The sequence below is a fragment of the Onychostruthus taczanowskii genome, unplaced genomic scaffold, assembly GCF_017590055.1.
Source record: "Onychostruthus taczanowskii isolate IOZ18803 unplaced genomic scaffold, ASM1759005v1 scaffold41, whole genome shotgun sequence".
NCBI lineage: Eukaryota > Metazoa > Chordata > Aves > Passeriformes > Passeridae > Onychostruthus > Onychostruthus taczanowskii.
The window spans coordinates 2906574-2976802 of NW_024501571.1; the positions used below are offsets into that span (position 1 = coordinate 2906574).

Sequence of the window (70229 nt, forward strand, 5' to 3'; positions counted from 1 at the left end):
AAGACACTTAGAGATTCCTCTCAAATGAAGGGGTTTTTGAGATGCTGGTGTCAAAAAGCTGTGAGAAAGCAGCAGTGAAAAGCTGTTTTTAGTAGCCACGTCCAGTCATTTATACAAACATAACGTACTTTGTTCGTATACACAGGAATTTCTGCATGCACCAGCTCCTATTCCTGTTTGTAGCACTCCATCCAAGTTGTGAAAAGAGTGGAGAAAAAAATCTTTCTTTGAAAAGAAAGCATTTAATAATCGAAATATTCACTAGGCTAATCAACACATCAACACGCATATATTTTTGGAAAGTTTGTAAAAGTTGTCAGTTTTTAGACTGTTGTTTTCATAAGCGTTTTGCTTTCCCCCCTGCATCAGGGAAAAACAACACACTTTAAATCTGTGGCAGTATATAAAGCCAGAATACTTTGGTCCTTTTTGTCAGGTATCTTTTGATTTCATATTCTGCTCTAAACTCAGGATTGAACATTTTCTGATAAGGAGATAATGAAAGTTAATGTGACTGCTGCAGTGAGAGGGCAGCAAACCTGAGCTGGGTGGGCATGGTGGCTGATCTTTAGTGCTTCACTGGTGTTTCCAGCTGGGAACAGCCACCTGAGTTCATGTCTCCATTCTGACCACGAGGTGTGATTGCACCCCCTGTGACTGGTGCTTGAAAACGGGAAAGGTGATAAAACACCCTCTTGTTCAGCCCTTTGGTAGGTGTTTTTCCCAGCTGGGTGGTCGTGAGGGAGAATGGGATCCCTTTTGGGAGCTGTGGACATGAATAAGAGCAGCATATCCGTGAGGGAGACTTTTCCTTTCTGGCTCACTGGCTGCTGAGGTTGGCTGGCACTGGAAGAGCCGACCACAACTGGGGTTTGTGCACTCTCTGCTCAGAGCACTGGTGGATCCAGCTGTTCCAAAGGGATGTGTCAATAAGGAATGGGTGGGCACCTCCAGCTGAGAAGTTTGGGACAGCTGCAGAGAAGCCTGGCAGTAGCTCCTCCTTAGGATAAGGGTTGGCCAAAGCTTGGAATTCAGCAGAGGCCAGGAACTAAAGCAAAGGCCAAGGCAGAGAAGTCATCAAGACCCTTGACCCTTTCCATGTCCTTTGTCACTATGCCCCTTATTTTGTTCTCTGATTAATCCATATCTCCCTTTCCCTCCTTCTCCCTTCTAACATCCACAGAAGCCCTTCTTGACTCTGGTGATGAGAAATGAACCTGCATGTTGGTGGTGGATTTTGTTGTTATTGTCTCATCAACATCTGTTTTCCCTGGCATCTCAGTTAAAAAAGCTAATTTTGCTGAGTTGGAGCAGCTGCCACTTCCCACCACAGTAAATTAAGCTTTCAGAAGACCTCATCTTTGGAATTACAGTTCTGATCATAATGTGGATTTTAATAGTCAATTGAGATGCTTATTAAATTATAAGACTGTGCATTAGGAATGTTCCTGTGCTGCTGGAAAAAAAATCTCAATCGTTTAGTTTTTATTAGTTTTGTGATTTAATGAACAGAAAACATTAAAACAAAAAGCCAAATGCAAACCATCTGTATAAAAATGTTCTATAAAATTCAGGAAACTGACAGACATAGCTGTAAAAGTACTTTGCAGAGACACAGCCTCTCTTAAATGCCATCCATTTTAATACAATGATTAATGCTACGATCAGTTTCCTTAACAAAGAAAATTTCTCCCTTGTTTCTTTTCCTGGGTTCATGAGATTCAGCCTGTATTTCAATGATGCTTATCAATGGATTTGAAAATTATTCACTCTGGACTGTTTAGATGCAAAGGATGGGTGTTTTTTTTAGGCATCCACACACTTCTAGGGGATGTGGCTACACCACAGCAGCCTCCGTGTCCCCGTGTGGTGCCAGCAGTGGCCGCGATCGATCTTTTGTTGTGTTAAAGTTCGATCCATCAGCAGGAGGGTACAAATACAGGGCAGTGACCTCAGCCACCCGCTGCCCCTGCCAAGGTGGGCGAGGCTCCTGAATTCTTTGGTGTGTGATAGAATACAACAGGGCAGTCCAGTCGAGATTGCCAGAGAGGCTGTATGTAAAAAGGAATCATGGTATTTAATCCCCAGAGATATTAGGGGTTTTTGAGGCTCTTTTTGTTTAAAAAAGCATATATTAGGAAAGGATTCTTCATCCAGAGGATGGTTTGGCACTGGGACAGGCTCCCCAGGGAAGTATGAGAGCACCAAGGCTGACAGAGTTCAAGAAGCCTTTGGACAACATTCTCAGACACAGGGTGGGATTCTTGGGCTTGTCTTGTGCTGGACTTCAGGAGTTGGGCTGATGGTTCTTGTGGGTCCTTTCCAGCTCAGGATGTTCTATGATTCTATATATATTTATGTGTGTGTTATGTATATATAAAAGCATCTTAGTTCTCCTAAATCAGCACAGCCAAATCCCTACTTTTTGTTCAGGTATGGAAGACACCTTTGCATAAGATATTGTCAAACATGTACCTGCGGAAAAAATATCTACATTGCAAACAGGTCCATGCCACAATAGGCATGTGTAGTATTATTCTGCTTCATCTGTTTGTTAGGGCTTTTACCTAAACTTTGAAACAGATGAGATTTGTTGAGGTTCCTCTTTCAGTTTGGATTGTGAAAGCAATTGCAGCATACATCTAAATTATATATAGGCCTTTCAATGCAGTTATAATTAGGAGTTCAGTAATAAAGCTATTACTCTAGTTGCTTTTTTTTTTCTTTTCCCCCTCAATAGTTTGATTTGAGGGACTTTGAACTTTCTGTTTTCTTATGACTAAGTTTTCCTATGGCTCAGGAGTCAAAGGTCTGATTTTATTGGCAATGAAGGGTGCTGTCACTGCTGCTGCTGTTGTACCTTCACAGTCCCTGTACTCTTGCCTCTGTGACTATAGAAAATCATTTCGAGAGAGTTTTTTCCTGGGTTCCCGACCTTGTTTGTCCCACTTCTGTGAACAGCCTGTTCTGTTATGCCCCTGAAGGGAGTGATTCCACCAAGCATACTGTAGCCTGTACTCCTGCCTCTGTGACTACAGAAAATCATTTAGAGAGGGTTTTTTCCTGGGTTCCCGACCTGTTTGTCCCACTTCTGTGAACAGCCTGTTCTGTTATGCCCCTGAAGGGAGTGATTCCACCAAGCATACTGTAAGAGCCATAAACACAAATGCACCAAAGACCAGAGCAGTTTATGTGTAGTTTATTTAAAGCAATGGGAGTTTTACCACTTGAGTTTAATGCACCAAAGACGAGAGCAGTTTGTAAACCTGCTGTAGTTTATTTAAAGCAATGGGAGTTTTACCACTTGAGTTTTGAAGGGAACCAGCTTCCAGGATAGAGGTTATGTACAGAAACCCTTCCTACCCATGCCTTGGCTTCTGTTCATCTGCAGCACTAACAGGAAGCTTAGTGTATTGACAGCTGAGTTTTTGATCCACCAACACATCACCCCAGTTTCCAGAAAACCTGTTGCAGAATGGGAGCTGAACTTCCTAAAGCAGCTGTAAGCAGAATTTTGCTACACACCCTGTGATCAGCAGAGGGGCCTGCCTACAAGAGACTTGTGAAGGTTCTTCTTTGGAAACAGGCCCTGGAGTGCCCATGAGCGAGGTTTTTATGGCAGGTGTGAGATCTGTTTTCACACTGGGGCTGCAACAATCTCTCCAAACGTTTTCATGGAGGGATGCGGCGAACTCTGACGGTCTCCTTAGAGACAGGAGATAAGGCATCGATCCATGCCGGCCTCAGGAGTGCATTGTGCCAAGCGCTGCCCTCCACACGGGGCTGATGAAATTCACTGCTGGCAGAGAACGGGAAAAAGAGGGGAAGTGGGAGGACGAACGTAAAGAAATCCGCAGGGAAAATTCCAAGCTCTCCGCACGCCCGGCCTGGCCTCCCTCAGGCCCTTTTCGCCCGGGGGTGCTGCCGGCCCTCGGCTGCGGCGCTCTGAGGGCGCCGCTCCCTCACGGCCGCCGCTCCCTCACGGCCGCCGCTCCCTCACGGCCGCCGCTCCCTCACGGCCGCCGCTCCCTCACGGCCGCCTCCCGCCCCGCACTCCCGCCGCACCGCGGCGCCCGGCGGGACCCGTGCTCTGAGAGCACCGGCTCCGCCCCGGCTTCCCTCAGGCCCTTCCCACCGCCGTCCGTGCCTCCCGGCTGACCCGGGGCTCTGAGGGCGCTCGGGCTCTGAGCATGCGGCGGCTCCGCCCCGGCCGGGACTGCGCTGAGGCCGCCTGGGCATCATGGAGCGGCTCGGGGAGCGCTCGGCAGCCCGGCTGGACACCATCCTGCGGCACCTCTCCCCGCGGCTGGCAGCGGTCCCGGCTCCTGTATCCTTCCTGCTGTGGGATCGGGAAGGGGTGGTGCAGTACCTAGGCTCCCCGTGGGTCGGGGCTCCGCTTCCCCCAGCCCGGCGCGCTTTGCCCCTCGCTCCCCGCGCCCTTGTGGGCTCGTGGTTTGTCCGGCAGGGACACCGGCCTGGGAGGGACACACAGGGCGAGTCCTGCCCTGTGTCCTGGTGCTGGGGGACAGCGCCTCCGTGGCAGCCCCGACTGGAATTTCGGGGTCAGTACGTGACGCACCCCAAAGCCTCTCCCTGAGCTTGAGCCCCGCAGGCTGTGGGCAGCTGGGATGTGGATCTTGGCAGTGCCCCAGCACAGCCCCCCAGCCCCGAGCCGGAGGCTTCCCTGCAGCGAATTTTCCTCCTAGAAATTCAACTCCGCATGACTTAGAAGTTGCACGGCGAGTCACAGGTTTCGTTGAAAGGTACAGAGTCGACTGGTAGAGCAGCAGCAGGAAAAACATCAAGGTTTGGTTTGTGAAGGGGAACAGAGGTGGAAATGTTGGAGGCTGCCAACATAAGGCAAAGGAAAACTGGGTAGAAATAAGCTTTTGCGTTGATATGTCCCGTGGTTCCACAAGTTAAGTGGAGACTGCTTGCTGAGAATATTTTTAAAGCTGCTGTCATAAATGTTGCTTTAAAAAAAAAAAAGCTTTTTCACAGAGCAGAATGCTGACAAATTACCTCTGAATTATAATACATAGAAGAGGATGTGATCAAACAGGATGTAGAAGTTCTCAAATCCATTAAAAAATAAGAAGGCAGATGGATAGTTGTTGACTCTGACACAACACAAGTAGGAGCACAAAATTAGGAATAAATTACAGGAAAAACACCCTGGTTGTAACATACAGGAAGTAAGGAGAGGTGCTGCACAACCTGTTTGTGTTTAAATCTGGGTCATGATGCAAATAGCTTTGGACCAAAACACATCTGGCCTGGAGCAACAAAGGTGTGTGGGTAAAGTAAATTACAGACTCTAATAAGAATGATTTATTTGATACATCAAATGGTACATTAGTTCACTGGCTTTGTTTTAATATCTGCGCCTCGTGGTTTCAGTTGTCCAGGCAGCCCAGACTTGTTCTCTGAATGTTGCAAAGTGTCAAGAGCAAAACCAGTGAGAGGAAGAGGCACTACAAAGCCCGTGAGGAAGGTGCTGAAATGGAGTCCAGCACTGGGTGGACTTGTCTGCTGTCCCCCCACTGGGGAGGTGGAGGTGCTGAGGAGAGCCCCATGCTGGGGTTCAGCCAGTGCCTGTGTCTCCATCAGCTGTCTGTGGACATTGAGGAGCCTGAATGATCAGGAGTCCCATATTCACTGAGATTAGGCCTGAAATGTGGTGTATGGAGCACTGGTGCCCTCAGTTGAGGGATTCCTTGCTCTGGGACCTGCTGTGGCAGTTGCCAGCTGATCTCGTCTCCCTGTGCTCTCTGTCCTCCATCCAGTCCCCAACACCTTTTCCTCCCCATGGCTCATCATTTTTGCCACACATTTTTGCATGTGTTATTCTTCTCCCACTGTATGTGACTCTTGACAAGATAATGTTTAAGCTTCCTGGTGTGGGGATCATAGACACAGCTGCTGGGATGAAACCTATTTCTTATTCCCAAAGCATTCGTGGTTTCATGAGCAGTAGAGGAAAGTCAGTGGTTTTCATAAAACCCTGGAGCAAACATGCCTGTGCAGACCAAAAGATCAGCATGAAAATGCTCATTTTTGTTATGGATGACACTTCAATACCATGCATAAAACTCTTTTGAGACTTCTTTAGCAAGTGGGGTTTAATTGCCCTGTTGGTGAGAATGTGTCTCTGCATAAGAGAAAAAAAGAGCTTTTTTAAAACCTGTTGAAATTACTTGAAGTGGAGGACGAGCCTAAAGCTCTCCTCTCATCCTGCTGTCCCTATCATTTGGAAGGGACCCGATCTCTGCAGTAACTGAAGAGATGGTGAGGGTTTGGAACACTGTATGAGAACGTGGAACCTCTGGTTTAGTCCTGTTGCTTTATTGTTTTAGAGTATTTTCATTTTTAGAATATTTTTATTATGATTTATTATTATGGAAGCAAAAGGGAGAAGAACGTGGATTGAGTGTCCAGCACAGCCCCTGCCTTTAAGATGAACGGCACTGTAGGATCAAGGAACTCATACCTGTAGATAATGTTCTAATCTATTTTGCTTGATTGTATATTCCTTAATTCCCACCCCAGATAAGCATTCCTACTTCAGCCCAAGTCAGTGTTGCTCCTCATTCAGGGAGGTTTTGGTAAGCTCCATCTTCCTTGGTAGAGATGAAAGCAAAACAACCTTCAGAGCCCAGCTCTTTGTTGCCCCAAGCACACGTGTTGGTCACTACGCACGGCTAACGTGTCCCTCTGTGTCCCAGCTACACCCTGGACAACGATCTGCTGAGCACAGAGCAGAGGCAGTTCTATGAGGACAATGGCTACCTGCTCATCAAGAACCTCGTTTCTGACCAGGACATCGAGCGCTTCAGGTACCAGGCACTTGCCTGACGGGCTGGGGGGAACTCTGGGGAGCTGGGGATCGTTGGGTTCTTCCAACATGGATGTTCCCTCTGGTTTGCAGGAAGGAGTTCGTGAGGATCTGTAAAAGAGAGGTGAAGCCACCAGGAATTATGATTATGAAGGACGAGTCCCGGAGATCCCAGTTTGGTCAGTCTGAAAACGTGGTTAATAAAGTGCAGGACTTCCAGGAAGATGAAGAGCTGTTCAGATACTGCACTCTGCCTGAGGTAAAACAAAGGGTGGTGGTGGTGGTGGTGGAAGAGCCTCCATGGAGGTATCTGACCCTGCAGGCACTCCCATAAACACTGGAGTGAGGAAGGAAGATAAGTCAGCCTTTAAGAGGGTTCTGCATGAGCAGGGGATGGATGGAGGCTGGGGCAGAAGACTTAAAGCAGTGCTGCTCTTCCCCTGGTGTGGAGCCAGTCAGGAATGTGACTTGGCCAAACCATGCCAGGCTAGAGGGGCAGATCAGCCACACGTCCTGAATGTGTTTTATCCAGGCAAGCATCTGTCCTTGGGCAGGTGCAGCCTTGCAGCCACTGTTCATGTGGCAGATAGAGCTCTGTGGGAGCACCCTCCACATCTTCTCAGCAGCCTGCAGCACCATCTTCCCTCTTGGCCTCCTCCCACCATTCCCGTTTGTGTGCCAAGCCAGATCCTCCCTCCCTTGTGTCCTACATCCCTCCATACTCTCTGACCTCCTCCTCCTGTACCTTGCCCTCAGCCAAACATCCAGTTCCCAGTGCTTCCTCAGCAATATTTCCTCTTGTTTTTCATGTTTCTGATTTTTTTTTTCCCTAATGCTTTCTTCTTTGTAGGTCCTCAAATATGTTGAGTGCTTCACAGGGCCAAACATCATGGCAATGCACACCATGCTGATAAATAAACTTCCAGATTCTGGTAAGGAAAACTTGGATTAGAGTAAAATGGGTGAATTATTGTGTGCATGCCAGAATTGAACTTAGTATTTTAGAAATGCTGTAAAAAAATTAAACCCAAATAACACTGGAAATTTACGTAGCCATTTTGGTGATTGTTTTCTTTTTGCCTTGGTTTATTGAGACAACATGAGAAAACACAGGAGAGTTTTTGAGGCTACACAAAGTCTAAATAGTATGGCAAATGAAGCAAGTAGAAATGTCCTAACTGTATTTATTTAAGGAGCAAAATCAATGGCAAAATAAGTATATAAATTATAAATAAAAGGCTCTTTTGGTGTGGAGATGTTTCCATTTCCATGGGGGCAAAAGAATAACAAGCAAAACTTCAAGAATATTTATGTATGTTTAGACTTCATGGAAGAGAGCCTCTAGGGCAGAAACTCTCTGTGGAGGCTGCAGTCCATAAATTGAGATTTTTTTCCCCCCCTCTTTTAAAAAGAAAGCGAAATAAACATGAGCAGGGTGCAGCACAGACAGGGTTGGTTCTGCTTGTGTCACAGCAGTACATCCAGTGCCTGCAGACAGCACAGCTGTTGGAAGGTCTTTGTGTCAGGAGGTTTGTGCTGGGTGAAGTTCTCAAAAGTGGAGAGCAGCCAAAATGAGCGATGAAAAATGCGTGCTGGTGGTAAAGGCCAGCCAGAGGAGACTTCTGAGGGGTCGCAGAGCTTAAGCAGCCTCCTGGCTTTCCCTGTGTGACCCAAGAGCCGCACCATGGTCCGTTTTGGGCTGGGATGGCAGCTCGCCTGCTTGGCTTCCGTGGCTGGGCTGGGGCAGGCACTGAGTGCACCGAGCGTCTCCAGTGGGAAGCAGCAGCTCCTTAGGATGTGCCACAGCGGTTTGACACAAGGAGAAGGCTGTCTGACGTTTGATGAGGCTGGATGTTTCTGAACCTGTGTTGCAGACAAACAGACCTTCCTGCACCCCATGCATCAGGACCTGCACTATTTCCCCTTCCGGCCTGCGTCGCGCATCGTGTGCGCCTGGACCGCCATGGAGAGGGCTCACCAGGACAACGGCTGCCTGGTCGTGCAGCCAGGGACACACAAGACAGCCCTGAAGCCCCACGGTTATCCAGAGCTGGAGGTAGAGAGTCATGGAGGGCTTGGGAAGGGCGTGCAGGAAGGGGGTGTGTTTTGGCTGCGAAGGACTCACTGTAGGGGGAGCATGTGCAGGTCAAAGCTGAGGTTTTCTTTTTTTTTTTTTTTTTTTTTTTTTTCCTGTTTATGCAAATATTTACATTGATTGGGGAGAGTTTCTTGGGTGACCTCACTCCATGTGACAAGGGTAGATTTGCCTCTGTTCCCACCTTCACATGGAAAATATCCAGCGTGTTGTGGCATGACAGTATAAACACATGCCAACATTTTCCACTGCCCTTGCCAAGTGTGAGGGCTCTGTCTCCTCCTGTCAAATTGTTCCTGCCTGGTAGCATGTGTACTGTCTCCTCCCAAAGAGGAGAAGTCTGACAGTAAACAGCTGGATGGAATAAAATACCAAGTGCTATCTTCCTCTTCAGAGTGTGTTTCCTGGCCTGGCCTGACATGGTGATGGTTATACCAGGAGCAGAAGGCTGGACTCCAGCAGTGGCATCAGGCCACCCTTGTGGGGTTTTCCAGTGCTCTTCTCTGTTCTCTCCAGCTGAGAATGTCTTTGTCCAAATCCAGCTGCAGAAAATACAGAAAATATCATTTTTCTGTATGTCAGGCTTGAAGTAGAAGGACTAGTAGGCAATAGTCAGATTTTTAGCTTGGCATATGGAATATTCTCTCCAGGGGAAAGCAGATCCATGGCTGTCCCTGCTGTGCTCTGAGAATCAGCACTTCCTCTAATTCTAGCTGAGTGATTTCAGTTCAGCCTTTTTCTTCCTTAGGGTAAGACCAACAAACTTTTCCATGGGCTGCTTGATGAGGATGAGAAGATTCCCAAGGTTCACGTTGTCATGGAGAAGGGAGACACAGTGTTCTTCCATCCCCTGCTCATTCATGGCTCTGGGATAAACAGGACATCAGGTTTTCGAAAGGTAGGGAAACATCTCTTGATACAGTTTTTATATTCTTAATTTTTTTTTAAAAATCACCCAACTATCCCTCTGTTTTTATCCCCCACCCCCTTTGAATCCTTTCTCTGTTCATAAATATGTGGATGAATGTTTTAAAGAGTTTTAATCTTCCTAATGTACTTCAGCACTCTCTTGTTTATTTGTTATTTTATTTTTAAACATATGTGTTCTGTAAGAAGAGCGTGCTGTGCAGCTGCTTGGGAAAGGCAGAACAGGAGTAGAAATTAGATGTTGAATCTACGTTTAAATTAAAGCCTGTCTGGCTGCACTTGCTTTTCTGAAAGTTTCCTTTCAGCTGTCCCAGATATCAGGACTTCACCTTATCTTTTTTCCCTGTCTTCTTGGTATCCTGTTATCTCTGGATAACAGGAGTCTCCATCATTCAATAAAAAATATTTATTTATATGATTGCACGACCCATTTTTCTATAAAAGATTTGTTGACATGCATGATTATTTAACTGAAACAGGCAGAAGTGCCCTCCTTTGGAGGCCTGGTACTGTCTCAGAAGGGATTCATCCAGGCACTGCAGCGTGAGCTGCTCTGGTTTTATTTTGGTTTGCCTATTGTGTGGCTTGTTCTTTCAGCCCCCGTGGCAGTTTGTTGGTGGATTCAAACTAAGTGGGTTGTGACCCTCTGGGTGCAGGAACTAAGAGCCCTAACAGAACACACAGGTCTGCCCCAGCCCTGACTCCCTGATTCCACTCCAGCTGCTGATATTCTGAGATCAAGTAGTACAGCTCATGCTGAGGCAGTGAGGGGGAGAAGGGAAGGAAGAAGAGCAAGAGAAGGAAGTCATCAGCAAGAGTGTTTCTCCAAGGGGACACTCTCCCTTGGAAAGGAGGAAGGGTTTTGCTGGCATGATCTGTAAGGAAGGAGTGATGTGTCCACAATGTGGAATTCCTGAGTTTTTTTCCAGCAGTTGTTTGTAGTCAGTGTGACAGTGAGTGACACCCGCTTTCCTCACACAGAGCATCAGCTGCCACTTTGCCAGCTCAGAGTGTCACTACATTGATGTCAAGAACACAACTCAGGAGCACCTGGAGAAGGAGCTGCAGGAAATGGTTTGCAAGAAATACAGTGCAACTTCTGTGGAGCTCAAGGTGAGACTTGGCTCAGTGCCCTTTGTTCCAGACCAGGTCAGTTCCCTTTCCCAAGTCTCTCGTGTGGCACATTGGTGCTCTTTGCTGTGCCTAGCTTGGCAGATCAGGCTGTACCAGGCAGAGGTGCTTGGCAGGATAAAAGGCCTGATGTTCAGAGGATGACTAGCAGGCTTTTTTGGGGCCTTTTTCTTCATAATGCCTTGTTCACTGGCAGCCTCTTCACATTCCATGATCTCCAGAAATTCCTTCAGAAGCTCTGCTTGTAAATAAAAAAATGTAGTCATTTGCCCTGAATTCAAAACTAAAAGTTGGAGTAAATTCAGTGCTTGTCCAGTTTTTATGTCCACAGTTCTTACAGTTCCCCCTCTCAATGGTGGGTGGATTTTCCTTTTAAAACAAGTAGCCACACCTGATCACAATTACAAATGGATTTTTTTTGCTTAAATATAATCCCACCTCAGTTGTTTATACTCGAGGCTATAGCAGGTTTGTCAGCAGTGATATACATCTGCCTCAAAAAAAAAAAATGGGACTAATGGACTCTTGCTGAATAACTGAGATCATTGAGTAAAATAGGAAGCAAATGTCAATTCTTCAGGGATCCAGCCACTGAAAGAAAAATAAACCTTTTTACTGGGGTGAAAAAGTTCTGAATATCTTAATCCACAGCAGTTCCCAAGAGTGTGCAAAGCCAGTATCAAAGCAGTGAAGTCTATATGTAAAAGCAGCAATTTTATTTTAAAATGTACATGTTTTACAATATCTGGGGCATTCTGGAGGGGGGAACTTTCTTTTTCACTGTCACTGCAGGTCCCCAGCCAGGTATTAATTAGCATTGACTCCATGATTCTCAGAAGGCTGATCAATCACTTCATTACACTGTACTTATTAAGAAACCCCTTGCCCTTACAGACAGTCACGATACAGGCGGACCCAACTGGTCCTTCAATCCAAACACCATCACCACTGGCCAATTAAGAAACCACCCTTTGGTAAACAAATCTCCATAACACATGTCCACACCAGCAGGTACAGCAAGTGAAGATAAGAATTGTTTATCATTCTTTTCTCTGGTCTTCTCACAATGCCTGGGAAAGTTGTGCCTGTTGCTGGGGCCAGAGAGCTGCTGCCACATTTCACCCTTGGTGTTCTTGTATTTTTCTGTGTGTTTCCCCCCAGTGTGCCTGGGTGTGGTGGGGTGCCCAGCTGTGTTTTGCAAGCTGATCTTTCATGTCTGTAAAGCCACAGCTTGCTTGGCTTTCAGTTCCTGGGGTTATTTAGATGCTTGGTGGAATCCAAAGGGATGTGAAGTCTCTCCTTCTCCTGAGTGGAAATGAGGTTTTTCTTACAAACCCCAAAATGAGGTTGTTCTTACAAACCCCACAGAGAAGTCTCTGTGTTTTTGTGTAGCTTTAAGGATTTTTTTTAGCCAGAGTTGGAGTTTTCTCCCAGAGGAGTGCCCAGGTCTTATTTCACCTTCACAAGATGACGAGAACTAAGCAATCCTCTATTTCCATCTCTGTAAACTGGAATCCTGGTCACTTTTTTCTGGCCCTCAAGGTGCTTTTCCTTTGTCTCATTTTTGTTTTGAAGGATATGTGGAACTTCCGAGCACGGCTTGTGCAAGGGGAAAGAATCAACCTGTAGAAGACCCTGTGAAGAGCAGGATGGTGAACATGGGCCTCAGAGTGAGCTTCTCTGAGGGAAGAGCACAAACCATGCCTGGGCAGGCAGAATTCCCTTTGTTGATCTCTGTAGTGGTAACTTAGCCAAGTGCTGCACTGCAAAATCGTTCTATGCTAATTCAGAATAATTGCACTGAGCTTGGGCGGCCGATGTATGTCAAAGGAAACCTAACCTAGAAAAACAGATTTGCTGCAGGTGTCTTAGACAATCAAATCAGTCTTGAAAGAACACCTTAATTTTCTTGGTGTTTTAATTCTTGTTTCTTAAAAGTTTTTAACATGACACACCTTTAGAATGATGCTATACCAATGTAGGATTTTATGCAAGAATTTCCAGTATTTCCAACTTCTTTTCCTGTGCCAAAAAAAAGAAAAAAAAAAAAAATCAGAGTTTTAGACAAGCCCTCAGTGACATGGGGAGTTACTAGTGTTGCTGATGAAGATGTGGGTGCAGTGGTGTAAGGAAGTGGCTAAAGACAAAGCAGAGAAAGCAGCAGCCACTCACAGAGAAAAATGGGATTTATGGACAGGAATTTGATTGCTGGTAGAGCTCCTCAAGCTTGGCTTGGCATGGCATCATACCTGACCAGGCAGCTCTGGCACAGGTGAAATATGAGTCTGACAGTGTTGGGAGCTACTGGGCCAACAAAGCAGCCTCCCTCTGGCCTTGCACAACTGATCCAAGGCTGTGTGAAGTGAGGGAATCCTTTGAGTCTGGCAGGTCTGGGAGAAGGTGCCTTTTGCTGCTGCCAGGTTGAGGAAGTGTTTGGATGCTCCCCGGAACGCAGTGGTGGCAGGGTGGAGTGATGCACACTGAAATGATCCTCTTGCTTTTGACAGTGCTTTTCCTTGCTTTCTCAAAGATTCTTTTGTTTTCAGAATCTATTTTTTGAAATAAAGAATAAACCAGAACGAAACTGCACTTGAGGCCTGTGTTGTGTCATTGCTGCTGCTCAGAAACTGCACTGGGGGTGTCCTTGAACACCCCAGGGCAAATCATCAATGCTCAGCTTGTTTCCACTCCCCCCCAGTCCACCCAAAAAAGGACCAAAGGCTGCAGTGATGGGCTCTTGTGGCACCTTGTGCCTCGTTTTTTGATTCTTCATCTTCGTGCAGCATATCTAGGTTTTTTTGTTTGTTTGTGTTTTAAAGAAGGTGAGGTTTGAGCACAGTTAAGTGTAGGTCCTACACCTTTGCTGCTGGAGTGAGGTGTCTGGGCTGTGGTTCCCACCTGGAGCCAGACATAACCTCCCAGCAGCCTCTGGTTTGACCACAACACCAAGAAGTGTGATGAGGGGTCACTTAGGACAGGCCCCCTCAGCCCGGGTGATTTTGGCTGTCCTGGTTCCCCATGCCCTCTGTAACCCTGGCACTGATCAGCTCCTGTGGAGAGCATGGACCCAGCTGGGTGACTTCCAGTGAGTTGGAGATCCCTCTGGTGGCTTTGCTGAGTCCTCTCCATGGGGTTTTCGTGAGAACTTGGTGTATTCTGTCTGGTTCTCAGCACAGGATTGATGGAGATTTCCCTGTCTGGCGTCACTGGTGGAGCTGGGTTGACTGCAGGGGGAGCTGCGACCACAGAGAAGAGCTACAGGTGTCACATTCCCAGTTTCAAGACTGAATTTCTCTTACTATAGCTAGAAAAGAAGAAAAGGAAGAAAAGGAAGAAGTTTACCTTTGTTTTTAAAAATTTGTGCACCTCTGCCTACGTATTTCAGCTTACAATTGCCTCTTTCAGAAGAACAAACCCATCAACAACCTTGGAGATTATCCAAACTCAGCAGCTGTCCCACCTGATAAGACACTTGTGTCCTCATTCCTTCCCACACCTTGTTGGGTACTGCCCTCTGGGGCAGGCTGTGCTCCTTCTGCTGGGCAGAAACAGTTGGATGAAGCTGGATTCTCCCAGAATGGATGTGTGGTGTTTCTGGATATCTCCTCTGTAGCAATAATAATACCTTTGAGAAATAAACTTCCAAATCCATTAGGCAGAGCTTCAAGAGACAGGGAAATGCAGAAGCTGTTGAAATGCTTGGGTTGCTGTGTATTTTAGTGAAGCAGCACTTACCCTTTTAGAAAAGTTGCTTGAATTGAATCAAATTAAAAGCAAAACATTTATTTTGGTAATAGTGTGTTTCAGTTTAGCCCTGGCTTAGTGGGATGTTTCTTACAATTTGGTTTGCTGTAGGTGTTCAGGTTCACATGTTGGGGTATGTGTGTGCTCCTAAATTGATGTAACAGCATATCTAAAACTCTCTTTCCAGCTAACTTCATGATCCTGCAGGTTAGCTTAACCGTGTTAGTCCTTCTTGGACAAATTTTTTTTAATAGCAGCATCCAAGTTTCAAAAAGGCCCATGTAAAATTAGACATCTGGCTGCTTATTTGGCCATCTGCAGTTGCATGAAGCCCCAGTGTTTCAGACACATTTTTTTCTGCCTTGACATTTCACATGTGTTGGAAACAAAGGCTTCCTGGAGCTTGGTAAAAGACAATAAACACAGAGAAGATCTTTTGCTCAGAATTTATGTGCTATTTTCCAGACTAGCAGTTCAGAAATGTCAGATTTAGTCTGACTCCTGACCTTGCTGACAGTGGCTGCACGCTCAGCACTTTGATGTGAAGACACTGGGTAGGTGCCAGAGGAAGGATTTTGAATCCCAGCTTTGGCTTCTAGTGCTGTAGATCAAAAAGTCTTACTTCATGCAAGAGAAATGGGGAGGAAAATCAAGTTTAATTAACTACATTACAGTTTTTTCAAAGTAGATTTGACTCTATAAGCTGATCTGGGATGTAGGAGATCCTTTTCCAGCAGTCATTTGTAATCAAAGTGGCAGTGAGTGATGCCCAATGTCCTCACACAGCTGTCACCTCACTGGCTTAGAGTGCTACTACAGGGATGTTAAGAACATGATCCAAGAGCAGCTGGAGAAAGAAGTAATTGAATTTGAACATGCAAAATATAAAATGGTTTCTGCTCCAGACCTTGTGTTATTCTTAAATCACTGCCTTATCTTGTAACTCACAAGTAATTTTGGCCTTTCTGCTGATAAGGTTTCTTGCTGCCTGCCTGTGCTGGAGAAACATCTTTGCTCCACAGACAGCCCCTTCACATCCCTGGAAATCAGCCCAGGAGCTCTGCAAATCCATCTCTACTCATCACTATTCCCACCTCTAGGCTGCCAGATTTGATTTCATCCATGTTCTTTGCTGTCTTTGCAGTGGAAATCAACCCAGGTAGGACGAGTTTGTGCCAGCAGGTATTTAGACAGGAGAGGCTGTTAATCAATCCCTCTATAACTGGATTTGCAAGAGGACATAGTCTATAAAACACCCACCTGAGCACCTTCTCTGCTCACCACATCAATCCAGTGAGCCTTTTGGCTTACACCAGGCAGGGTTTTGTGCCTTGGAGCTTGTAGCTTTTAATTTCGTTTAGTGTTGTCTGTACATTTCTGTTTGAGACTTTGAAGAGGCAGTGAATAAGTTAATGGGTGTTTTTGTGGCCAAACAGATCTGCTCATACCAGGGAGAAGCAGGAAACACTGCATTCAAACATGTTCTCTAGGTTTGCTGTTGCTGGGTTTTTTTTGAGATTTTTAAATTAGGAAGAAATGAGCAAAGGTAGAGTAAGGAAAAAGAATCAATCTTGGCTGAACACCTGATGGACTCCAAAAACCTGACCTACAAAATCAGATTGCTGCAGCTACTTTGGGTAATCAAAGATTATGATGAGTTGTGCATTACTTATTTTTTCCAGTCATTCTCTTGATATACTTTTGGGCTGACACTCTATTAATGTAAGGTTACTAAACCTATAGTTGGTAAAATCATACTGACATAAAATTCCATGTGTAATTATGTGTTTAAGGGTTTTAACATTCTTCTTCTGCTCAAAATCAACCAGTGAATCTCTGATGGACTTCAAAGAAAACCTGACCTACAAAATCAGATTGCTGCAGCTACTTTGGGTAATCAAAGATTATGATGAGTTGTGCATTACTTATTTTTTCCAGTCATTCTCTTGATATACTTTTGGGCTGACACTCTATTAATGTAAGGTTACTAAACCTATAGTTGGTAAAATCATACTGACATAAAATTCCATGTGTAATTATGTGTTTAAGGGTTTTAACATTCTTCTTCTGCTCAAAATCAACCAGTGAATCAGTTTCAGTGTGAGCTTACATGGGAAGTGATTGGTACAGCTGATGAAGAACGTGGATTTTATTTTGTTTTTAAATATAGAAAAACCAGCTTTAATGGCTGCACTGGATTATTTCTGTGACTCAGAAATTCTGTTGTGGCTTGTGTGGCAGAACAACCAAAGTGAACCCTGGAAAGGCAGGTGCTGGGTCTGAGGCAAACATTGGGGTGCTGCAGCTGAGACTCGCCCAAAAATCCAGTAACTGCTGGTCCTGCAGGATGTTTGGTTGGGCCAAACCCATTTTGGAGACAGCTTTGGCCAAAGCACCTGCCAGTATCTCCTCATCTCCTTGCTGTGACCATCCTGACTGATCCCAGCTTCCCTGCTGTTAGAGTGAGGCACACAAATTCCAACACATCCATCTCCCCCACTCCTTGTTTACTGCTTGAGCTTATGCAAAGGACCTGGTTTGGTTTCTTCACCCTATTTTTGCATACAAGCATTGCTTTCACTCCCATGGAGATATGTGTCTACATATCCCAGTCCTGGGGGCACTTATGAAAATTAAACATTGACCCTCCTTTGACATTTTAATTTCTGCAGGAGCTCTCTTCCTTGGGCACAAGAGACAGGAACTGGCAAAAGTGTGAAGCTTTCAACATGCTGGCTGAAGGCTGATACCAACGTGGAATTCCATGGTGGTTTTGTGGACTCCAGGTGAGAAACTCCTGTTAGGTCTGAATGAGCAAATTCTGTGAGAGCTGAACTTACAGACCACAAACCAGTTCCTTTTGGTGATTCAGCACTGAGCTTGTGAGAAAACAAAAGATGTTGAGGAAGCAACTCATCCTCTTCCTCAGAGAAATACCATGCAGACCCAGGGAGTGTTTTAATCTGTACTCTATTTATTCTGATTGAGCAATCCACAGAAGACGTTGCTAAGCAATGTCACAGTAACTGATTTTGTCCCCTGGCAGTGACACCCCACTCAGCAAAGGGTACCAACAGGAGACTGAAATGAATGCTACAGGCCAAGTTCCACCAACAAAAGCACCAGTAAGACATGACGGCTGCAGAATGCTGAGGTGAATCTGTCCAGTTGCTTCAAATGAAGTAACTTATTTCTCTTCCAGCCCCTCTGCAAGAAGAGGCATTGACAAGACCACTGGGACGAGTGAGATGTTCAGTGGCACTTTGATCAAATCACTAAGTTTAGGCACTCAAAAATATCCTGTGATCCTACTGGGCATGAGCTAGGGGCAGGAAAAGGCTCAGGTCCAGGAAAGGCTGGTTAAATGCCCCAGGCATCCCTACAGAGATGTGCTGTCAGAAAAATGCCTGTATGGAGAGAGCAGTTCTCAGGAGCCACCTCTTGGTCTGAGACAGCTACTGTTCCTATTTAAAACACCAGAAAAAGGGTAAAACCTTTTAAATATAATCACTCAGCTCTTTAAAACCACTCACAAAGTGGTGCCAGATTCATTAAAATGTTTTTCAAAGTGGGAGCTACAGGTCTGTAGCCACAAGAGCTCTGTAGTGTGGATGGTGTGGGGGACAGGGAGCTCTGAGTTTCCAGCATAAACACTGCTGGCTTGCAGGGCCAAAACCATGGAAGGGTTTGTAACAGGTAAGCCAAGGAAAAACTCAGGACATCTTTGACATCTATTTCTAAGGGTTCAGAGGAGTAATTTTGAAGTCAATGGAGAATGCTCTGTGCCTACAACCCTCTCACACCCCTTTTTGTCCAAGAGCTGAAGACAGCTTGGCATGAACATATCTGAGTATTAATTTATAAGTGCTTATGGAATCTACAGTCATTTCCATTCATGATGATTTGGCACCTGATAGTGAGGTCACTCTTGTGTTGTTAGCTGGAAGGAACAGGCACAACTGTGCATTGCACATGAAGTCTTACTCAGTCAATTAAAAAAAGATCAAAGTTCAATATCCATGCAGTGGCCTGCTGGACCCTTGGCAGATGATCTTTTCATCAAAAACTGATTCCCCTACTGATTCATCACTAAAACCTGAATCCTCTTGGCAGTCCAGTATAAATGTGTTTCAGACACAAAAATCCATCCATATGTTGTGAAAAAAATCAACTCCAGGTCACTTAAGACTATTGAGAAATTTTGGTTGTTCTTCTCCTCTTGGTAGAAGTGTTTCTCCACCAATCTTCGGACCTTTTTTCTCCTGGAAACATGAACCATGGAGAAAATAAGTTAAATGTGTGGTAGGCATCTCCCAAACACTTCTCTGGCAGGAATTGTGGAGGGCTAAATTACCCAACTAAGCATTGACAGACCCTCTAGGGACCTTGACATTTTGACTTCTTACAACTTTGTTCAAATGCCATTTCCCCATGGTTAAATAAAACAAAGCTTTGAGAACAGAAAGCAAAAAGTAGCAGTCCACTATAACACAGCCTGCAGGCACCTGTGTGCACCTGACAAAGTGCAGAGCTGTTGGCTTTGCTGGGAGCTGGTAGGGGCACAGAACCAAAGAGGGGGACAAAAGTACCACAGGAAGCAGCTGGATGCTGAGGTGCTCACTCACACTTACCTTTAGCATCCCATCTCGCTCCCACTTGAAGAGGCCACAGTTACTGAAAGATGAAGATGGCACGTGAGGAACACTGTGCTGTGTTTGACACAGTATGAGGGGATACCACAGCAGCCCCACACCCAGCCCATGCTCCTTGGCACAAGGGCTAACATTCCCCTTTTGGGACACGGTTATGTGACTCACAACAAGTTACTTGTGAAGGGAGGGTACCAAGTCACTGTTTCATGAGGCTCATTTCTTACCTGCAGGGCTTTTTTGGAAGCCTGTCAAGGGAAATAGCTCTGCTTCCACAAGGACATTTGAAAAATCTCTTGATGGCATCATGCCAGAGGTAGTTGTGGTTATCCTGCACGCAGGTCTCCAGAGGCTTGAAATAGGTGTAATTACACTGTCAGGGAGGAGAGAGAGAGTGTGTGAGACCTGTTCTGGGGACTGGAAACAGCTGAATGTTCAGAGGAAAGCATCCCTGTCCTCTCCCATCCTGAGGAGCCCAGCAGTTGGATCACCACCCCAGGCTTTGTCCCTGCTCCTAATGCCATCCTCCCCTTGCCAGCACCCTGTGGTCCTGCTCCCAGCACTTTATGAGACACAAGTGTCCCTCTGTGCTATCCCAAAACAGGTAGGGAAGGCAGCAAGAGAGAAAGTTCAGCAGGGGCTGAAACTTTGGAAGGGGGAGGTAATGCTTCCCTTCCTCTCAGTACATTTGGGACAGTCATAAAGCTCCACTCCTATTCCTGATGGCCAAGTCCCTGGAAATGCAGATAGAGGATTCACACATCTATCTACCTTAACGTTTTCAAGGACTTTGCTTATTTTTTCATAAGATATGGGGAACTGAGGGTCCTGGTACAAAGCACTTCATGGAAGCAATGGAGAAATTCAGGACAGCAATACTCATGGAACCACTGGCATAAGCACTGAGCTGAGATGTTGAGCACAGCACTGAAGCCTTGCCCTGTCTCAGTCACTCTGTGCACAGGCTGCTCTCAGCAACAGGCATAAGGAACAAAACATCAATCCCTGCACTGGACCACAGCCAAGAGAGTGACAGATGGGAGTCTGCAGGACAGTCCTGCACCATTTTGTAGAATTCCACTCCCCTGCTGGTACCCTGGCTCCCCTTCACTCACTGTTTTACATGTCACAACTCTGCATTTCACTGCTTTAATGTTCCTCATCTTCTCTTCCAGTTCTTCCTTTTTCACCAGTGGCTGAAAGTATTTCTCCTGCAGTTCAGCCTCAACCTGCAGGGCACACAAAATGGGTTGTGAGGACACGGAGGGGAGAAGGCAATCCATAAATGGGTCTAGGGCAAATTATTATCAGGTCTGCTTAAAGCAGACTGCAGTCTGGGAGAAGGGAAACACAACATCTCTCGTGTTTCAAACAGTCCATTATTGTACTGTGCTGTAGCTCACCAGCACTGACACGAGCCACCTCTGACATGCATAAGTGGGAAGGTTTAACAGCAGCAGGAAGTACTGAAATGAGCACATACCATGAGGACAGTGCAGAGAGAAGTCAGGTAGGCAGAGGGAATTAATAGGTTCTTAGCCAAAATGTTACTCCCTGGAATACCTTAAAACAACTCTGACTTCATGCCAGTAAGTGTCCATGACAAGAGCCTTGTGCTGTTGGAGGTGCTGTAACCCTGGGGAAGTGCTCAGCAGAGACCCCCAGTGTGACCAACCCAACCTCTCAGCTCTCCAGGGCACCTGATGGCATTTCACAGCTGACATGAGCCCCAGATGAAGGTGGCAGCTGGCTTTATGTGGCCAAGATGTCAAATAATGAGGGACAAAATAGGCATGTGGCTCATTTGATTTTAAGGCAGAGGGATTTCTTTGATTATCCACCAATAGGAAACTTCACTGATTCTTCCACACACAACAAAAAAACTGGTGTCACCTGGCAACATGACCTTACCCTGGCAATGGCAGCAGTGCTGACTTGCAGGCACTGTGCCCTGTGTGCCCACAGACACCCAGCCCTACTCCTTGGGACAGTCTGGAGCCTGTGAGATGTTTGGGTGCCTGCTTCTTGCTGAAATAATGAGGAGTCCAGTCAGGTCCCCATTCTAAGCCCTCAGTCACAGCTGGATGGAGGCCATACCTCTTTTAGAACATCTGTGTGCATGGACTTGGCCTTCAGGATTTTCTGGAACTCTTCTGACTCCAGATAGGCCAGCTGCTCACGCTGTTTCTTTTGGGCAGGTTCCAGTTCATCCATTTCTAGGGAGAAAAAAAGGGTCAGTCCTACAAAACAAGGCACTGAGGGCTAAAACTTGCTTACTGCAGGAGATTTTGGAAGTCTCAGGTCTCTCAGGCAGATGTTCAGGTCAAACAGCAGCCTTTCATAGTTTGGGAACTTGAAAACAAGTTCAAATATGGCTTCAGAAAAAATAAAAGTATTTTTTAGAAATAACATTGCATCTTCTCTCAAAGCACTGTACTAGGAATTTTCACATTAGTCCCAGGAGTGCAAGCAGTGTTCCCTCACTGACTGATGAAGAAACTTTAAAGGGAATTAAACAATTCATCCAAGATCACACAGTAAATCATGAGCAGGCAAACTCAAGTTCCCACAAAAAATTCGGATACCTTCCCAGGTGGCAGGGTTCTTGTTTTCCCTTGGTGAAGTCAGCCTTGCACTGCAGAGTGCAGAAGAAAGGGAACAGAGATGAACACAGGGAGCTATCAGAGACTACATCTTACACTTTTCCACAGGGTTAGAGATTTTTTCTTCTTTCCAACAAACCCTTGAAGTTCCAAACAGACATAACTCGGCCTCTTTTTAGTACAGCAATTAAGTCCTTAACCCAGAGCAACTCCTGCTCTGTCAGTAGGACAGAAGCACATTTTTTTCTGTTCTAGAAGCTAACAGTACATACCATTGTCTGCTTCTGCACCTTGTGGCTGAGCAGCATTTTTCTCAACTCTTTCAACAATTTCTAGGACATCCTCAGCATCGGTCCGCTTCCTCTTGATACTGTTTGGGTCTGTTTTAGGAAGAATCTGCCCTTTTGCTCGTAGTCGTCGTATTGCAGCCAGCTAGAAAAGAGGAAAGAGCAGGGGAAGAGTGGCTGACCTGTCTGGCCCCCAGCTCCTACTTCCAAGGAAGGCTGTCAGCTGGAAGAGAGAACATCCACTGGCCTGAGCAGGGAGCTGGCTGGAGAGAGGCCCTACAAATTCCCAGCTCTGACATACACCTAACCTTCTGTGAATTCCCAAACCAGAAAATCACCTCTCCATAGGTGTTACCAGGCCTGGTGTCTCTGCAGCTGAGCTTTACCTGCTTCACAAATCAGTGTTTTTCAGAGAAATCAAATCACTTGAGATTTTCCACATAAATTAATAATAATTAGGAATAGAAAATTTATTACAACTATTCCTTCTCATACTCCCAGAATGCTAAGACTTCCTCATTCTAACTGGAAAAGTTTTTTGACAAACAAGTGAACTTATTTCTGCCAAAAAAAGAGGCAGTCTGTTTTGGCTGGAAAACAAAATTATCCAGACTCATGACACAACACAACGCTACCAGTTGCTTACCTACCTGTCAAACAGAAAACACCTGCCATACACTGCACTAGCAGTGCCAGAGTTTAGCACTCCAGGGATTTTAGGCACAAATCCTTTAAGAGATTGACTGAAGGCAAGATGGCAGCATGGACTTTGGCACTGACAGCTATCAGGAACCACAGGTATCCTGTGTGCTGGAATATAGGCCAGTGTGATCCCTCAAATGAGAAACTTCACTAACACCAGAACTGAGCTGACTCCTCTTCTACCACAAACCAAGTTCCCCTTAACCTCTCTTTAGTACTTAAAAGATCCAAAGAGCTGGTACCTTTTTGGCTTCTGCCAGGCTGTCTAGCTTTGGCCTTGAAGGAGGAGACTTGTCAAAGAAGAGGATATCTTCTCCTTCTGAGAAGCCTGTACCTAGCCTGGGCCTTTGAGGAGTTGACATTTTTGCAGCTTTGGGAAACTCTGCCCCAGGCACTGGGGAATGGAGGGAGGTCTGTCTGGAGGAGGATGGGAGAGCAGGAGTGCTGGCTTTATCTGTGTTCTGGAGAAACCTTGTAAGACAAGAATAGTTCATTCGATTAGGGACAAGTCAGAGATAGAATGGTTTAAGAAACAAATAGGAGGGAATGCAGACTATGATTTTTTACTATTTGGCTTTTGATTGCTAAAAGAAACACACAGCAATTTTGGTATTCAGGAGAAGAAAACAAGACTGGTAAAGGACTCACTGGGTCACTAAAATCAAAAGTGACTTGAACAAGTCACCAGAAGGAGTGAATGACCAATTGTTTTCAAAGCTAAAATCAGAGCTCTAGAGGCATCACACAAAGCTGAGAAGAAGTGAAAACACAGCTATCCTTATGGATACAGTAGCAGAACCCTTCCTGTGAAAGCCCCTGTGTCTTACCGCCTCTGAATCTCTTCAGATCGCTTTTTTCTGGCCTCCAGCAATTTCTGTTTCTGTTGCTTGATCAGTGCTGAAGCAGAGATAGACTGGAAATTTGCCCCTTGCTTCTTTTCAGCATCTAGAAAAAAATAATAAAGCAAAATAAAAAGCCACTTTGTTCAGAAGGAGGTAGAGTGTTTTTAGGAGTGGGTCTTCCTTCAGGCAAAAGGACAATACCTGTTTTGGTCCAGTGTTTGGAGAGGTTTCGTGCTCCAAAAGTTGGCTGTGCCAGCAGTTCCCTGAATTCTTCAGAACATTGCATGGGTCTCTTTGCTGCACCTGAGTGGAAGAGGCAGAAATACAACAGATTTGACATGAGGAAGGGAAGCAGGCCTGGCTTTTGAGATGTAAAGTTGTCTAGGTTGGAAGAAACCCTTGCAGGTCAGCTGACCACTTCCTCAAAGCAAGACCAACCTTTACATTATATTTGGCTGCCCAAGGTCTTGTCATTTGTCACAGACATTTCTATCCCTTCAGCATCTCAATCACTCAGCTCCTCATCAGCTTGGGCTCTCTGTGTTACTCCCACCATTCCCATTTTTAGGATGCTTGACAGTCCTGAAGGCTCCACACTTCATCCCTGATGATGCTAAAAGCTGTATGGACATACACTATGTTGTCTGAAATGAAGGCAACTAACAGATGGAACTGAAAGATGTAAATAAGACTGAGTGGTACCTAGAAGACAGTTTGAATAATCTGTCACCTGCTATCCAAGGAGCATAAAGAGTGTAAAATTAAATGCTTTACAGAAACCAAACAGAGGCAGGGAAGACTGATGACATCCCAAGGGCTACAAAAGGAACATGCTTTGACAGAAAAGAAAAGCACTAGAAACAAGGTGGGTTTTCAGAGGTTGCCTGCATTGCAGACCTGACTGATTTATACTTCGTATTCCTTAGAAGCTTTCAAGGTGACAGAAATAATTTATTTTAATCAAATAAAATAAATCCTTTGGTTCAAAGTTCTTGAAACTTCCAATTCCCATTAATCTGGCAAAGATCTTCTGTCACTGTCCAAAGACAGAACAGGAGACTTTATCTGGGGGCAGTGATGAAAAAAAGATGCATGAAGCCACACAGTTGCTTATTACATTTGCCTTGAAACTGTGATCTCAAGAGGGAAGAGGAGTTTTGACCAGCTGAGGAAGCTGCCTGCAAATGACCCCTTCTGAACAAAGTGACTGCCAGGTTCAGTCAGTGACAGAAGGCCCTGGGACACATCTACACATCAAGCTGGAAACACCTAAAGAGTGAAGAGACTGCTTGAGCAATTGGGTACCAATTTTCTGCCTGGTTTCCTGGACAATTGCATCAGATCCTCTCACGACCAGGTTGGAGAGAGTGGTTTGAATCTTCCTTTTCGGCACAGCAGCTGATGCACTGGAAAGAGGAAACAAATCCAGAACATCAGAGTTTTCCCGTGCTTAGAGCAAGGACAGAAGCCTGAATACTAGCCCAGTAGAACAACAAAACTCCAGCCACCCTAAAGGGCCAGCTGTCTGTTTTTTGGAAGGATGTGAATTTAAATCTAAATTCCAGCATAATGTTTAGGATCTCCCATTTCTCCCTTTGTTGAGATATGTATTTCCTATGCATTGCAGGAAAACTAAACATAGATCAAAGCTTTGCTTTGCTCACAGGTTGTTCCAGGGATGGAAAGGAGGTTGGAATTGCTTCATTACTGTAGAGTCACACCAGGTATCAGAGGGCAGTGGTAAGGGAATAAAAGCTGTGTCCAAGCATAGGGCTGGATCCAGCTGTGATCCAGCTCTTTCCACATCTGTCTTCATGGGATTTGGATAAAGGACCTGGCCCCTATGAGATGCATACTGATCTTGGTCAGTCCTGTTTCCTCATTAACCCAGAGTGACACTGTATTATTTCAGCCAGGGAAGACATGAGGAGATACAGCAAACACTGACTCTGGGATTAAATGCAGTAAGCTTTAAGAAAACACAGTTACAATCTCAGAGACTCGAATGCTTGGGATCTCATGATCTCCAAGTCCATTAATCTACTGAAATACAAAGCTGCCTGGCTTCACACCACAGTATTAATGTAGAGGTTAAAACAACCCTTACCACATCTTAGTACCAACTTAAAATTTTCCTGTCAAACAGCAGCTCTGTTACCCCATGTGGCCAGTGGGGTTATGCCAAGTGTGGGGCTTTATTCCTGTCTGGTGAATGTAGTTAAGGCAAAGGCATTCTCTAAATGCATAGACTCCCTTAGACATAGCTTCAGGCTCCCTCGTGTATGTGAGGGAAATTCTGTTCAAAAGCAAGGGAAATAAATGGTTTATCTTACACTGAGGCTGCATATGCTGCTGAAGAGACTCCTCCATAGTAAAACCCATCCTGACACAGCCTCTCCTTCAAAGTGGGATTTTTCCGACCAACTTTTTTGGGAATGCGGCCACCAGAAAAGGTGGACTGCAGATCTGCCCGCTTCGAGCTGAGCTTCTTGTACTGGGACTGGATGTGATACTGGCAGTATTCACAGTCATTCTGAAAAGGAATGGGAGAAGCCTGTTACAGAACACCAGCAATTACAATTTCCTTCATTCCTCTCACCCACGTGCATTCTTGTATGGCTCAAATGAAGTAACATCTCTACTCTGGTACTCCAGCATTTGATCAACTACACGAAAAAAAATGCCCATACTCAAGCAATAAAAAACAAAGCCAAAATTGCCTATACTAATCACTGGAAATAACCTTGTGCATCAAGGAATTTTAAGGCCATTCCTTGAAGTAAGTCCATTTCCCATCCAGGACCTCTTGCCCAGATTCTGTATTCTTGACCCTACTCAGTTTTACGTACTGTATGCACAGCCTCCTCCTGGAGTGGGTCTGCAGTCACAGACTTGACTGGCTACAAGTACCATCTGTATTTTTCTTCTTCCCACTTCCCACACTTCCAGCTCCTCCCCAGTTCTTCATTCCTTAATTTTTTCTCCTCCTTCTGGCACCCTACTATCTGCACAACCCTTCTGACTCAGACAAGGTTCCTTTCAGGTATCACAGCATCACCACAGCAATAAAGTAACATAATTCACAAGTCCTTTTAACTAGCACAAGTCATTAATGTCCTAAAAGAAGGATCCCAAAACTTTTTTGTCTCATTTCGGGTGCCCTACATTCAGGTGTAAGTATCCTAACAGCTTGCAGGTATGCTGGACAAGGGAGCTCATTGGGTGAAAATCATTCCAAAACACAGCCATTCCAAAAAAAACATCTTGTGTTGTTTTTCTCTGGATGAGTTTTCTGGTGCAGTGCATGGAAGCTTGCACTGGAGCAAAGGAGAGTGAAAGGGTGTGGCATCATGGTTCAATACCATCTCCTTTCACTGCAGCACCAGCCTTGCATTCAGGGAAATCCCCTGCACAATGACAACACAGAAACAGCTCCTATGGGTTCCATTTCTCACTTTCTCCACCCACTTGAGTTAGTTGCAATTCAAGATCCAGAAACAAGTAAAAAAAGTCAGAGTATCAGTACAAAATCAGCAGCCAGATTTTCACCAACAGCTTAGGAATACCCTGGCTACTGAGATACAGACCAAGTTCACAATCTGTGCACAAGGATCACCGTTCTTCTTCCTGGCTTTGCAGGTGCCCATATCCAGAGCTTCTCCCATGAGGAGGATCTTCTGGGGATGGTCAACGGACAAACACACCTAGACAGAAATCAGAACACTCTGGATAGGCTCTTTCTAGATGTCACTGGTTTGTCTCTGATCTGGGTCATACCTCTGGTATTAACAATGCAGTCTTAAAATGCAGGCCTAGCTTAAGAAAGCTGTGTGAAAGGCATTTGAGTTCTATGCTCAGAGCCTCAGGAAACCAAAAAACACCTAAGGCACTTCTAATTGTGCTGTAAATGATCCTGTACAGCTCTTGGCTCTGATACCATCATGACCCCCACATCCAGCAAGGGATGAGAGGAAGAGCTGTACCAGGGCTTTCTGTTCTCCAAATGTCTTGGTCCAATCAAAATTGAGTCCTGTGCAAGAAGAGTGTCTGCTTCACACCACCAAATACAGCAGGGACTGGGTCTGTAGCCAAGGGACAATTTCAGAAGTCAGATTTAATGCAGTAATAAATGGGAACATTTTAGCTAGGAAGAGCCATTCTTGACAGTTAAATGCAGCCCTCCTATTAAATCTGGTGTGCCTTTCTGCTCGCCAACGGGACTATCTACTGCTTATTCATGCTAATTTAAGCAATTATATAGCTTAAAAGACAATTAATGAGAGCCTTAATTTTTCTATTTGGAGAATTTAACATGCAGAACACTACATGATCAGCTACTAGACTGAAATTCCCCTTGACAGAAGTAACTGGAAACAGGTTCCATTCCAGTGCAATTAAAAATATATTAATTTATTAGCAAAATGAAGCAAACTTAAATGTTTTTCATGTTCTGCATTTATAAATAATCGATTAAACAAGTGAACTACTATGTATCAGCTGACATACATTTACATGTTTTTTTAATAAATCAAATATTGCTGCCTCTGTTGTGATTTTTGAAGCAGAAACATTTTGTAATCGTATCTCATGCTTGAATTAGAAGAGAGAAAATGTGGTGCTCCACCTTTTTCAGCTTTGAGCGACCTCTAGGCTGAAACAGGTGTTACACTGAAGTAGCTGAATAAACTGAAATGAAAATACACTCTATATTTGTGGAAGAGCCAACTGCTACCGAGAGCAGATTAAAAACTGGAATAAACTCTGGGTTTAAATGGTTAATAGGACTTCTTGAAGTTCAGTTTTCCAGGAGGCCAGGAGCAGATACACACCGTGCAACTACCTGAATGCAATTCCAACTGTGGGGCAGACTGCTGCAATTTCAACCTGAAGATGTGCTATAAAGTGAAATCTCAGCCAAATATGAAAAGGTTCAGCTATAGGTTTTTATCTCCAGCTGAATGAAAAATCCTCTCACCTCATCTGAGCCTTCTTTAGGTTTCATGGGGTTGGCATTGAGCAGGCCAATGACGGTGCCTTGGTCGGTCTTCCAGTGCTCCTTGTGGACTTCTCCAAACAGGAAGAGCGAGACGCACTCACCGAGGTCCCGCAGGTCGTTCAGCCGCCAGATGCTGAAGGTCCTGCCCTGGAACACATTCCCTTTCCTTTCAGCCGACTGCATCCCCTCTGGCTGTTTCTTTTAAAGAGCTATTCTGACTTGCCCCCTCCCAAGGTTTTCATGATTTAGAAAAGCACAATTTGTAATCTCAGTAGAGCTTACATACAGTACCCTCCAGCCATCCATGTTGCCAGTTTCTGGGGTCAAAAAAGGCCAAAATAGCAAATAATGCTGCTACTACCAACCTTTCTGATATCAAAGCTGGGCAGCACACTTGTTTGTTGAATAAAGAGGTTTTTACCTCACTGAACTCACAAAACCATGGCCTATCCAGATCACTTTAATCAATGACTTTCTATAGGCCACAAACAATACTGGATAAAACCAGACAAGCCAAGATCTTTGCTACAGAAATTTTCCATTAACTACATAAATTGGCTGATTAAGCTGAAGATCTAGGGAAGTTTCTCAGGAAAGACCACCAGCATTTCACTTGAACTGGGCAAGGGATACAATGAAGTTACTTACAGTATTTGCACTCTGAGGAGTGACCTTCTTCACTATGACTCCAAATGTTACCCAGTCTATTTCCTCCAGATTTTCAGTAGCAAGTTTGTTCTTCAGCTGAGACAGTCGGATGAGCTTCCTGTTAGCCATTTTCCTGTCCATTTCGGCTGAAGACACGCGGGGTTTTCTAGATCCAGTGAAAGCAAGTAAAAAACAACACATCCATTGGCACAAATGGACATTCAAAACCAACCAGCACTTCCCTGGGGAGACTACATCTTGCTGCAAAACACCTCTGTGCCTTGCTTCACCCTGAGGTCACTTGAAATGAAACCCCCCCATAACAGAAAGCTACTGATGACACTGTTTTTGTCCAAATAGCTGCATGGCAACTCAGGCCCTAGCCTACATTAACTCTGCTCATTTCAGACTAACCAAGAATGGCCGACTGAGCTGGGGGTACAGCTCGGGTTCTGGTGAGGACACCGTGAGGATTCGGAGTCCTCTTGTGGCCACAGTGAGTATAGGGATGCTGAGTGGCTCCTGAGGCTTCTGTGTGCAGCAAGAACTGGCTCAACAGGAGCTCAGCTGGGCTTTGTGCACGGCCACTGCTTCCCTGCTCTGCCACTGAGATATCCCAGGGAAGGCAGTGCTAATGAAATTAGAGCCTTTCTGTTAGAAAAGAGCACAAGTGAATACAGAAACATGGTACTAAGCCAAAAGTCAATGTTACATGATTACTGACCAACCAGCCAGTGCTGTGGCTTTGTGTTAGACCCCTTCATGACAAGTGACCACCCCTTCATGACTAAGCCACATATATACATTGTGTTTTCTTTGCCTTTACTGGAGGGGTTGTCCCCAGACAGGGCTCAGAGCTGGGCTGCTGACCTTAATCTCAATCCTGAGAAGGTTTCCACAGACACTGGCTGTGTGGTTGCACTGGAGCATGCAGGCACGTGAGGAGTCTTCTCTCTGGTCACCTTACCGGGTGTGCTCCCTACGGCAGACTTGAGAGGCTGGAACGCCAGACTGAGGACTTGGCGTGGAGGGGGAATCTTGTTCTCTTTAGCAGAAGAAAAAAGACATAGCTCCCATTACAAAGAATACAATAATTAACTTAATAATTAATTAACAAGCTCTCTGCCACTGTGACCAGATCACTCTTGGTGCACTGAGTAGTGTAACACTGTCCTGGATGTGTCCACACCACTGCTGGGAACTATAAGGTTTCGACAGAAGCTCAGTGTCTTTAGTAAAAGGTAGACTGAGAATGGTACCTGCTGAGGATGCTTTGGATTTCTTCATTCCTTGCTTGGCTGGTGGTAAAGGATTGCCCAGCTGGGCTGAGAAGCATGGTGACTCCTGCAGCTTCTGAACTTTCCTTTCCTTTAAGGGTGGACAGGGAGATTTACCTGGCCAAGGGAACAAAAAACTATGAGACTTCAGGATCTGGACTCACACTCTAAGCAGTGTTCCAAACTGTAATTCCTGAATAACAAGTCCAAGTCACTGCCCCACATGGAAACCTTTCAGCCAAGTTGTCAGCTGAAATAGCACCAAAGACTCTTCCCCATGACAACTTAAGACTTTGGATGTCACTGCAACCTCAAAGCTGTGGAAAGTAGAAACATCCCCTGTTTTGCAATCTTTCCATGAAGTTTCATTACAACATCCAGCACACTATAGCAACAAACACAGCTGAATATTCTGGGTGTACCAACATCTGTCAGTACAAAGGGACACCTCCAGAACAGTCAGGAGCACTTAGTCATGGAACCTGTCCAATGTAGAATTAATCCATGATGCAGAGACCAAAACTGATTTAATCTGTAGCTGTAAGAAACAACCTGTCTGTGAATACACCAGACCACCATTCCTCCTTGCTACTTTAGGATTATTTTACGTTCTGCCTATAAACTCACATGGGTAAGCCAATAAATCATAAATCCATTTAATTAGTTTCATTACCAGGAGTCTTCTTCTCAGGGCCTGAACTGGATTGCTGCCCAAGAGCAGTCTTCTGCAACTGCTCCTGTAATGTCTTCATCTGTTCTTGCAATTTTCTCAGCTCAGCTAGGAAAGAAAGGAGAAGAAAAAGGATAATAAGACAGCAGGAAGCCATTGCACACAGGGATTTATAAGATCCCTGGAAGTCTGGCAGTTCTACTGCATCATGGAAACTCAAGGGAAGACTTGAGTCATAATGCAGATTTACTTCATTCTGCATAGCTCATAGTGAAGGCAAACTTTTCTATACAGCCTGGAGCTGGGTCCTCTCATAAAAATATTTTACTTCATTATGGTGTGTTCCTTCCCATGTTGAATACAACCTTCCTGCTCACCATAAGACAACTGAAATGGCTGATGATTGCACTCCTTAAGAACAGTCAGGAGCACTTAGTCATGGAACCTGTCCAATGTAGAATTAATCCATGATGGAGAGACCAAAATTTAATCTGTAGCTGTAAGAAACAACCTGTCTGTGAATACACCAGACCACCATTCCTCCTTGCTACTTTAGGATTATTTTACGTTCTGCCTATAAACTCACATGGGTAAGCCAATAAATCATAAATCCATTTAATTAGTTTCATTACCAGGAGTCTTCTTCTCAGGGCCTGAACTGGATTGCTGCCCAAGAGCAGTCTTCTGCAACTGCTCCTGTAATGTCTTCATCTGTTCTTGCAATTTTCTCAGCTCAGCTAGGAAAGAAAGGAGAAGAAAAAGGATAATAAGACAGCAGGAAGCCATTGCACACAGGGATTTATAAGATCCCTGGAAGTCTGGCAGTTCTACTGCATCATGGAAACTCAAGGGAAGACTTGAGTCATAATGCAGATTTACTTCATTCTGCATAGCTCATAGTGAAGGCAAACTTTTCTATACAGCCTGGAGCTGGGTCCTCTCATAAAAATATTTTACTTCATTATGGTGTGTTCCTTCCCATGTTGAATACAACCTTCCTGCTCACCATAAGACAACTGAAATGGCTGATGATTGCACTCCTTAGCATAAAGAAGTACTTCCTTATATAATCAAATACACAGCCTGGACACAGGAAAGCTGTGGCCAGCTCTGCTTCCACAATGACTTCCACACTGGTAGGGCAGAACCTCCTGTCAGTAATCCTGAGGGGGAAGGAACTGGTGTGCTGGTGAAAGATGCCAGGATGGTGTCTGATGCCCTGAAGACTGAGGGCCCAACATTGCTCTTCATCAGACAAGGCACAGGCACACAGGCAACCTTCCCTATACTGCTCAGCACAGCTCTGTTAGTCTCCCTGGCTTACTTAAGTCCTCTGTCTTTCTTTTGGGAAAACTGGTTTGGTGAGTTTGGCCACTGGATGCTGAAAACTGAACTTAGAAACTTTCACAAGGCCTTTCAGTATTTCCTCTCCAGCCATCATCAAGAAGGGGCAGGCAATGCCTCCTGCCTGTTAGCTTTCTAGAGACAGAACACATCAAACGAAACAGATCAAAGATGGTGTTGCAGAAACCTTGAAGTTCTTCATTGGTTTTCTCCTTTGCCTGACTGGGAGCTGAAGTGGGGACAGCTTTCTGTGCCTCCTCCTCTTCCAGCAGGTCATCTACATCTCCAAACAGTGTAGCCAAGTTCTCCTTCTGCTCATCAGTCATGCTGTCCTCAGCATCAACCTCCTCAGTGTAGGATGCATCATCTTCTGCATCAAAGAGCTCATCGTACTCATCTGGTTTTCCATCTTCATCCTCAGGAGCATCCTCCTCCTCAGGAGAATGCCTCTCCTCAGTTGCTTCATTTTCTTCCAGAAGGGAAGCCAACAGATCCAAGTCATCATCAGCTAAGGCAAAAATGAGACTCAGAGTTATTTCTGTCAAGTTAGAAAAAAGCAGCTAAGGAATAAACATCCAAGACACCTTGATTACAAGCTAATGACAACTGAAACTAAATCAGAGCAGCAAATAGCATTAAAAAAAAATATATATATATATTTCAGGTTTAACTAAAGGCATCTAGAGCAGCTTCTGGCTGTGAGGCCAGATGGAAATATAGTTGCAGATGCTCTCAGCTTATGGCACTGGCTGGCAAGTCAGCAGAAAACTTGCCAGCTACTCAGCACTGGCTTTTCCTCCTATGCAGTTCCTTGAACAGCAGCTGCTGTTACACAGAAAAGCCTGGAACCTGTAAACATGTAGCCAACAGAGACACTCATGTGGCTTTTGCCAAAGGAAGGGGAAGAGGGATATGCAAGGCAGGCAACAAAGCACATCCTCGGATACAGTGTGCTCCTGGAAAAACGCAGAGAACAAAGAAAGAGGGACAAAAACGGAGAAGAGATAAGTACAGAGAGAAGAATGGGACAGACAGAGCAGAAGTGAAAGTCTGAGCAAACCAAGAAACTGAATTTTCTCCCTTACCGTCCATAGTTTCACCAGGATTTCTTCAAGAGCCCCTCAAGACAAAATATTCTGTTATGGGGAGAACAGAAGTGATACTGTTAAAGATACACATACCGTATCTAGAAATATATATTGTGTTCAGGCTCTTTGTTTCACAACTTGCAATCTACCAGCTTGGTTTTGTTTACAGCCACAGATGAGAACTCCACTCAATTTAAAACCCTCACACACAGCTTCTGCATCAAAAGTCTGACCCATGCTGAATCTGCTGCAGTGTAAGGACACTACTTTTATAAAAAAAGCTCATTACAGACACAGAATTTAAGAAATGCCTACCACATTCTCATAGTAATAACCATTTCCACCTCACCTGATTACACTGAGTACGCCATAATTACAACTAGCATTTAACTAGTTATTAAAGTTTAACAGTGGTTATTATCAAAGTGTACATTCTGCATTTCTCACAGCTTCTCCATGGGTCCGTGGAAAAAAAATCAGCACGGACGGACATGAATGGGCCAGGGAAGCTTGGATAAGAAAGATGGGATATCCACTGAGGCCAAATGAGTCACAAACTCGAAACCGTGCTTACAGACTTCCTGCTGCAGAATCTTTTGTTTCGCCCGCTTTTGCTAGTTTTCTCATGTTCCAAAACATTCATTTTCAGCAACACTGCTTAACTCGCACGAGCAGGCAAGGCCGCCGCGGACCCCGCGCTTTTCCCCTCACGCTTCTCCGCTCGGCCGCCTCCCTCACCCAGTAGAACCCCGACCTCCTGCGGGGCTCCCCGACTCTCGGCTCCGTGTGCCCGGGTCGCTCCGTGTGCCCGAGGATCTCTCCGTGTGCCCGAGGATCGCTCCGTGTGCCCGAGGATCGCTCCCCGTGCACCGCTCTCCTCACACACCCCGCTCACCGCCGCGCGCGCCGCCGGTACCCGCCAGAATTCGGACCGACCCCGCCCCTTCCCGCGCATGCGCGTACGCGCCATCTTTAGTGCTGGCAGCCGCGGCGCTGCCCGGCGCCATCTTGGCTGTGGGCGGGAGGAGGAGAAAGGGTGGGCGCCCGCTGAGGCGTGGCGATGGCGGCCTGGGGATCGCAGAGTCTATGGGATTGGAAAAATCCTGTCGAGTCCAACCTATAACAGATCACCTCCTCTCAACTAGATCACGGCACTGACTGTCACGTCCGGACTTTCTTTAAACATCTGCAGGGACGGTCACTCTACCAATGTCGAATCACCCTTTCTGCGAAGAAACTGCTCCCACTGTCCAGCCTAAACCTCCCCTGCTGCAGCTTGAGGCCATGTCCTGTCATGCTGTTGCCTGGGAGAGGAGCCCGACACCCACCTGGCTACCTCCTCATCAGTTGTAGAGTGAAAAGGCCTCCCCTGAGCCTCCTTTTCCCCAGGCTGAGCCCCCTCAGCTGCTCCTCCTCAGACTCGTGCTCCAGCCCCTTCCCAGCCCCACTGCCCTTCTCCGGCCACTCCCCAGCCCCTCAGTGCCCTTCCTGGGCTGAGGGGCCAGAACTGAACAAGGGATTAAAGTTGTGGCCACATCAATGCCCACAACAGAGCGAAGAATCACACCCTTGGTTCTGCTGGACACATTATTCCTGATAGAGGCTCTGGGTGAGCCCATTTAGCTGCAGAGTTGCCCGTGTCTGGGCAGAGTGGCCTCAGGAAGGGGTCACAGCAGGTGCCATCCTCATCAGGAAAACCTGAACAATGTCAACACTTGTTTTACACCCCCAAGTTCAATCCTTGTTATCTTCATATAGAGTGGACAAAATTTTGTAGGTTGGTTAGTTTTTCTTTGGTACAACTGTAATTCTGTGAAAAATAGGTCTGAGGATGTACAAGCTCATTGCTGGACTGCAGTTAGTAATGACAGCAAAAAATAATTTTCTGTGTAACATGAACAGGTTTCTGTGTATTGTGGCTTTATTCTTTGCAGTTCCTTGCCCCTCCTGATTTGTACTATTAGACCTGCTCTTCTATCTCTCTATGAAGACCTATTTCACCTAATGCCCGTGTTTTCCTGTTAGCACTCCTGTGCTAACATCCCTTCTCTGAAACCTCCTCAGATGATTCATTCTGATTTGACAAATGCGTAAGTTATTCCTTCTTTGCCCTTTTACATTGATTTTCTGTGTTTTCATTAAGGTTAATACTTCTCAGATGAAATCAGCTCTATTATTCTGTTAGTTTGCTTCTGGCCCAGCAGCATTTCCATCAGATTTTAATCATTGCAGAATCTGTAACTGCCACAGCTCCCATAATAAAACTGGACTCAGGGTAAAAAAAGCCTATAAATCCTACTGTCAAAAGGAACCAATTAAAAGCCAGTAAGAGATTGCATCTGATGGGACTAGTTGGAATTGATGGAGAAGGTTGTAACGAGGCTGATGAATACCTCTTCACGACAGTCAGCTCTTGTGTTACCTGAAATTATGGATGAAGCTATAGATGAGCTATAACAAAAAACAAGAATCCAGAGTCTAAAAGTGATAATTAGAACAGTGACAACAAGCCAAGTAAAAAACTTACTCAAATTACAACAACAAAAAGGGGATTTTCTCCTTTTTGTTGAGATAAAAACACCTGGGAGGACAAGAATAGAACTAATCCACTACAGTTGTTTCTACACAAGCTTTTCAGACATAGGAATTTGAAATCGTGTTCCAGTCTCCCACATACTCACAGAGGCACAGATAAATTTATAATTGTAATAGATTTATTTTGATATGTGAAAATCCACTATACTCTTTTTAAATTAGGTTACATCCATCTCAGTGCTTTCTACCACAATACTGTACAAGTTCAAATGCTTGTATTATAATAAAGAAAAATTAAGACAACATCATAAAAATTAACGGTTCTATAAAACCAAGTGACTTGAGTAAAGCAGGAGCTACATATATCAGACTAGATGATCCGTTTTAAACCTTACCCACATCTGGCTAAAGCAAGAAGTTACATAAGCCATCAAAAATTTAACATCAGATTAGTATGGTCACAAGGGCAGCAATGAAATGGCCATCTGGAGAAAGATCAGGGTTCACTTCAAATTCTCGATGAATACAGCACTATTCCATTTTGCTGAAAGCTTCTCAAACAGCTTTTTTCATATATTACTTTCCTGGTATATAGTATATAAGAGATGAAGTATTTACAGGCTCACATGTATTTTGTGTATATATATATATATATATATATATATTTGATCAGCAAATATCTCATCTCTCCTCCAGCTTCAGTGATTCAGCCCTGTTCTGCAGAGTAGCCATAGAGCAGAGCACTTCAGGGAATGTTCCTGAAAGGTTTCATAGCAGCAGACACACTGCAAGTTCTGTAGCACATCCATGTTGTTAAATCTATGAAAACTCCTTCACTAAAGCAGATTACAACAAGATTAGTGACTAGAGGACATGGGAAGAGTTTTACCCTTTTCCCATTGAATTAGCAAAGCAAACCCCTGAAAACCTCCTTCATAGGACAAGAGCTGAGCATTATTTGAGCAAGAAGGAAAAAACTCCCAAGTGTTTGGCAGGTGAAATTCCAGAAGACAAAGAATTGGAGGGCATCACTCAATTAATGCAGTCCATAACGTGAATCTGCAGTGTGTCCAAATCAGGTAGAATTTCTTCACATTTAGGACATGAATAAATTGAAATATTCCGCTGCTCTGGCCAATCTTGACTATTAGTTCCTGCAAGCAGAGAAGATAAATGATGAAGTATTATATTACCAAATTTTTCTCTCTGCAGCTATCCAGCTGCTAGAATACCCAGAGGGAAGCTGTCTGCAGCCAAACAAAGCTGGTTTAACCTGAACCTGACCCCAAGGGCTGGAGAAGGTGCCTGCAGTACCTCTTTGGACAAGGTGAGGTGAGTGCTCCCGATCCGGCATCCTGGCTCCGTGGCGACTCTGCATCTCTGCCAGAGAGGTTCTGTGGATAATAAACAAGTCAAGGATTCTGAAAACAGACTCCTGTCAACTGGTCATGCATTTAGTTCACAACTGCTGCTCAGAAACAGGACCTAGAAATGCCCCTGCTTTGTGAGATCATGCCAGAGGTCTGCTGAAATCAGGGTCATGCAACTGACACCAGCAGCGGGATTCGGGCAGCCACACACCTAGGGATCTAGGGCACACTTCTCTGGAAGACTCCAAGGACTCTCAGCTGTTCAGGGAAAACTGAAAATTTGCTTTAAGTAGAAAAGCAAGTTATACCATAAAAAGGACTCAGTGTACAGGTAATGTGAAATGTAACTCGATTCCACTACCACAGAACTCAGAACTGTGTACTCACCACTGCCTCCTGGAGAAGCAGCAGATATCCCTGGCACACACAGAGCAGGATTAGCTGCAGATTCACAGCTAAAACTGAGACCAAAACCCAAAGAAACTCAAATGGATCAACAGGGAGAATTTACCAAGCATGCATCATCCAAAATGAAAACTTACTAAGACACCCAACTAAGAACTAACATACTTTACAGAGATTCTACCAGAAAATGGAGAAGTCAGCCAATTCATTTTTTTTCTCCTTTTAAATTCAAATTAGGCAATAAATGTCTGCAAGTTACTTGCCTTTCTACTGAGATGCTCACAAAGACCATGCTGGTCAACACCACTACACAGAGTAACAGGACAGTGCAAAGGCAGTTCAGCCAAAGTCTGTTCTCACCGGCCAAGATCTTCAAAGTTTTGCTGCTCTTTTAGTAGGTATGCCAGCTGGACAGCCAACTGCTCCTTCTCCTCATGGATCTTCTCTCTTGCTGCCCTCTCAGCATGGAAATCAGAACAATAAACCTCCATCTGATCAGAGAAATGAAATCAGGCTGAAAATTTGTAACTTTGACTGAACCGTATTTGTATATTACATGTCAAAATCACAAATCTGTATCATAATCTGCATCTACTCAAAACACTGCAAAGCCAAGACCTGCACTTCTCCCAGAGTGAACAAGACCTAACGCTTTCTGGACTCTGTAAAAGATACTCCTCCAATTCTGAGTGTCTTACCTGGGACACAGGTATTGCCTCTGCAGTACAGAGGCAAAAAGGAGGAACAGACAAGCAGTGAGGAGGTGACTTGATTGATTATACACATAAATCTGTGGTTCAGATAGTGGAACCAGGCCAAGATGCCAGTTCTGTGCCTTAAATGTGAGGCAAACCCTTTTTAGTCACTTAACACACGCTGGTTTGAGTAAAATCATTCCTAAAACATACGCAGTGATTCTTAAGCCAGTGGTTCTAAATACACATCTACTCCCAACCTGTGTTTGTTGTGCCAGACTCCAGCATACACAGTTCCTCCTACAGAGCCCTAGAATACAGTGGGTAAAGGCTCTGCAGGTGTCTGCAAGACAAGCCAAGTAAGGGGTGTTATGCTTTGAAGTTGAGAAAACCTATTTAGCATTCGAGAGTGAGCCATTAAATACCTCCTGGTTTCTCAATACTGGGTGGGGGAAGTAGCCAGTTTGTGAAGAGCAGCTGATACCTGAGCACGGAGTATGGACATTGTTTCAAGGTCCTCCTCTTGCTTAGCAATTATCTGCTTCATTTCATCTATCTGGAGCTGCTTTGCAGCAAGGGCTTGTTCTGCCAACTCCACCTTTGCTGCCAGTTGTTCCACCACAGCTTTATCTACTTTGTCCAGCTGCAAAGAAGAACTGTGATTACGAGATGAACTCCGAATATGAACCTCCTCAAAGTGAAAGTTTGCTTCTTACTCCTGTCCTTGGAAAAGGTTCCCATTTTGGTCACCAAAGGAACTTGAACTAAGACAGCAGTGGTGACTGATATTTTACCTTAAATATTAGTTTTGAGCTTTCAAACTGCATTGTATCAAGCTAAAAGACAACCCCCTAGTGGACACTGCAAAAGACGTTTTCCTAGCTTCTGAAATGACACAGAACAATATGGCACTTCCATGGTGGTTCAGTTCCTAACAAGACCTCACTGTGGCAGGATTTCTATTTAAGAATACAAAAATGTTTATAGATTTACCTTCCCACATTTTTATAAATGATGCTGCAGGAACATGATGTATCCATCACTTCTGTCTAAGGACTGGACTCTCTGCTGCACTGCACTGCAGATTAGACCTTACCCAGAAAACACCATGGAAGTACTCATGTGTGGATAAAGTTTTCTGTAACTGACAGCACAGCATCCATGTTTATCAGAGCAGTGCTGCTATGTTGCATGTAACTATGTAAAAGGGATGACAGTTGTTTCCTGCCCAAATTTGATTCTAAAGATGTTCTCCCATCCTTTCCCCCTCACCCCTAATTAATTAATGATTTCTTGTGATGAGTTTACCTCTTTTAGTTTCATTTCATCAATTTTTTTTATTGCCTCAGTGAGTTCTGGAAGGATTTTGCTATATGAATCCTGGAGGTTGTTGTATCTTGCCCTGTTTATGACAAGAAAAGAGATGAAGGTTTGAAACGGTTCTCTGAAATCTAAATAATGTTAGAACTTAAAAAAAAGCCACTACCAGCTCCTTGCAAATCAGTGTGTATTTCTGGTGAGAAAAAGTCATGCCCCATGTCTCAATATCTCTCTTCCAATGAGTTGTGTGCTGCTCTGTTCATGGATTGAGTGCAAACCAATGTGCAATTGAGTGCAAACTAATACCCTTACTGATCATCTGCATTTCATATTGAAGAATCCATCACTCGGTTTTTTTATATGAAGCTCACAAATTTTGGTCAATGTAACACTCTTCTTAGGAAGACATCCAAGTCTTGACTCAGACTTCAAGTGAAGGAGAATTTACCAGAATAACCACACACAGACTCTGAAGACAATGAGAGCTTCTGCAGCAGCTGAAGATGTGTCCTTCAGGAAGTTCAGCCTCTCTGAACAGCCTAGACTGACATTTTCACACTCCTTACACGGACTGCACATGAAAGGGAGCAGGGAGCCAAAGCAAACAGCCTCTCCTTACCTCAGCCTGACCACACACTTGACTCTCCTAGTGCAAACATACTGCAGGGATTGCAAACCTCTTCATTAATGTCACTTTCCCAGCACTGTCACCACCTGACTTGTCCCTGCCCTCCGGGATGTGTCCGCATTTACCCCTGCTAGTCAGTGGCACAGCTGTTGTCACTTCTCTGCTTCCTCCACTTGTATGTTACACCCAGCTCTATTCCACCTTGGACTTTATGATTAAAGGAAGATACAAGTCAGAGTTGACAGCTCAAGTATTCCTAAGTGAGGGGTTCAGTAGATGAAAAAATACAGACTCCTACTTCATAATCTAAACACAGTATAGTTTCAAAGGGTGCAGAACACAAAAGTAGTATTTCAGATTCAATTCCCCTTTGGCTGGGTTATCTTGGACTTTGCTTCTTCACTGACAATACCTTCCTGGAATACAAAACTAAGTCATACTCACTTTTCTTCATGTGTCTTGGCTTGTTCCAGCTTGACTTCTGCCTGCATGCTCTCCACCTGAAGTTCCAGCTTCTTGATGGTGTATATTAGCTGCTGCTTCTCCTCCAATTCTGATGCAGCAGCCAAGCTTTTTCTTTCCAGTACCTGGCACCTGACAGAAAAGAAAAAAGGTTGATCTCTTCTGTTCACCCCCTCCTGATGGATTTTTCCCAAGAGGCATATAGCAAAAAGAGTATTTGTATGGTTTGCTTTAAAGGCTTATTTTGATGAAAAACATGGAAAGACAAAAATCAGTCTATAGACAACAATCAGAAAACAAAGCTATAGAAACCAACATTTATTTTCTTACTATTATGAATCTCAAAGAACTGGGATTTGACAGGAAACTAAGCAAAAAAAGTGAAGGTGTTGTAACCACTTTTATAACCTACACAATTTTCTTCAAAAGCCCAGACAGCTCATGTGAAAAGGTTATAGCCAAGTCCCTTGGCTTCTTCCCCTAAAGCCAGAATAGGGATTGATTATGTGAAGGAGAAAACAGAAAAGATTTTTCTTTCCATCATGAAGGGTCACAACCCAAACCTTATAATTCAAGGCACTGAGGTTCTATTTGCAGAACTAGGCTGGCAGCTCAGAGTTTCTGACAATTGCTGTATTTCTGCACTTCATCACTTACAAAGAAGGAGCACTCTTTAACAGCACTTCTATGAAACAGTTATTTCAGTTGGTATTTGTAGAGCTGGCGAGTTTCCCAAGATGGGAGTTGTCATACAAGTATGTACTGGGTGTCATGACTTTTGCTCTTCTGAGCCTTACTTTTCTTGAAGTTTCTTCTGAATTAATTCTGCTTCTTTTAACTTCTCATGGGCTTCCTGAAGCTCTTTAAACAGAGCACAAACTTGCAGATTCAGGGCTTCTACTTCACTGCCAACCTTTTAGAAAAAAAAGAAAAAGAAAATTACATATGGACAATTCAAGATAGTACAGTTACAGGCTAAGAAAACTAAGTAGGAAGTCTCACTCTAGAGAAAACTGCCTAAGTTAGTTTGCACAGTTACAGTCTGTACTCAGCAATAAGGCCTCATCTACAAGGCTTCACAATTATTCCACACTGTACACCCCCATTGTTCCACTAAAGATTTACATTTACCACAGAGGCAGGTAACATGAGCTGTGCTGACAGGAGCCTCTGAAGAAACACAACAGTGTACATGGAAATGGCTGCCAGCACAAGCACAGGTGCTGACCTCATGTCCACTTCCATGGGAAGTACTGGGCCCAGGCTGTAACTCAGGCTGAGTGGAGATAAGAGCACTGGAAAACATTAATTAACCAAGACACCATCTGCTTTCCCTAGGAAGGGCATCTCTTGGCCTGACTGCAGATTGGTCTTGTTTAATCAACCCAGCCCTGCCCTGCAATACTTCTCCTGAACTTCAGAAGGGCACAGGTCTCCAGCAGGTCCCATAGCATATTTCCAAGTCCCATGCAGCACTTCAGAAACTCACACACCTCACATACCAGCACTCTAGGATGCCTGTATTATGCAGTTGCACTGAACCAGCATGGATCTCCAAGGCCATGGGATTGCACTCTCACCTCACACAGAAGCTTACAGCTGCAGGCACAGAAGTTTAAGCATCTGACTGGAGCTGAAACCCAACCCCAGCACTCTTTCAAATGTTAATTAAGAACATTAGGACTAAGTTTCTGCCTGGAACTGCATCTCAATCCAAAATAGTTATGCCCCACCATTGTAATCCCACTAAAAACATGAACAAACCTAAATCAGGTGCCATATGAGCTCCACATGTAAAGTCTCTTTTACAGTATGCTGTCACTGGATTCTGATCCAAAAGCTGACCTAGGCAGCAGCAAGGAAATTCCCACAGTCTAGATGATTTCTGGAGGTAGAAATTACTGTATTTTTCTCTGCTTACTGGGCATGGCCAGAGCAATGTGGTATCACTGCAGTTATGCCAAGCCTCCCGAATACTTGGCCCCCAATCCCACCCCTTTGCAGTGACTGGTGTAATTTGGAACCACCTCTAAGACACATCCAAGTTCACTTCCATGACCTGTGCAGGACAATTGCCCTTTGCTCCCTGAGTGCAAGTGGAAATCTAGACCCTGAGGTTGGTGACCTCAACAAGTCAGCTGTATGTTGTTATATCTTGACTGAGGACAGGAACTTACAGCTTCTGAACTCTCTTCCTGTTCAGTTTGTGTCCCACTCTCCAGGCAGTTTCTGGTCTCCTGCTCCAGCTTTGACAGTCTGGAAAAGAGAAGGAGCCAATAATGATGGATTTGGCTTATGCTTCAGGTGAGATTGTGACTATACAAGGATTTCATGCAAGTGATGACTCTCTTTGTAACATCACAGCCACAAAAAAACCTACAAGGCAGAATGGAAAGCACAGACATGCAGGAAGGCCTGCACAATCATGGGGGGTCTTGAAGAACACAGGACACTGTGTACATTTAATTAAAATGGATGTATAAGTCTGCAGGTGTGATGAAGGTCATGACATTCAGTCCAAAGGGACTGATCTTTGGTACAGTCCAAAACTGCCAACTCTTTGGAAATAGATCATTCTGTTCACTGAATCCAGGGATTAATATTGTCTCTGCTTTCCTGCGGTATTTTCAGGGACTGAGGTTTCTAAGAATTGTTTGGTTATGGCTCATTACCTCTTCTAGGAAGACCACATAGAAGCAATTACTGTGACACCAACCTTTCACAGCAGATAATGTCTTACTCTGTTTCTTTGAAGTGGGGATCTGGAACTGCTTGGGGAATTTGCCACTCCTGAACAGTTGTGCTGATTTACACCCACAGAACTGAGCTGAGACAGACCCTCATACAGGTCTTGCTGTGAAAACTCTCTCTTAGGAAAGTTTGGAATTAAACTTACTTTAGACATTTCTAAGGAGCTTTTGCAAGCTCACACACTGCTAAATGTAGCCTGCCAGCATCACGAAGAGGACTATAATCCTGTTTTAGACACAGTGATTTGGTTAAGGCCACATACAGAGATGATTCATACAAAGCCAAATAACTATGGAGGAGTGAATGGAGAGAACAGCCTCAACTAGTCATCCTATCTTTCTGAATAACCCAGGGATAATTCAAACCCAAGAGGAAATGGGCAATTTGACTTGAGCTGTGGCACTTCAGGAAATCAAAATAAAATCCCTTGCAAGAAAACTGTATATAGGGTTTATCCCTGTACAGACAACCACAAAATGTTATTACAACTGAGTGCTCGGGAAATTCCCCAAATCACACTTCAACTTGCTTATCATTCAGAGACTTGGTATCTGCAGCAGCCCTGAAAGAAAACAGCTCCAAATGTTACAGTGCACCTACTTCATACCTCTCTCTGTGATCCTGCAGCTCCTTCTCAAGATTTTCCCTCTTCTGAGTTTCATTTCTAAGGCAGCAGAGCAGCTGGCTCACAGTTAGCTCCTCAGACTCCAAATTCTTAGATTCATCTGCAGATTTGCTCCTGCTTCAAATCAAACCAGATGTAAATAACAACAGCTACCCCTTCAGCAGCACACTTCCTTAACCCTAATGCTGGAATCCAGTCTGAGAGGCCACCATTTCACACAGTGCTGGAAACCAGTGCTCTGAGCAAAGGGCTCATTCCCAACTGCCAAGAGCCAAGACCAATAGCCACAGCAGTGAGTGCAAATGAAGGGCACAGGCAGTCCCCTTCCAGCTGAGGGAACAATTTAGCACTCAAGCAAGGGAAGCAAAAGCAGTCATGACATTACAAAACCCAATGCACTTATTCTGATCTATTTTGTAGCCCTTTCTGCAAAATGCTGCTGTCTATTCCTACAAACAACTTTTTTTTTGCAATAAAGCATGGAACATTTCTTATCTCTGCCTTGCTCCTTTATGAAAAAGAAAGCATATCCCACTAAAAATGGTCATCAGAAATCTCTTTCTTGTTCAGAAAAAAATCTCTTTAACACTTTACCCTCTTCACATTCTATAGCTCTTTTCAAAATCATATTTTGCTACTGTAAATTGAACCAGAACAAATACAAAGCTCCAAAAAATAGGATAAGTGATAAAATACTGTGTTCTATTATATCCATTTTTATGGCCATCTAGACAGAAAGTCAAAATCCCCAAACTGTATGGATGACAGGCAAGTTAGACTGTATATTTCAGAGTCCCAGCTGTAAAACAGCCTGTGTTAAAAGGTCTGCTTTTGTAGTTCAGAAAAGAAAGCAAAGCAGTCTTCTGTGTGCTTCTGAGAGCTAGAAACCTCTGGTGAGCAAAATTCAATACCCAAAAGACAGTGTTCAGCCAGGATATTTTAAGTAAATAACTTTTATCAGGGGATTTTTAGAGCAGTTCTACCCTTACAGAAATAAATCCATCCTGAGTGGATCACATTTCATTGAACCTGTTAACAGCACCCGTATAAAGTTTCAGCACTGGACAAAGACACGTGGTGACAGTGGAAATATTTTAAGAGGTACATATGCCCCCTGTTCTTGCAGATATGGCCCAGATTCTCCTCCAAAGGTAAGCAAGTTCCACAGGGAATGTGTTCTCATAATCAGTGTTCTCACAAGCCACAGCTAACAACAATACTTGCAGCTCAGTCTGTGGTCAGCAACTCTTTCAGTTTTGTCCACAACTGTAACACCTGTCGCCCTGATTTTGTAAGACTTTGTTAAGCCTTCTGATGTTTGCATTCTTTCAACAAACTTTCTCACACACAGTTCTGTAAATAACCTATGTTTTGCATTCTTTCATGGAGGTGGAGAGAATTGATGGACCCTTGGTCTGTCCAGTGGCATTGGAGAGGTGGCACTGTCACCCTCCAATCCACTGTCACCTTTGGAAAACTATAAATGTTGGAGTCAGAAAATAAAGTTTTTCTTCTTCTTCTTTTTGTTCCCCTCGAGAGCAGCAGTGTCTGTGTCATCATTTCGTGTCTTATCACAACAAACACCTGTTTTTTTTTTCCTCCTTCAACTTCTTATCTGCATGCTGAGGGACAAGTTTCTCTGATACTACACTAAAGCACTGTTCTCCCTTGCAGTGACATAGGAGTGACAATGTGGAGCACAGCTTTCTGGCCTGCTATGTCCTTAGCATTTTCTGTATCCTTCCCTTCCAAAAGCAAAGGCACAAAGTAAATAAGAGTTCAGCCAAAACCATCTAGCTGCTAAACTGGGCAGTATCCAAAGTGGAAAGTTGAACAGTATCAGATGTCTATGTCCACGAGGAGTAAAGGTTCAGCCAGGGGCAAGAAAGTCCCTTGTGTCCCGGAGCTGATGTAAAGATCAAATTTTGAGAAGTAACCTGAACAGAATGCTGCTATCTTAAACCCAATAACCTAAAAAGCAAGGACTGTATTGCACTGTGTGTCTACCCCATCATGGATACACTTCATACCAACCACACTCCAACAGGGTCAGATCTGAAAGACTATAAGGCCTCTGACTCTTACCAACATCAGTATAATTGGGACAGATACTCTACTAGTTGGTCTCAATGATTAGGAGGGAAGAAGTCTCTGCAGCCTCTATCTCTGTCTTCTCTCTTTAGCCTCCCTTAAAAGCCTGAAGAGTTGGCAAGTCAGAATGTCCATAAATGCCTGGCCAACTTGCCGGAATATGCATTCCATCTTGTCAGCTAGTAAAAATTGGAAGAAAAAATGTCAGAGAGCTGAGGGTCTTACTGCATGCTAGGAGGTAGAGCTACAGCAATGGAGGGATGCAAAGCCAAAGAAAAAGTGGATTTTCTAGTGCCTTCCTCATAGAAAGGAATTCCCTTATATTGAAAACAAAACCTGAGGCAGAGGTCTGAATCACACATATCACACGAGAACCTACGTACATGTAGACAGCAACATTACTGGGCATTTCACCACTATTCTCTTGATGTTCATTTGCAGTTCTATTTATTTCCTCTTCCTAGGAGAGAAAAAATACTATTAGCTTGGTATTTTATCTAAGCAGGAACAGCAGGACTTTATTTGTTTGAGTTAAGGAATGAAGAAAAACAGGAAGAATTGCTATCATGGCAATACAGATAAATTAAAAAAACTCCCACAGATAATCTTCATGTTTGGAAATTCTTAATTTAAATACTTAACATGCCTTTCCCTGTATCTCTTCCAGCTTGATTAGAGAATAGGAACAACAATGAGATTTGCCCTTCTCCATTCCTCAGCAACTTTCACAGCCACTGTCGCCTGAGAAGATGACTGGGCACCACACAGCAAGTCAATGGCACTGCAGGTGACTTTCAATATAAGCCTGGAAATCACTCTCCAGCCTCCTAAAAGAACCAGTTCTTTCCCACTACAAACACCACTCCTTGACAAACTCCCCACTCCTACAAACCCCACTCTGTAGCCCAAAGGAGAATCCTTCTAGCTAATAAAAAAGAGAATGTTTTCTCTGACAACTCCAAACAAATTTTAATTACATTAAAAAAATTGTTGCACATCTACTTTCCAGAGGGAGGACACGGGGAATAGAGAGGTAGCAGAGGCCTGCATTTTCACATTTCAGTTTGTGAAGGTTTTCCAGATACAAGAACAGTAAAAAAAGTACATTTTTTTGCCTCTAGGGAATACTCTCTAGAGTTTTGCACTTAAGTTTTGTTTGCCTGCATCTCTATTTATCTGTCAGTAGGAAGTAAGCCCCATTTTCAAAAGAAAATGCCCCATTTACGCACAGGTATTGCACCTTAACAAAAGGTATTACTGATGTTCCCAGAAATTTCAACTAAGACAAGACTTAACATTTTTAACTAGTGCAACAGAGGCTATCTATGAAATTAATTTGCTTAGAGCTTTAAAGTGGAAGGACAAAAACAAATTCCAAGTCCTTTACCACTACCTTTACACTATCTTGTAAGACACAAGAACTCTACGGCAGGTAATGTAGGAGACCAAAGAATGACAAAATTATTTAACCTGTGCTCCTGTTGTTCCCTTTACTTACGTTCATCCCAATCTCCACAAAGGAATCCTCTGCTGAGATGTTCAGTTTGACCTGCAGCTCTGAAATGATGGCGAGCAGATCTGCCTTCTCAGCCTGGAGCCGCTGCACCTGGGACTTCAGCTGCCTCACTTCCTTCCCGGGAGCCACGGAGCCCTCCTGGGATAAACACACCCTGCATGAGCCAGCCAAAAGGGAACACCGGCCAAGGAGCACACAGCCTGAGCACAGCAGTGTCCTGCATCCCTTCTTTTCTGCTCAGGCTTGCCTGAAAGCCCCACAGTACAGACCCTTAAAGTATGTTCTGGTTCACTCAACAGCAAGAAGTCTAAACTGTGAAACCAAGTAAATCAAATACTGGGCATCCCACTGCTGGAAAATATGGGACTGGTTCTCTGAGTGCACACATAATATGGGTGTAAATTTTTGCCTGAATCTATGCCTTTTGCTACCACACAGTGTATCAGCCAACCTCCAGAATGACTGCATTTTTTCACCCATACCCCTATTCCTCTTCTCCTAAATCTAGCCAAGATCCAAGGAAGAAAAGACCAGTGGGCAGAGAACTTTCCCACACACCCCCTTTCTTAGCCTCTCCCCACCCTTCAGCTTCTTTGTACCCCATTTCCATGTATAAATCTTCCCAATTCCTTGACCTTCATACAAAGTCCTAGATACCTTCCACAAAGTCTCTGTTCCTCAGAGATTTTCTTCTAACTTCCCTCTGTCCAATCATGATCATCTCCTTTGCCTTCTGCCTTTCCCCTTTCTCTAGGTTACTCAAAATTCTCTTTTAAGCCTCTACACAACCAGCAAGACTCACTTTTCCCTCTCCTTTAAATGCTGCTCCCCATTATGAAACTTTTCCCTGTGAGTTTGTTTCTTCCTCATTTTGTAATCTGAGCTTCCACCTCCTGATAATGCCTTTAGTACACCACATACCATCAATGCAAATTCTGAACAATTCCTGAAGTCTGAATTACATTCTCAGATATGCCAAGTCTCCAAATTATCTCTGTGTTGACAGTGCCTCTCATCCCACAATACCACTCTGCCCCTCTGACCTCCTGCTGCCTCTGATTTTGTGCTTAGACTGTAAGAGGATGCATTTAGAGTCAGTTCCAGGGAATGAGAGAGATTTTAGATTTCTCAAGCAGGCTGGAAAACTCTGGCAACAGCACACTTCAGGCATTCAAAGTACAAGAAGCTCTACAACAGACAGAAAGATTATAAATCTGCTTCTCTTTAAAAAATATTCCAGATTTATGAAATTCTGAGCAATTTATGAAGTCCTGAATTTTCCTGACAATCCTGAAACACAGCTTTCAGTCTGTAAAGACCATGTAAGTAATACTTACACAATCACACTACTTAAACATGACTTTCTTCCCCTTTGCATCTTCTGACCTATTGGCCTATTCTGATTTACATGCTGAAACATTTCTTACAGAGTTCCATCAAACAGTCAGGAAGAAGGGAGAGTCTACTAGTGACTCTGTTGAGAAAAAGGTTAATACACTCATTTTTCATCAGACAACAGAGAATCCACATGGGTCTTGGAGGTACCAGACACCAGAACGCATCAGTTTGGTTCTGCATGAATTTCTTAATTAACTTTTCACATGACCATTTTGGACACAAAGCAGGTTTTGTTTTGATCAGCTTTGCCCACAGATGCCTTCAGTACCACCTGCAAAATGCTGCCTGGCTACTGTGCAACCACCTGCAACATTAGAAATGATGTGTAACAGAGCCAAAGGCAGGACACGGAAAGAAAGCTCAGTCAGACTCAAATGGAACAGCAGAAGCACAGATCTAATTTAACCTCAGCAAAAGAGCTTTCATAAAAGAAGACTGATACAATAAAAATAGATGGCACATAATTTTTTTTTTTTCTTATTTACATGTCAACTTCTCCCTGGAAACATGCTCTTGGAAACATAATACAAAAAGCAATTAAATGATCATGAGAGACAGATAATCTAACAAGTAAAGGGAAGGATAAAGTGAAAAGATATCCAAGAATAAATGAAAAATTAGCAAGAAATGCCAGTTCTTATTTGTTATGTAAAAAAGCTTAATTATTATTGTTTACTAAATGCTAGCAAAAAAAGTAAATTATCTCAGGTGTGCCATAATTTTCTGTTACTACACTCTGAAAGGCCTCACTTTATAAAGTAAGTCAGGTGAAGACCATTTCCTAGAGCTAAGGATAAAAATGGAGACATTAACAAATCTCCAAACCATCACAGTGTGACGAATCCTAGAATCATAGAAAGGACTGAATGCTCCAGACTTCCAATTCAAAAGCAAGTCAAATCTATCCAATTCCTTATTTACCATTTCAGCTCCTTCTTCTCTTTCCTTTAAGCTCTGAAGTTGCTGCTGTAGCTGTTCATTTTCAATGCACTTGGCCTGCAAGCACTGCTTTGCCTCCTTAAACTTTAACTCATAAAATTCTCGCTCTTCTTTCTGCTTTTCTCTCCAGGTGGAAAGTTCCTCATATCGGTCCTTCATAGCTTGGTTGTGCAACTTCATGGCCTCTAAATGGTAGCCAGAGAGAAGACATTGAATCACATCAATATTCTGTCCATGAAACAGCAGATTTCCACTACACTGAGCTCAGCATTCTTCAGCATCAAATGGGCTGGCAATAATTGGGTATGAAATATGAGCCTCTGTCTGGCGTACCTTAAATACCAAAACTGAACTTATCATAGTCTGTTAGCACTATAATAAACAGCTTGAAATCCACTGCTGAGATCACATGCCCACACTCTTGACTTTTTCCTAACCAAGAAGCCAGAAGGATTGTTCACAAGAGATACTTGGTACCTTGCTGTGTGTGGTATTTACATGATCAGCCCAAATGAAACTGCTGAACTGAGCTTCTGAAACTACTGAGACTTGGCAGGGAAAACATCCTAGACTGGTGAATTACTGCATGGAAACAGATGCTATCAAATCAAGTGTCTCAAATATGCCCAACAATGCTCTCCCCCAACATTTGGTTAAGATTCGATTGCAAGCATTGAAAAAATATACCAAACAACTTACAGCCACGTCAGTTCCCTGTAAGTAACAAAGTCAGTATGTAACAGTATCACTCTTGCAAAATGCTTATAAGATTTTTAGGCAGAGTCAATGAAATTATTTTAGACATGCCTTTTTTAAAGCAAACAACTCAAAGCTGGTTACTCAAAAATCCTTTATACTTGTACTTTCCAGTAACTTCCATTACATCCTGATGTCATATGATAAACTGCCCATGAATCCTTCAGGTTATGAAGAAAAATATAGTCTGGAGAATGATTCTGCAAGTTATGGCTTACAGCAGCTGTAAATATGTCCCAAAACATTATCTTATATAAGACCTTTTAGCAAAATACCAAACACACTTCTACAAACAACTTTCCTGTTAGATTCCCATGAGACAGAAAAGTTGGACCACGTCCAAAAATGATTCAGGAAGAATTTAAACACCGGTGTAAAATCACAATACAAGAGATATGTGACTTTATGCTCTGCTGTCAAATAAACAGTGAGATACCTCTGTCTTTTACACAGAAAATTCTCAGATCCCCCAGGTTTTGCTCTAATCATTTAAAGGAAGAAGTAAGTGACACCTAAATTCCAGATCCAGAAGTAAATGTATCTCACACGAAGGACTGAAATCATTAGGAATTTTCAGGGAAGGCTACTGGTTTCTCCCAGATGTACCCTGCCATAGCCACCATTCCTTTTTGAAGTATGGAAAGTAGAGTACCCACCCCTTCCTAATGCAGCTTTGGCAAAATGTTTGTAATGGATCAAACAGTTCTACAATACAAACAAAAGAAATCTTTTAAATCTTTTAAAATCTTTTTAATATGAGCAAATAGCACATCATAGGAAGAGATTTTTCATGTCACCCTCTAAAATACAGTGCTTTGGCAAAATGTTTGCAATGGATCAAACAGTTCTACAATACAAACAAAAGAAATCTAAATTTTAAATATTTTAAAATCTTTTTAATATGAGCAAATAGCACATCATAGGAAGAGATTTTTCATGTCACCCTCTAAAATACAGTGCTTGTATATAAAACTCAGAGCAAGGAAGTCACCCTTACACTGGGCTGTTCTCCCCCTAATCTACCACAACAATTCAATTTGATGTGTGCTACCAAATATCCCGTTGATGTGTATTATCAAACTGGCATTGTCACTTGCTAAGTTGTTTATACAGCGAATGCTACCCAGCAAGGGCAGACAAGCACAGAATTCATACTCATAGCACAAAACAAACCCTTCAGAAGAGACTCAAGGCTCTTGCATTTTAAGACCAGCTCATGTGTGCATTCACCTTTTAACTCGTTGTTCTCAGTGATTAGTTCTTTCATCTGCTGCACCATCTCTTCTGGGGTGTAGGTGTTAAGGGCTGGGGCTGCCATGCTGTCCACTCCATTTTCCATTTTACTCTTGGAATGCTCTCCATTTTCAGCAGGACGGCCCTTCGACTTGCTGGACATCTCTGAAGCAGCTGTTTACAAGGTTTGCCAAGAGCAAACTTTCAATTTCTTGCCCAATTACAAAGAAAGCATAATCACACACTCATTTTATTAACATATCCGAGCCACATGCCTCGTCACAGCACACAGGCACCTTCAATCTCTCTAACCCCGCTACACCAGAGTACCCGTGAGTCTACATCAATCCCCCATGGGCCTAAAACACTTGATGCCCAAGACGCCTTTCGGGCTAACCAACCCTTCCTCAGGAGCCCATTTCTCTGGGAATGAAACGAGACTCCCGCTCCCTTCCCATCCCTGACAGCACTCGGGCCCCGCCGCCCGCCCGGCCCTGTGGGCGCCCCGGCACCGCCTTTCACGCTGAGAACCCGTTTCCGCTGACTTTTAACTTTCATTTTCGCTTTCCTGTCCCCTCTTCCCGTTCTCCTGCATACCCCACCGCGGTGTTGGGGAGGCTGCGGCGCCTGCACCCGCCGCTGCCCAGGCACGGCCGCTCCGTCCCTGGGCCACACCGGCCCCCGGGAGCCGCAAGACGGCGTTTCCCCGCCTTGCCCTTCCTTCCCGCAGGCCCACCCCGGATCCGCCGAGTCACCGGGCGAGCCCGGCCATGGCGACCGCCACCCCCCACTCTGGGCCGGCCTCAGGGACCTCGTCCCCACTCACCCCTCACGGCGCGCCCATGGCGGCAGCGGCCCCGCTCAGCTGACGGACGGACTGCCCGCCCTCCCCCGCCGTCCCCGCCTCCTCCTCCGCGGGGACTTCCCAGCCCCGCGCCTCCGCCTCCCGGGCGTGCTGCGTTCGCTTCCTTCTCGCTTTCCCGGGTCCTGCCCTGAGGGCCGCCGACCCAGCGCGGGGGGAGCCGTGTCCCCTATGGAGCTGCAAGGTGGTGTGGGGAGCAGTGCTCGTCAGGGGAGAAGTCCTGCGGGTCGATGAGGTTGGGAAACCACTCTGAGATCTTCGAGTCCAGTTTATGGTTGAGCACCGCCTTGTCACCCAGGCTATGGCACTGACTGACGCTTCCAGACTTTCCTTTACGGTCACCTCCAGGGACAGTGACTGCACCACCTCCCGTTTCAATGTCGAATCACCCTTTACGTGAAGAAATTCCTCCCAATGTTCAGCCTAAACTTTCCCTGGAACAGCTTGAGGCCACGTCCTTTCGTCCTGTCGCTGATTTTATGACGGCAGAGCCCGACCCCCTCCTGGCTACAACCTCCTGTCAGGGATTTGTAGACCTATAAGGTCACCCGTGAGCCTCCTTTTCTCCAGGACAAACAAACCCAGCTCCCTGAGCTGCTCCTCACAGGACTCATGCTCCAAACCCTTCCCCAGCTCCATTGCCCTTCCCTGAACCCCCTCCAGCACCTCGGTGTCTCCTGAATTGAGGGACCCAGAACTGAGCACAGCACTCGAGGCGTGGCCTCACCCCTGCCCAGGACGAGGGGAGGAATGGCTTCTCCCGGCGTGAGGCAAAATCGAGGGGTGGGTGTGAGGTGTACAAAAGGGAACGTTATTGCACGGGACATTTTAGTGATTTTTGCCACAGGATCAAATCAGTTAGGATTCGGTGTCCCCTGAATTGAGGGACCCAGAACTGAACAGAGCACTCGAGGTGTGGCCTCACCCCTGCCCAGGACGAGGGGAGGAATGGCTTCTCCCGGCGTGAGGCAAAATCGAGGGGTGGGTGTGAGGTGTACAAAAGGGAACGTTATTGCACGGGACATTTTAGTGATTTTTGCCACAGGATCAAATCAGTTAGGAAGGGGTTTGCCATGCTGTGGGGATATAGTCCATTAATGGCTGTCAAACAATGTGGTTGGACTCCTTTACATGGCAGATTCCAGGGATGGGGTTAGCTGGGGTCATTCACCCTGCACAGCCCCGGTGCTTTGTTGCTGTATTTGGAAGGATGCAGGTCTGGGAGTACCTCAACTGCCTGTTCTCAAGTAACAAAGCCAACCAGGACATGTTGGTTTGTTTGTTTACAATATGAAAAATTATAGCCATTGTAGCTAAAATGTGTTTCCGATGTGGAAAATACCAGTTTTTCATTAAATAACCTCATGGCTCAAAAATAAGTTGTTTTGATTTGAAAATGCTGCTTTGCCATGTCCTAGGAGTTGTGAACTGTCTGTTGTCTAATAAAATCATGCCTTTCCATGGGTTGGTCTCCCCAGCTGCCCTCCAGGTGCCACAGGCAGAGATTTCCCAGGATGAAGGAGAGAAGTAAGGTGCCCACTGGATGTTTGAATGGTGGACACTGGCAGGGAGCAGTCCTTTTACAGGTTCAGCATTTCAATGGGGTGCAGCTTACAAATCTCCCAAGAAATAAAGCCAGCAAACATTTGGGACCACCTACATGGTGCAAAGAACAGGTCTGATAGAAGATTTATGCATGCTGAGTCCATAATCCATGTGCTTTTTGCTTACACTGCTAATGAACAGAATCTGTCTCCTTGATGATAGAATAAGATCTTCTCTCTGGGAGGGAATATGATTTTGGAATTGCTGTCGTCTCCCATCACTGCATCTGTGGCTGGATGTTAGACAGGAGTGTATGGGAGTTAGAGGGGCAATAAAGAAACATTCTGAGAGATTGAGGAACAGAATTACTAGCAGCTCATCATGGCTTTTTATTTGAGCTCTGAGCTAAGTTCTTGCAGACAGCAAGACCTTACTGCACGTGCAGCAAAGAAAATTGAGTTTTACTTGTCAGGAGAGTTTAAATAAACATTTGGGTGTTTTGTTGTTGTTGTTGGGGGTTTTTTGCATTTTTTTTTTCTTTCCCCACTCCTGACAGCTGTTTGTTCCCTCAGTAATCCCTGGTCTGGTTATAGTACCCAGATTTAATTTCTGGGAACAGATCTTATTTAAGCCACACATACCCAAGTTTTGGGGGAGCAGTTTATCTTTTCAGTGTGTGCTTCTCTGCCAGTAAGATTTATGTATCTGACAATGCTTTGAAGAGATCCAAATGCAAGAATAGTCCTTGTTTGCAGTTCTAAAATGGAGGTGGGCTGCCTGGAAGCAGAAGTCATATATCTGATTATAATTGGAATGAAACACTTTGCTTTTTAAAAGCCAAAGAAAAATTTGAGTCCTTATTGATACGGAAAGGAGATAAATAACCAAAGAGGCTTTGTGAAAAATAAAAAAATATGAGACAATTTATTTACATGAAAGAAAAAATGGCTTCTGTCTAAGGAAGATTAAAGTGTTTGCACAAAACTCCTGTTGCACATCAGCCTTGTGGGAATACAAGGAATAAAGCAATTGTTTGGGCCCACCTATTTTATTCATATACTTTTTTCTCATGTGATGAATCCTTTTGTCCATTCTGAGGTTACAGGTGACACACAGAAATGAAATGTGTGGGCTCTGTGTAGGAAGGAGATCTGTTCTGCCTTTCCTGGTGAGTGGTCTGAACTGCTGGGCTGAGTTAGGAGTAGCCCATCTCTCTATGCTGTACGGCACATATAATAAATATTTGGAGGTAAGAGGTATAAAAGTGTCCAGCTTTCCCCAAACCACTCCATAACATTTGTTTGCAAAAAAAGACATTGATCAACTCTGGGTCTGAGGGCTCAGATGCAGTCAAGTTACTTAAGAAATTTCCTTGTGGCATCTGAGCCATGGAAACAGTCTTTGTGTACACCTTGACTCCCTAGAAAATGTGGGATAATTCACTTTAGCTTAGTCTGAAATGATGAAGAATTGTGCTGAATTATCACAACAGTCTGGGCTAAAATCTTAGGTATTGTTTTTGCACTTATCTGGAAGCTGAGTCCTGAGAATCAGCCAAGGCTTGAACTTTGGGAAGCTTTGGTACAAAGAACACCTCTCTATGAATATCTCTATATATATACACTCAGGGCTTACAATTTATCCATCTCTGTCTGTCGTGGGTTATGTGGAACTGATGTGCCTCTGCATCTCTTCTGCTGGCTATACTCTTTCTGCCTTTCAAGTCTCAGCATTGCCTTCTTGATTGTTGCTGCAGTAGCTGCTGGAAAATCCTAATTTTGACCAGGATCCCGTGGATAATGTACAGACATAGCCCAAAGACTGACTTCTCTCTCAGGACACAAGAAATATGCACTGTCCTGGTCTGGATTGTGTCCTCTGAGCAGCTCAGGTGCCTAAAGAGGCTTTGCTTTATTCTGCCACAGAGCTATCTGCATGTCTGTGGAAGAACTACTAACCTTGACTAATACCTGGGCCTCTTGCCAACATAAATGCTGGAGTGTTTGCTGTGACTTCAGATTTGCTGATTGAGCTTAATTTCCAGCTGACAGGTAATTTGAAAACACCATAAAGATATGTTCTTTGCAGGCTTTGAGCAGATTAAGTGGGGGAGAGGGGTTGTTATAAAGCACATCCAACTTCTGCAGTCAGCAGTACTCTGTGATGAATGTCACCATAACCTAGAGAGAAGTAAGATGATGAAATGCATTCCTTTCTTCCAACAATTAAGTGCTACCATGGCCTGGAGAGGACTCAGAGCCAGCTGGGAAAATTTACATTAATCATAGTCAGGCCTTAGATGATCATCTACAGTAAAACAGCTACAAAGAACATGAAAGTCAGATGTATGATATGAAAGTTTTTCTGCCACTGACAGATTGTAGGACAGGTTAAATCTGGGATCATCATAGATTTTTGATTATCAGCCCAGTATTGAATCTATTGCTGTTGATACTGTTCTTACCTTCCAAGGGAAAATCATCAAAACCGAAGTCCAGGAAGCCAAAAGATGACAGAAATAAAGTAGTAGAAAAAAAAAATGACCCAAGGTCCTGTTTTCAATCTAATAACCCTGCTGTGGGCAGGATATGTGAAGCAAGGGTAGTGCCAAAGAATGTGTCTAACTAACTGCTTTTGGCCCATTGTGAGTTCAGTGCAGTGTGTTGTGTACTTCTTTCCCTCCCACATGTAGCCAAATGGATAAGTTCTTTTACAACTGCAGTTATATAACACTCCTGTGCAATGACACAGGAGAGTAAAGATGCTCTAGAACAATATTTAGATGATCTAATACAGAGACTGCTGGAATTTAGGGAAATTGTAATGTCATGGTTTTATTTTTCAGATTTTTCCTTCTCTAGTCAGTTGCATTTGGATTGTGCAAAGTTGCTGGAATTCCTCACCAGCAGCTCTGATTTCTTTCTTGAGACCAACTCATTCTGTCACCAGTCAAAAATATTATCTGTAGGGTTTTTTCTAATAAATTTAGTGATTTGAGTCAAACTAGCAAAAATATCCCACTTATGGACAGTCTAGCATGAGCAGCAGAAATGAAAAGTATTCCACACTATTTCCTCTACGTATCTGGCCCTGCCTTAGGAACTCTGATGACAAAGTAATTTTCTGCCTGTCAGTAAGCTGGTTTAGAAATTTTGTAGAGAAGAGCAAAATGTTAACCACAGGTCTGATGGTTTTGTGATTTTGTGTCTGTCATTGCAGAGGAGATGAACTGGCTCCTGGCTGTGGAATAACTACCACAGACAGCACTGTAGGGTCCTTGTTCAGGCTGTCTTCTCTTTCGTGACTGATCAGCAGATACTGGTGTCAGCTCAGGATGCAGTACATTTCACTCAACAGCTGCCATGCCAAAAATAAGATGGATAAATGTGCAGAAAATCTAAAAACCAAACTGACCACCATCCTTGTTTTCTCTTCCCAATAGATGGCAGCAATTCTCTTTCCGTATCGTCATCTGTTGAACAGGTCAGGAGCTCTAGAATACCAGAAGAATTAAAAAATACAGGCATCTTTGCCCTTTTATTTTGCTCTTTCTGAGTGTGAAATTTGCACCAAGAAGGCAGCAGACTGAGAAAATGTCTGAAGCCCTTGGAATGTGGCACTGCTGCCAAGTACAGCCGTGCCAGGAAAACACAGGCAGGTCAACGAGCAAACGTGACCCAGGGCTCAGAGATGGGGGAGGGAGGTTTACTTTTATGATCAAAAATAAAAGTGAGACTGTTTTAGGGTTTAATTGAGAAGGAATTGGAGAGCCATGGAAGAAGGGAATGGAACATGAGGATTCCAGGTCAGATGGAGAAGTCTCGGACAGCCAAGGAGCAATGTCAGTGCACCTTGTGGAGGAAGAATCACACACAGTGCACTGTCCAGCACAGCAGGCTCCCCTTGGAAGAACTTTTGTATAAATCTCCAAGAGGAAATTAAATAAGAATGGAGCTCAGGAAGGCTCTCTTCAGAAAGTACTGTGGCAAAAATCTCTGGCAGATAAGACTGCTTTCTTTATCCTGAAATGCACCTGTGTTCCTCATTAGAAGAGAACAGCTCCATACCACCAGATGGGCCATGGGGAGGGATGAGCCAGGCTCCCATCACACATTATGACATAAAGAAAACATTGCTTCCTGGCTGCAAAGATATGGTCAAAATAAAAATATTTAGATTTAAGATTATTTAAAATATAAAAAAAGCGCATTATATTATTTTAAAAAGCATAACTCTCAACTATAGCCTGGAGGCAAATGAGTTCTTAATGAATTTTGGCACTTAAATCCTTTTAAAAAATCTCTTTCTGATGTTTTCAGTCATATATGCCCTTTATTTTCTTTTTACCTCAAATGTCTTGCTAGGATTTTTGGTTGAAGTGCTCTTTGACTCCACAAGCTGCTTTCCTGCTAAATGTGGAAAATGTCACTCTAGTGGGTTGTGTAATTGCACTCCCCACTATTTCTCTTTTTACACAATCTGGAGGAGGGAAATAGTCCTACCCCAGTGAACTGAGCTGCACTAGCAGTTTTGATGGGATGCAGCAAGGACAAACCACTAAAAGGAAAATTCCAGAACATTATGGAGACTGTTACAGTACAGAGTTTCCCAATAAGACACCCCAGATCCCACTCCTGGTAGGAGCAAACTGGGTTTTTTTCTAGAGCATCTTGTGGGTCTACAAGCCATGAACCCGGAGCAGCACTCCAGGGGACATGGGACCATATCCTCATCTTGCTCTTGAGATACTGTGGTTTCTACTGGGTGGAAATGAAGTTTGCAAGCACATCTCAAAAACTGCAGCATTCCCCTGATCCTTTAAGGGATATTCCCATGTTGCAGCCTTTGCTTGTCTCTGTGATGACTGTAGGAATACCCCAGCATACCTGGGAATATGCTGCTGCAAGGAGGCTTGGAGTGCAGTTTGTATGGTGTTTAAGCCTCTTTGAGACAGCACTGCCATTGAAAGAAGTGCAGGTGGAAACATACAGACAACCAGAGCAGAGTGAACCAGCCCAGAGGTTTTTAACCTGGATCAGTTTTTACCTAAAGCAGTTTTGCTTGTGCTGACTCAAAACATGCTCACACGGTTTTGATAGTATGCTGGGGAGAAGTAGCCTTTGGACCTATTGGAACAGGTCCAGAAGAAGGCCATGAAAATTAACAAAGTGCTGAAGCACCTCTCCTGTGAACAGGCTAAAAGAGTTGGAGTTGTTCAGCCTGGAGAAGAAAAGGCTCTGGGGAGACCTTATTGAAGCTTTTCATTACTGAAGTGGGGCTGGTAAGAAAGATGGAGAGAGACTCTTTAACAGGACTAGGACTGACAGGATAAAGGAAAACAGTTTTAATGTGAAAGAGGGTAGATTTAGAGTGCATGTAAGAGTGATTTATTTTTTTTTTTTTTGCAAGGAGGGTAGTGAAAATGGGCCCAAGTTGACCAGAAAAGCTATGGATGTATGCCCCATCCCTGGAAATATTCAAAGCCAGGTTGGATGGGGCTTTGAGAAGCTTGATCTAGTGGAAGGGGTTCCTGCCTATGGCACTGGGAGAGCAGTGAATACTGGGAATAATTTGGTTTGCAAGAAAAAGTAGAGGACGAGAACTTTTCTGAGGCTATTTGAGGCAGTAAACTCAGACTGAAATTTTGTCAGAAAACAAAATGGTTTTCAGACAGCTGAGGGCGCTGAGCACTTCTTAAGTGAAGTTGGCGTTTTGCAGGTTTGGGCTTTAAGTTGCAGCACTAAAATGCTCTAATCACACATAGCACTGCTGATGAGCAAAGCCTGGGCAGGGGCTCAGGGTCCAACACTGCCAAAAGCTGAAAAATGAAAGACCCAGAGCTGCTTATGTGTTTCAGTGCAAGCATAAATGTATTGCCTTAATTTTAATGGCACCTTGAAAGAACTCTTTGATCACTGATTTCCCCTTCTGAAGCAGCAGGGTTTTGTTTATTTATTGCAATTTTCATAAAAGTAGAATTGGAGAAAAATGTTAGGCTCATATACCTGTATATTTTTATTCTGGTTATCTTCTGTCAGTTTTCTCTCATCCTGGTTTTATCCTTATCACTGAGATCTGCATGACCTTTGACAGAATCACCACCTATAGCTGTCCCAAATTTCCCAAGAAATGGCCTCTCTTGTGGTGGAATCTGCATTTTGGGCACGTCTGTTCAGGTCTGGAAAAAAGACACAGTGATTTCATTTCACCCAGACTATAATGCATGATTCTTTTTAGGGATTTTTAATATAAATCAGATTTCTCTGGATTCTCATTTATCTTGCATTGATTTCTCTAGCTTATTCAAGCTTCTTAAAATCATTCTGTGGTTTTTGTTTATTCACCACTTTTTATTAGTAAATCCTTAATTCCTTAGTGCTTCTAAAGCTTCTTAGGGCATGAAACAATGCTTCTGATTTTTAACTCTTATTACTTCTAGTGGTATGAATAAAAATTAGTTTACTTTGATGAAATACACTTAATACATACACTTATTTTGTTAAAGTCAAGTAATTACTGCAACTAAAGTCTTTCTTACTTGCATACTTCGTGTCTTTAGAAGAAAGGTTAATCTACTTACTGTGGCAGTCACTTCTGCAATTTTTTCAGCTCTAAAGGGACATATTGGCTTAGAAAGTTAAGGATTTTTGAGTCAGTCAGTTTCCTTGTTTTCATCCACAGAAACTTTAATTTGCATTTTCAAGTACTGGTAATTAAATTAAAGGATCTGTGACTTGCAAGGCCGTTTGACATTGGGCATGTAACACATCTCTCAGTGTCTTAGGTTACAAGATGTGACTGGGGGTGTGTGTTTTATTCCCGTCTGTTAGAGGTGGAGCAGCTATCTTCCGTTCATTGGGCAGTTTTCTTTATCTCTTCCACAACCAATCCTCCCTCCAGGGAGATCTCTTCTGTTCATGGCCATTGAGTGTCCCTGCATGGCTGATGAAAATTCCATCATCCCACTGGGAGATGCTCTGCCGAGGGGAGGAGCCAAGAGTTCCTACCTGGATAGAATCTGGGATTTGGAACAACACAGGCAGCCTTTTCCCACTGGATTCCTATGGGAGCAGCTTTCTTCTCCACTGGATTCCCAGAGGAGCAGCTTTCTTCTCCCCTACATTCCCAGAGGAAGACCAGGCTCATCTACACCACCACTGGACCTTCAGAGGAAAACTCCACCCTTCCACAGGATCCCTGCTCCAACAGAACCACAGCTGGCACTGCAGGAGGGCTGAGCCACCATGGAATGGGACTGCTACCAACACCCTGACCCACAGGCTGTCAGGTCCTATTCTGACTCTGTCAGTGGTTTATTTTTTTTGTACTAATGAATTTGTATTTTTAATTTTCCTAGTAAAGAACTGTTATTCCTAGTCCCATGTCGTTGCCTGAGAGCCCCTTAATTTCAAAATTGTAATAATTCAAATAATTGTAATAATTGTAATAATAATTGTAATAATTACATTTTCCATTTCAAGGGAGGTTCCTGCTTTCCTTAGCAGACGCCTGTCTTTTCAAACCAAGACACTTAGGTACATGTGAGCATGGTGAGTTCCCCACATGGAGATAAATGTCCTAATTTAGGGTTTGTATATGACAATGTGATGGTATCTCCTAACCTGAGCTGTACAGAGCCTCAAGGCATGGCATGGGCCACCTTATTTTTTGTTCAGGTTCCCTGGTACCTAAGACTCTACATTTTGTCATAGAACAAATGTCTCCTTCTTTGTCTTCTGTGACCATGCAGCCAGGCTGCAGCTGGCACAGGAACTTTGGGAGGGATTTGCTGTGCTGAGCACAGGACTTGGCTCCTGAGCTGCTGAGCTCCTCAGTTTTCCCACTAAGGAATGAAGCACAGAGAAATGATTCTGCAGAGAAACAGCAGAGCATGTTTCTCTTGTCCCACTACTCTCTTCACTGAGAAAACATAATTTCTCGGTACTCATAATGTGGGATTCCCAACCCATCTCAGCACTTCCAATAATATAAAAAATGCTTTTGTCAACAGATAACTTCCTCATGGTAGAGCCAGGCAGCACAGGGACCATCTATTTTCTCCACGTGAGGAAATACCTGGCTATTAAAGGGAGAGACATGCAGAAATCAAGTCCGGCTGCCTGATGAGATGCAGACTGATACCCAGATGTCAAATGGTTGAATCCATGTTTCTGCCTGTCAAATCTACTGGGGGTGATTCAAACTGGATTTTTCAAGGGGTAGCCTGTGGCAAGTGATATCTCTTGGGTGTCTCCTGCTTAACATTTTGTCTATCTTTGGCCTTTGGGTGCTCTAGGCAGCACCACGGCTGTCAGACCCAGGGGGCTGTTTGAGGGGAATGGGCCTCTGGGCAGGTCAGGATCTCACAGGTGTGACCCATGAGCTCTGTGGGATGCAATGACACAGGACAGAGGCATTTTATCCCTCCTGCCAGCCTTTCTGCCTCCCTCTGCCACTTTGATCTCTCTTCAGCCAGGACCAGATCCAGGTGGGGTTGATGGCTGGAGGGTCTGTACCCAGCTGCTCCACTGGAGTCAGACTGCACGTCCTGAATCAGGCAGCCTTAGTGGCAGGTCAGGGAGGGGATGGATGCCACAGACAGCCACCAGTCTAAATCCCTGCAACTTCCTAAAGTGACATCCAGCCAAGGAACAAAGCAGATGAGGGAGCGGACCTTATAATCAGGTTTACAGCTTGATCAATTATTATCATAGCTGCAATAAGCTAGTTACAGAGATGGGAACAAGCTGGTGTCATAGGAAGTCAGCTATAAAAGGTGTGTTTCTAGACATGCTGAGTTCTGTGAAGACAGAGAAATAGCCTATTTAAATAACTTGTTAACACACAGGTTGTAGCCTCAAAGCTGCTGCTTGCTTTATATGTGTTTTATTTTTCCTCTCATTTTCACTTACTTGTTCCTTTCCTGTCTTATGTAAAGGGATATTGTTTTCTTTGGGTAGATTATTGGATAATATAGTGTACAGGAGGTACACACTTGTGGTTACTTCTATTTGCTCAGCTCCCTCAAGGTGAACAGGGTGTGATGTAGACCCAAACAGGAATCCAGGCAGTTTCTTTGCACTAATTCCTATCACAGAATCATAGAATATCCTGAGTTGGAAGGGACCCACAGGGATCAAGTCCAGCTCCTGGCCCTGTACAGGACAAGCCCAAGAATCCCACCATGTGTCTGAGAGTGTTGTCCAAGCACTTCCTGAACTCAGACAAACTTGGTGTTGTGACCACTTTCCTTGGGAACCTGTGCCCAGCCATCCTCTTGGTATGGTGCTTACTGTCTCACTCGCAGCCATCTCTTCTTATTTCTGTTTTTCCCTAGTTACCTGATTTTTCTGACTGACCATTGGGTTAGAGGGCACACAGGAGAAAGGATACTTGGCCTCAACTCCATGCTGAAGAGAAAGAAAAGTCAGTCTTGTGCTTGACTGAATTACATCAAAACTTCTGTCTGTTCATTTATTCAAGAGACAATGAAAGGGAAAGAAAATTTAAAAATTTTTAGGCACTTGCTCTCACTGAAGGGTTAGGATACTACTCGTTTGACTATTACATTATTTTTTCCTTATGCATTTCTTAGCATTGCGATGTCAGAGTAGGGTTAAATGACAGAGTTCCTGTCCAGGTCCCATTGCTTTGACTTAGCCTGTCATTCTCCAGGAAGGGGACCTGTGACAAAATCTGAATCAAGCCCAATGTCAAACATCACTAATTATTTCTGTTTACAGTTTTTGTATTGTTCATCACTGTAGGGTCCGAGTTCCCCCGATGCTGTAGTAAAAACCTATGGATCTATACACAACCTATTCTATTTTCTGCAAAGTTTTTTTCTTGGCCTGATAACTTTCCCTTTGAAACCATCTCTTTTTTTTATAGGCTGTGCTCTGGGTGAGGATTTAGTACAAATCTCTTATTTAAAAGCCCCAGTAGTTGCTCCTTGAGGCCACATCTGAGCTCAACACACTGCTGCTGGCATTACAGCTGGACTTGGTGAGTTTTGGCAGAAATAGCATGTTCCAGAGTAGAGAGAAAATATGGGAAGGCATTTCAGGGTCCTGCAGGATTTTTGTATAGGATATGTGAACTTAGGGCTGGGTCAGGACACCTCAGGAAGGTAAACTTTTTAAGAGGCATTTTCTCTTCTTTATTCTTTGAAAACAAAGGGCCATCTAAGATTTTGGGCTGCCTGAGACTGCAGCCAGTAAAGTACATTCTGGGATTAAACAGGGGAAGATTGTGTTTGGGAGTGAGAGCTAGGTTAATATATTACTTCAGTTTTGCCCCTTGTAAGCTCTTCAGTGTGTTATCTCTACATACCAAATCTCAAAGAACTTCCTAGATTACAGGCAGCTCCTGTAAAGGTATCATTTGCCCAAACCATTACCCCAGACACATCTCATCCTTGAACCTGGGAAGGAGGAGTAATGTTGAATGTAACTAGAGGAATTTGAGAGAGAAAAAATAACTGCTATGGGAATGATTTTACACAGATTAATGTATTTCATGGACCACTTGGATTTCAGGTGGCTGACTGCTTTGGAATATGCTGTTTTCTCCGTGTTCCTGTTCTTGCCACTTCCATTTTTCAGCACTTGTTCACCACTAAGCTCAGAGAGGCAAAATCAATAGTGCTCCAACATTAATAATTGAGCAAAGTAGGCAGCCAGCTGAGTAAACCCCATCTCACTTGAAATCAGAGCAGTTACTCCTGGCTTGAGCTAATATATCTGAGAATTAGGTGCCGGCTGAGGTGGAAAATGGGATAAAAACACCAAAATAAAATATAAAAGCCAAACAGCTGGCTTCCCCCTGTGCTGTGCTGTCATGATTCTCACCAAAGGAGTGGCAGAACTGAATAAGGATTGCTCTCTTGAATCATTCTGTATCGGGATGCAATCAGGCAGAATGGTTTGAAAGCATCTTTAGTTTGTAGGAATGGACTCTACAGGGACCTGAGTGCTATTTCCAGGTTTCATCCTAAAGCATAAATCATGTACTTGTTGACAGCTGATCATATAAAGAACACAGAGAAGAAAAGAGTCTGAGCTTTTAACTTGGGGAATGGAAAAAAAAAAAAAAAGAAAAAAAGAAAAAGCAATAAACACACTACTGGAAGTGTTTCTGAAGGGCATTTGGATACTCTCTCAATGCAGGGTGAGAACCCCACTTATGTGAGAGAATGCGATGCTCCACAACATCCCCTCACTGAAATGCTGCCATTTCTGGAAAATACTGGAATAAATTCCTAACACCCCTGGTGAAATTACACAGTGCTTAAGGGACAGGGTCTCTTAATCCCAGTAAACCATTGAGCAATAGGATGGCACATCAGATTGTCATATCACCCTGGTGGCTTCTGCAGTTTATGAAAGTTGCCTCCATGATGTCTTCTTTGAAAGTACTGGGTTTGGGAATCTCTAGATCAAACCTGCTCATAAATATTGAGAAGAGGGGGCTTCTCTGAGGGATAGTCTTGTTTTAATGGGGCAGAATATCAGTAAAGGTATAAATCATATCTGAGACAGCAGGATATAGCTGGCAAAGGAATTCAATGAGACTTAATGCCAAGATGTCAGCAATCCAGGAGATGCATGATAGTATCAGTGCAGAGCCAACAGATAAAAAATACCATGTAAAATTTTCCTTTCTTTCAGGGAATCTCCTGGGTTTGTTTTGCAATGTGTCTAGGAAAAGTGCTCTGAATCCTAAGTAGTGTGAGGAGGCAGACAGCCTGATTTAAAGGTGTTAACATATTGCCAAGGGATGGGAGCATCCACAAGGACAGCACTCTGGGGTGGTGCTGAGCACTCACTGGATCAGGGCTGTTCGGTGCGTGTTGAGGAGGAGCTGTGTGATGCACCAAGTTATCCCATCAGGAATTGTGCCATTTCTGCAAGGAGTAAAAACTGCCTGTGATCTCTGTGAAGGAGAAGAATCAAGAAAACATTATGACCTGGTGTATGGGGGAGTCCTACTACTGAGTATCAAAGCATCCTTTAAAGGGACGACACAAATTCCAGGTGGGGACCCGCTTTGTTATTTGTTTGAAGACTTTAGGAGTGAGTTTATGAAAAGCTCAGCTAGGGCTGCATTTCAGCAGGGTGGAGTTTGTAGCTTTTCTCCCAAACAGCAGAAAAAGATCAAAACATTTTATTTTCATGTCTTTCAATGTGTTTTTTTTTTTTTAAATTTTTTTATTTATTTCTTTTCAGTGGCCTGCAACACAAGAGTTGTGGCACAAAGAGATAGTGATAGTCAGAAGCAAATAAACAAAAGCTTTTCTAGATAAAGCCCATCTGTATCTCCTCTCCAAGCTCTATCTTTCCCCTTTGACTTTTTGTACAGCAGTTGGCAGTATGTGTAAATCCAGAAAAGCCTTGCAGAGCCAGGGGAAACCCAGGAGGCAATTAATTCATCTTGAAACAGCACAGCCTAAACAGTGACCTGGTCTGTCTATAGAAAATTTAAGTAATTATGCTGCCAACTTGCCATCAGGGCTGGGTTTTTATGAATAATTTTTTGCAGTGAGCAGCAAATACTGCCTTTAAAGATGTGAGAGAAGGAGCAATTGCACATCTCTCAGCTGCAGCAACCACTTCTGGTCTTGTGGGTGCTGCCCATCGCTCTTGGAGACCAAGGTGGCTCCAGCAGAGACCACTAGGTTGAACAAGAATCTCCCACCATGAACTCAAGGGCCAGAAGAAAGGAAAGTAGAGGCTTGTTTGTCCCTGATGATCCTCCTGGATGTGTGCAGCCTGGAGGTGTACAGCTGGAATGGAAAATAAGACCATATAGCATGATTCAGCTGATCCCAAACAAAGGTTAGGGGCAAGGAATTCCTATGTGAACAGAGGGAAGGTTTGCAGGGAATTTCCCCTGGCTGCCTTTCAAAGTTCTGGCTGCTGCATATTGACCTGTGAGGCATTTGTTTGGTTTGGCTTTTATCTTCTTTTTCTTCCTTTTTAATATTTTTTTTCCTTTTCGGTTCTTGTCTGTTTTGTTTCTGAAAGAATGACATCCTGGCCCTCACATTTCTGGAGGCAACACACACATTCCTTGCAGCTCTCTGTTACCAACAGGACAGAAGATATTCTTCATAATTACACATGATTTGATCATTCCAGCTTTTCTACCTCTTCCCAGAAGTTTTATTATCATAATTAATTTTTCTGGCATCTACTTACAGCTCTAGGCATTTTCCCAAACCTTTAAATACACAGTTAGCAGTTCTAAACATTTCATTGCTGTATTTTTCCTCAATTTACTAGTTATAAATTCTTTGCTAGTAGTCTTTCCTGCAACATGAGCTTTATTCATGTAGTCCCCATTACTGTAGTATCATCATACTCCAGGATCTCTTCTTCCCCACAGCACCGTGATCAAAGAAAATGGGGTTATCCCTAGTTACAGATGAGAATCTGGGGTACAGTGGGACTAAGATTCATCTTTTGGTGACTTGCCCAAAATGCCACAGAGGCAGGAAAGAGAATTACACTCTGGTGTCCCAACTCCAGCTCCTGCTGGGCCAGCTAGGTTTTGCTGTCTTACAACATATTTGTCTTTCACAAAATGTTCTGCCATTTCCAGTCTATGCAGAACTTATCACTTTCTCAAATGCCTTTAAGGAAAGATGAACCAGGAGGGAAGTGATCCTAAGAACCAAGGATTCCTCTTGTCTTCTAGCTTCTGGATATTGGGCAGAAAATGATCTTTTGCTTAAGGGAGATCTGAACTCTGATCTGAACTGTGGAGTATTAACCATATGCTCATTATATCTGTATATAATTGCACTTTTCCATAGTAAGTTTCTTCGATCTCAGAGGGGTGTAAGAGAGATGATCACAAATAATGTTGGGTTTCAACAGGCAACCCAAATCACATTACAGACATCAGTTTCAGCCTCCTGTTTGTGTCAGTGAGGGTTGGTAGATTATTGAAATGAGAAACTCCAGTCACAATCCAGCACAACTCTTGGTGTGATTCAGTGTGATCCCTCAGTCACCACACAATGGGCAGAGCTGTGCATTAGCCTGGACTGCATGTCCCCAGGAAAAGCCATGTACTGCAATGGTGGAATTCATCCTACCTCTGTCAAATTAATTGTACAGGCTGCCACAATTCCACAGATTCTCACTTTTCATCTCTTTAAACTCAACCTCATGTAATGCTCGTGACACAACTCACAAGATCCACAGGTATCCTCAGTCTGAGCCCAGGCCACTTGTGCCTTGTTTGCTGAAATGGGAGCAACAGCCTGAAAACAAAGCTGCTGATGGAGATGCCAAAATCGTGTTCTTTCTCAGACAGAAACTGAGTCAAAAACCAGGTTTCAACCTATGCAGAACTTGGCCAAACCTTACTATTAATTTGGCTTCCAGCACAAGCAGCGCAGTACTGTAATACAAAACTCCCTTGTGGGTGAACCATTTTCCACACACTGTTGGATTATAGCTGAGAAGGATTAGAGATGTCCTGGGGTGGGCAGCTTTCTCCAGTGTCAGAGAGGGAGCTGGGTCTCCTGGCTCAGCACCCTGAGTCCCGGCCTGGTTCAGTGTGAGCAATCTGGGGTCTCCAATCCCATCAAGTTGTGCTCCTGAGACTGTCACAGGAGGGAACTGGTCACCAAGTCCACCACGGCTGGAGACAGCATCTTGCCAGGCTTAGACATGGTGACAAGTGGTACCCAACAGTGTCCTAAATAATTTCACTGCATATACTCCAAATGTACTTTTATCAATTAACTGGGTAAAGCCTTAAAACAAACAAATAAACAATAACAACATAAAAAATCCCCCAAACAAACAAACAAAAACAGCCCCAAAAGAAGAATAAAAAGAACTTCAAAGCATTTCACTTACATTAAGCTATTTGTCTATGTCAGTCTGTGTCAGCCAACAGATATTCAGCAATCCTTATCTCTACACCGTTGAGCCTGATAAAGATCTAATTGCCTGAGAAATGTACAGCCCTTGGGACTGCAGTGGCAAAAGCAATTTCCTTCTGCACAATGGAGCCTTAACGAAAACACCTCCTGCTTAATGAAAGCCTGGAAGATTAAGGGACAAAGGTAGGGGCGCGGAGCTGGGCTGCAGCCAGCGGGGTCTGTGTGGGATGGCTGGGGGCAGGAGGAGCCCCAGGCAGAGCAGGAGGTGCCTGTGCCATTCCTGCTGGGGCGGGGGGCCCTGCTGCATGCCCCAAATCCAGGTGACACCGAGGGCAGCCCCTGCCTCCAGGTGCTGTCAGTC

At 44.1% G+C, this 70229-nt stretch overlaps 3 protein-coding genes across 5 annotated transcripts; 1 reads left to right on the plus strand and 2 right to left on the minus strand.

Moving 5' to 3' along the window:
• The first annotated feature begins 4156 nt into the window (after nt 1-4156).
• Nucleotides 4157-13577, plus strand: PHYH (phytanoyl-CoA 2-hydroxylase). Its single transcript, XM_041413424.1, has 9 exons — nt 4157-4327; nt 6550-6605; nt 6726-6836; nt 6929-7094; nt 7686-7767; nt 8710-8891; nt 9679-9828; nt 10839-10970; nt 12564-13577. Exons 1-9 carry the CDS (start codon nt 4241-4243, stop codon nt 12615-12617), a joined length of 1020 nt encoding a protein of 339 aa, XP_041269358.1. The 5' UTR covers nt 4157-4240; the 3' UTR covers nt 12618-13577.
• A 4109-nt stretch (nt 13578-17686) lies between these two features.
• On the minus strand, nt 17687-33842 carry MCM10 (minichromosome maintenance 10 replication initiation factor). Its single transcript, XM_041413435.1, has 19 exons — nt 33836-33842; nt 32938-33258; nt 32032-32143; nt 30719-30855; nt 30330-30504; nt 29460-29625; nt 28791-28958; nt 27403-27519; nt 26149-26348; nt 25121-25221; nt 24017-24118; nt 23801-23918; nt 23216-23444; nt 22257-22416; nt 21479-21597; nt 20497-20610; nt 19609-19754; nt 19364-19406; nt 17687-18994 (listed from the first exon to the last, which is right to left on the minus strand). Exons 1-19 carry the CDS (start codon nt 33840-33842, stop codon nt 18911-18913), a joined length of 2619 nt encoding a protein of 872 aa, XP_041269369.1. The 3' UTR covers nt 17687-18910.
• Nucleotides 33843-36530: 2688 nt separating this feature from the next.
• On the minus strand, nt 36531-53885 carry OPTN (optineurin). 3 transcript variants are annotated; one of them, XM_041413398.1, is made up of 14 exons: nt 53389-53885; nt 52560-52736; nt 50556-50758; nt 48219-48374; nt 47104-47180; nt 44612-44743; nt 43431-43509; nt 42051-42166; nt 41236-41385; nt 40152-40245; nt 39328-39486; nt 38509-38639; nt 37688-37767; nt 36531-37527 (listed from the first exon to the last, which is right to left on the minus strand). In XM_041413398.1, the coding sequence occupies exons 2-14, from the start codon at nt 52723-52725 to the stop codon at nt 37406-37408; spliced, it is 1665 nt and encodes a 554-aa protein (XP_041269332.1). In that variant the 5' UTR covers nt 52726-52736; nt 53389-53885; the 3' UTR covers nt 36531-37405. The 3 variants fall into 3 exon arrangements, with proteins under 3 accessions (XP_041269332.1, XP_041269331.1, XP_041269329.1); XM_041413397.1 differs by having other exon boundaries at nt 44612-44746; nt 52560-52773; XM_041413395.1 differs by having other exon boundaries at nt 44612-44746; nt 53389-53884.
• Nucleotides 53886-70229: the final 16344 nt, after the last annotated feature.

Excerpts from the sequence above, each read along its gene's own strand:
- PHYH (XM_041413424.1), top strand. The coding sequence starts at position 4,241 with ATGGAGCGGCTCGGGGAGCGCTCGGCAGCCCGGCTGGACACCATCCTG. Across the intron at positions 7,095-7,685 it reads GATACTGCACTCTGCCTGAG|GTCCTCAAATATGTTGAGTG; the intron begins GTAAAACAAAGG and ends TCTTCTTTGTAG. Across the intron at positions 10,971-12,563 it reads CAACTTCTGTGGAGCTCAAG|GATATGTGGAACTTCCGAGC; the intron begins GTGAGACTTGGC and ends TTTGTTTTGAAG.
- MCM10 (XM_041413435.1), bottom strand. Across the intron at positions 28,959-29,459 it reads CTCCTCAGAGTGCAAATACT|GGCAGGACCTTCAGCATCTG; the intron begins GTAAGTAACTTC and ends AATGTGTTCCAG. Across the intron at positions 27,520-28,790 it reads CTAAAGAAGGCTCAGATGAG|GTGTGTTTGTCCGTTGACCA; the intron begins GTGAGAGGATTT and ends ATTTCTGTCTAG.
- OPTN (XM_041413397.1), bottom strand. The coding sequence starts at position 52,725 with ATGTCCAGCAAGTCGAAGGGCCGTCCTGCTGAAAATGGAGAGCATTCC. Across the intron at positions 37,768-38,508 it reads AACTTTGAAGATCTTGGCCG|AACCTCTCTGGCAGAGATGC; the intron begins GTGAGAACAGAC and ends TATTATCCACAG. Across the intron at positions 37,528-37,687 it reads ACCTCACCTTGTCCAAAGAG|GAACTAATAGTCAAGATTGG; the intron begins GTACTGCAGGCA and ends CTCTGCTTGCAG.